The following is a 65,195-nucleotide window of genomic DNA, read 5'->3' on the forward strand; positions in this document are numbered from 1 at the left end:
TTTAAAAAAAAAAGGCCCCAGAAACACACATTATAAGGGGAAGATGGTTGTATTCAGCTATGTCAAAATTAAGGATTGCTTTTCATTGAAGGAGATTATACTTAGCACTTGCAGAGTATTTCCTAGGTGCCTGGCACTGTTCTATGTGTTTACAAATGTTAACCCATTTCATCTCCCAGCTCTATGAGCTCTGTTCCATTCATATCCTCATCTCATACATGGGAAAACGGAGCCACGGAAAGGTACACTTGAAAGTGATGAGAGCAGATTCAAGCACAAGTAGTCTGGGTCCAAGGCCTGGGTTCATTAGCCAGGGCTCCACAAAAGCTTTCTGTAAAGGGCCAGAGAGGAAATATTTGGGGTTTTGTGGACCATATAGTTGTGGGGATTCAAAATGCACTCCAGTGGCATTAAGATTATTTTAAGCCGAAAATATCTGAACAAACCGCAGCCACAGAAAAAAAACTTACCTAAATGTCTTTGCTGCCTTAAGCAGGACCTCCTGAAAGATACAGCCACCATAAATCCCCGGTCTGGGAGGTTCACAGTCAGAAAGGAGACTAAGCATCATAACCTGAATATTGCTTAAGCCAACTTTATCTGAAACTGTCACACCTTCCATTTGTTCTTCCATAGACGCCCTTTCTCCCCACTCCCTATCCCCTTATTAAGTGGGTATATAAATTTATCTATCCATTTATTTATTTATTTATTTTTGGCTGCGTTGGGTCTTTGTTGCTGCGCACGGGCTTTCTCTAGTTGCGACGAGCGGGGGCTACTCGTCGTTGCGGTGTGTGGGCTTCTCACTGCGGTGTCTTCTCTTGTTGCGGAGCACGGGCTGTAGGCTCATGGGCTCAGTAGTTGTGGCCCTTGGACTCTAGAGCACAGGCTCAATAGTTGTGGTGCATGGGCTTAGTTGCTCCACGGCCTGTGGGATCTTCCCAGACCAGGGCTCGAACCCATCTCCCCTGCATTGGCAGGCAGATTCTTAACCACTGTGCCACCAGGGAAGTCCCTAAGTGGATATATAAACCCCTATCTTCCTTTCTTTTTCTTTATTTTTTTATTGAAGTATAGTTGATTTACAATGTTGTGTTAGTTTCAGGTAATACAGCAAAGCGATTCAGCTATACATATATATTCTTTTTCAGATTCCTTTCCATTATAGGTTATTACAGATATTGAAGAGAGTTCCCTGTGCTATACAGTATGTCTTCCCTTTACTTTAATTCAGTAGTTCTTGAAGCAAATGAGAACAGTGGAATTGAAGCAGGAGGTGGCGGCAGCCCCAGTGGCCACCACTATGGGGATGGATGAATAAGATGTGGGGATGTACACAATGGGATGGACCACATTTGGAATTGCCAAGTTCGATGTTCCTACTGTAAAGTGGAGAAGCCTTAAAACATAATGTGGAGTTGAAAAAGGGAAGAAACAGTAAGATGTATAGCCCAATGCCATTAATACTATTTAAAAACACAAACACAAATGCATCCATACTTAATTTACAAGGGGGGGGGCTTCCCTGGTGGCACAGTGGTTGAGAGTCTGCCTGCCAATGCAGGGGACACGGGTTCAAGCCCTGGTCTGGGAAGATCCCACATGCCACGGAGCAACTGGGCCCGTGAGCCACAACTGCTGAGCCTGCGCATCTGGAGCCTGTGCTCCGCAACAAGAGAGGCCGCGATAGTGAGAGGCCTGCGCACCGCGGTGAAGAGTGGCCCCCACTTGCCGCAACTAGAGAAAGCCCTCGCACAGAAACGAAGACCCAACACAGCCATAAATAAATAAATAATAATACAAGGGGGAACAAGGTAGAAACACAAAGACCCAGGCCATACCTGTCAGCAAAGCTGGGGCTCCGTGTTCTTTCTTAGCTCTCCCGGGGAGGCTGTTACACTCCAGCGTTTGAGAACCTCTCTTTAGAAACTGCTGTGATGAAGGGCCTGGGAGTGAGGGTCAGGGGAAAAGGCAAGAAATTAGAGGAGACAGGAGAGGGCTTTTGACCGAGTCTGGAGACTGTAATGTGTTGTGAGCTGAGGAGACCAATGAACCCGGCAGTTTGCACTTGAGGTGAACAAAGAACAATAATTATTATTATTACCACGATGATTGTAGGGGATGAAAAAATTATTTTTCCTTCTACGCTTCTAGGTTCTTGGCTGGGGCTCTATAACATATGACTGATTAACAAGAGAAAAACGAACAGAAGTTTATTAACATTTATATAGTATATACACATGGGAGAAACCCATGAGTAACTCAAAGGAGTGGCTAAACCTTGGGCTTATCTTGCAGCTGCAATAAAGAACCACACGACTGTAGAAGAATGCCAGGACAAAGGAAGTCGGTTTAAGCTTCCAAGGGTGGCAAATTGTGGGGAAGTAAATACATGGGGGGAAACGAATGGAATACAGTTCGTTTTCAGATTCCTCTGGTGCTGTCTCTGGGCTAATAAGAGTCTAGAGTTGTCTCCAGGAAAGGAAAATTTATACCCTAGAAAAGGGGAGGGGAAAGAGAGCTTTTCCTGTATTTGCTACTTTTTAAAAAAATTTTTTTTCTTTTTTTTAATAGATTTTATTTATTTATTTATTTATTTATTTATTTATTTATTTATTTATTTTTGGCTGCGTTGAGTCTTCTGTTGCTGTGCGCAGACTTTCTCTAGTTGCAGCGAGCAGGGGCTACTCTTCGTTGCGGTGCGAGGGCTTCTCATTGCGGTGGCTTCTCTCTTTTTTTTTTTTAAATTTTACTAGGTATTCTCTATTTTTTTTTTTAAGTAACTTTTTAAAATTATTTATTTATTTATTTATTTATTTATGGCTGTGTTGGGTCTTCGTTTCTGTGCGAGGGCTTTCTCTAGTTGTGGCAAGCGGGGGCCACTCTTCATCGCGGTGCGCGGGCCTCTCACTCACTATCGCGGCCTCTCTTGCTGCAGAGCACAGGCTCCAGACACGCAGCCTCAGTAATTGTGGCTCACGGGCCCAGTTGCTCCGCGGCATGTGGGATCTTCCCAGACCAGGGCTCGAACCCGTGTTCCCTGCATTGGCAGGCAGATTCTCAACCACTGCGCCACCAGGGAAGCCCGCGGTGGCTTCTCTTGTTGCCGAGCACGGGCTCTAGGCGCGCGGGCTTCAGTAGTTGTGGCATGCAGGCTCAGTAGGTGTGGCTCACGGGCTCAGTAGTTGTGGCTCACGGGCTTAGTTGCTCCGCAGCATGTGGGATCTTCCCGGACCAGGGCTCGAGCCCGTGTCCCCTGCATTGTCAGGAGGATTCTCAACCACTGCACCACCAAGGAAGCCCCTGTATTTGCTACTTCTTAATTGCCTTCAGCTCAAAAGAATTCTTATGTCAAAGAGGTATATTTGGGGGTGACATGTTCTGGTTTCCTTCAATGATATTTCTGTACAGTGATATAGTTTACAGCCTGTTAATCAGAATTAGGTAGATCTATATATAGTGACGTGAGAAGACTTTCAAAACACATCAAGTTAAAATAAAAAAACAATTCATGGAATAGTCCAAATGCTATAATCCTATTTATTTAAAAACTAGGGACTTCCCTGGTGGCACAGTGCACTCAGCTAGGGAAAGTTTGGGCAAATCATTTAAGCTTAAAATCCGAGTAATTGTATAAGTCTTTTCTGTGCACCAAAAAGCTCCTGTAGGACATTACAAAGCTCTTGTTGGGAGCCTTTGAGCAAATCCCTTCCCGTCTCTGGAAAATGAGGCGGTTGGACCAGAATCTCTTTAATGGATGGTCCCAGGCCCCTTCCACTTACCTTTAGGATTCTAGATGAGCTGTGTTTCTAATCCAACCAACCAAAATCTACTACTATGTTGTTAAAAAACAAAACACCAGATAACAGCTCTGCTAATAAATACAGAATAAAAATAGAAAAATCACCCCTTTGTGATCCCTAACTGAATCAGGCAAGGATCGTCAAGAGACGTTAAAACAATTGGGTGAAACACAGCTGGGAAGCAGGCTAGTCAGGCGAAGTATCAGCTACAGGTTACTTATTAATAACCAAGGAAAAGTGCACTTCCACATCAGGGAGACTGATGGTCACACTTTAAGCCAGCAGCACATAGTAGGACAACCTGGCATCATGTCCCTCCCAGTGGGGTGCACGGTGAAGTGCATGACATCATATGTGAACTACTAACATCCAAATGTTTCACATAGGTGTCATCATGAGGAAACAGACAAATCGTGCCTCTCTGGCCTCCACTTTCCCCCGCCCCTTCTCAAGCTCTCCCCCCTTCAGCTCCTCTAAATTTATTGCAGCTCCCACAGATGGGGTTTGCAGTGTATGTAGAGGTGACACATATGACAAGTACAACATAGAGCAGGGAGGGTAAAGGGACTTCTATGATGGCGAGATTTTTACAACCTACTTGTATCAGTTGAAGTTCTCCAGAGAAACAGTACCAACAGAACCAATAAAAATATATGTATGATTTATTTTAAGGAATTAGTTCATGTGATCATGGGGGCTGGCAAGTCTGAAATTTGTAGGGCTGGCCAGCAGCCTGGAAACTCAGAAAGGGGTTGATGTTGTAATCTGGAGTCTGAATTCCTTCCACTCTGGGAAGCCTCCAGGCCTTTACCTGATGAGATGAAACCCACCCATATTATTGAGGATAATCTCCTTTACTTAGTCCAATGATTATGTGTTAATTACATCTACAAAATACTTGCACAGCAACATCTAGACTAATGTTTGACCAAACAACAGGGCACTCTAGCCATCAGTAAACTATACCAAGGCATTTAATCACTCTGATCATCCACCTCACTAATTCATTCTTCAGCTGTATCCACGCTGTGTTCTTTATTTCAACATTTATATTTTTCATTCAGTACTTCAAGGGAGTTCCCTGGTGACTTAGTGGTTAGGATTCTGGGCCTTCACTGCCGTAGCCCAGGTTCAATCCTGGTCAGGGAACTGAGATCCCACAAGCCATGTAGTGCGGCCAAAAAATAAAATAAAATGAAATACTTCTGCTGGATTCACTTTGATTATTTCTTGTTCCTCATTTATATCATTAATGTCATCCCTTAGCTCTGTGTCAGGCCTATTTTATATTCTTGGTTTGTTTTTTCCAGTAGCCCAGCTTCGAATGGTATATGTCCTGCAGTTTACTGTGTTTATTTTCAGGGACTTGTCCTACTCAGACATCTAGTTATTTTAGCCTCTGAGCCCCACCCTCCCCCACAAGGATTTCAACTATTCAATCTGGTAATGTGTATTGGGAAAAGAAAAAGGGCAGTTTCGGGCTTCCCCGGCGGCGCAGTGGTTGAGAATCCGCCTGCCAATGCAGGGGACATGGGTTCGATCCCTGGTCCGGGAAGATCCCGCATGCCGCGGAGCAACTAAGCTCGTGTGCCACAACTACTGAGCCTGTGCTCTAGAGCCCATGAGCCACAACTACCGAGCCCTCGTGCCACAACTACTGAAGCCCGCGTGCCTAGAGCCCGTGCTCCACAGTGAGAGAAGCCACTGCAATGAGAATCCCGCGCACCGCAACGAAGAGTAGCCCCCGCTCGCCTCAACTAGAGAATGTCCGCGCGCAGCAACGAAGACCCAACACAGCCAAAAATAAATAAATAAATAAACAAAATTAAAAAAAAGAAAAGAAAAGAAAAAGGGCAGTTTCTAGTGTGTGTTTGTCCCAGGAAATTGAAGTAGAGGGGAGGGTGAGCCCTGGGGCAGAGAGCTCCTGGCTCCACAAGACAGCCAAGCACCCCCTCTTGCTGACACTACCTCCCACTTTACCATGGTTTTACCTGAAAATGCTTAGGGTGAAGGGGCTTTGGGAGGAGGCCGTCTCCCAGCTGTCATCCCTGGGTTGCTGATTTGGAGGGGAGGGGTTGGTAAGTGACTCCTGCGGCCAGTCCACACCTGTTTTCACAACTGCCACACCCGCTGGGGCTTTTGATTTGCACTGATGGTACTTGCAACCAGCATGTGGAATTAACTTGCGTGAATGATGTGAGGTAGGAACCCAACCTCATTTTTCCCCCCATATGGATAGCCATTCTTCCCAGCTACTACTTACTTACTGAATGGCCCATCCTTCTGTTTGCAGTGTCACTTCTGCTGTATAACACACTTCCATATGTTCACTGTTCTATTTCTGGGCTCTGTATTCTGTTCCATTGTTCTTTCTGTCTACCGCCTTACTTTAGCTTTATAATAAACCTTTACAGCTACCCTATCTGTCCAATAGGGCTTGCCCTTCTTCCTCAGACTGTTTTACCAATTCTTGGCCCTTTGTTTTTCCATAAACATTTTAGAATCAGCGTATCAAGTTCCACTAAAAAGCTTATTGATATTTGAATTGGAATTACACTGACTCTGTAGATCAATTTGGGAAGAATTGAGATCTTTATAATATTGAGTATTCATACCTGATTATCTTGGAATACCTCTCCATTTTCTTAGGTCTTCTTTACATAAGTCCCCTACATACGAATGAGGTCCGATCCGAGAGCGTGTTTGTAAGTCCAATTTTTTCGTAAGTCCAACAAAGCTAGCCTAGGTACACAACTAACACAACTGGCTATATAGTATTGTACTATAATAGGTTTATAATACTTTTCACATAAATAATACATAAAAAATAAACACAAAACATAAAGAAAACAATTTTAATCTTACAGTACAGTACCTTGAAAAGTACAGGGGTACCGTACAACAGCTGGCACACAGGGGCACGTTCGCATCTTTGAAAGTTCACAACTTGAAGGTTTGTATGTAGGGGTTACTGTGTTAGGGCTTAGGTTTTATTTTTATTTTTAAAATATTTATTTATTTATTTACTTATTTTGGCTGCGCTGGGTCTTCGTTGCAGCACGTGGGATCTTCGTTGTGGCACGCGGGATCTTTTAGTTGCGGCATGTGGTCTTCTTAGTTTTGTCATGCATACACGATCTAGTTCCCCAACCAGGGATCGAACCTGGGCCCCCTGCATTGGGAGCACGGAGTCTTACCCACAGGACCACCAGGGAAGTCCCCACACCCCCCACTTTAAAATTAACCCTAGATTTAAATTTAAAAATTTTTTTTAATTTTTACTTTTTTAAAATTTATTTATTTTATTTATTTATTATTTTTGGCTGTGTTGGGTCTTCATTGCTGCATGCTGGCTTTCTCTAGTTGTGGTGAGCAGGGGCTACTCTTTGTTGTGGTGCGCAGGCTTCTCATCGCAGTGGCTTCTCTTGTTGCGGAGCATGGGCTCTAGGTGCCAGGCTTCACTAGTTGTGGCTCGCAGGCTTCAGTAGTTGTGGCACACAGCCTCAGTTGCTCGGCGGCATGTGGGATCTTCCCGGACCAGGGCTCGAACCCGTGTCCCCTGCAATGGCAGGCAGATTCTTAGCCACTACGCCACCAGGGAAGCCCTAGATTTTAAAAAAATGCATTATAAATGGCTCCCTTTAAAATTTTACATTTTCTAACTATTGCCTGTGGGAATATAAAAATACGATTGCTTTTGGTATTTTGATTTTCTAGTCAGCATACTTACTAAACTCTAATCAATTCTAATAATTTGACTGTACATTCTTTAGAGTTTTCTATGTACAGCAATTATATCACCTGGAAATAATAAATATTTCTTTCTAATCTTTGTACCTTATATATAGTTTTTCCTTGTCTTACTGTGCTGGCTATGATCTCTAGAGCAATGCTGAATATAGTGATGGCTGGTATTCTTGTTTTTTCTCTAATTTTTAAAAGGAATGCTTTTAATGCTTCATCTATTAAGTATACTCATCGTGGGGCTTCCCTGGTGGCTCAGTGGTTAAGAATCCACCTGCCAATGCAGGGGACACGGGTTCGATCCCTGGTCCGGGAAGATCCCACATGCCGCGGAGCAACTAAGCCTGTGTGCCACAGCTACTGAGCCTGCGCTCTAGAGCCTGCAAGCCACAACTACTGAGCCTGAGCGCCACAACTAATGAAGCCCATGTGCCTAGAGCCCATGCTCTGCAACAAGAGAAGCCATGACAATGAGAAGCCTGTGCACCACAACGAAAAATAGCCCCTACTCGCTGCAACTAGAGAAAGCCTGCGCGCAGCAATGAAGACCCAACGCAGCCAAAATAAATAAATAAATAAAATAAATAAATTTAAAAAAAATTTTTTTTTTAAAGTACACTCATCCTGTAGGGCTTTTGTAGATAATCTTAAGGATGTTGTATTTTTAGTTTTGGAAGAGATTTTATATTGAACAGGTATTGATTTATTGAATAGTTTTAATGCATCTATTGAGATGATCATGTAGTTTTTACCTTTTAATCTGTTTATATGAAAAATTACATTTATTGATTCCCTAAAAATGAACCAAGTTTGCATTCCTAGGATAAAACCAACTTGCTCATGATGTATTATCATTTTATGCATTGCAGGATTAGGTTTGCTAATATTTTCTCAGCACTCTTTGCAATGATATTCATGAATGAGATTGGCCTGAGCTTTTCCTTTCTAGTACTATCGTTCTCTGATTTTGATGTCAAAGTATTCTAACTTCATAGAATAAAATAAGTATACCCACTTTTTCACTCTAAAAGAATTTGTGTGAAAATAAAATCATCTTTTTTGGGTGATTGTTAAAATTCACTCATAAAATTATCTGGGCCTTGTATTTTATTTGTAACTAGATTTTTTAGCCACTGTTTCAGCTTCTTTAATGATTATAGGACTACATAGATTTTTCTATGTCTTCTTGAATCAGTTTTGGTAAACTATATTTTTCTATAAATACATAGGCAATTGTCCATTTTTCTTTATTTTCAAATTTTATTGGCATAAAGTTCACAATATTCTCTTGCTATATTGGTATTATTATTTTAAATCTCTGCAGCTCTCACAGTGATGTGTTAGGGCTCCTTCCTATGGACATATTGGGGATGCCTTGTTTGGGGATGCAGTGGGAGGCTTGCTTCAGCATTCGGCGGCAAGCTAAATCTTTGTCCTCCCTTCCTGGACCCATCACTTTCTTAAGTCAGAGTCCCAGGCAAGAATCCCCTGCAGTTCTATTCTTTGCTTCCTTTCCCAGTGATGGAGTGCCACCCCTGTTGCTGAGTTCAGGCAAGAGCCTGGCTCAGGTTCTGTCTCTTTTGGAAAGTTTTAATCTCTGTTATCCTATAAAAGCCAAAGCTTCGGTGGCTACTTGGATCCAGAGCTCAAGTATCCATGACTTCAGCCCTCTCCCCAGCTCGTATTTCTGCTCTGTGGTATCCAGCTGGTGCATGATCAGTCTGGAGGGTTCAGGACAGTGGTGGTGATGGCTGGAAGGATGGGCTCAGCTGGGAAAGTGCTGAGTCGTAACCACTGGACTGCCAGGGAATTCCCTCAGCTGGGATTCTTGACCTGAGTATGGACATGGTGTCTCAGTGGTGTCAACATAGTCAGACTTCTTACATGACAGCTCAGGGCTGAGTGTTTCAAGAGGTGGAATGTGAAAGCTGATATTTTCTTAAGGCCTGGGCCAGGAAAAGGGCACAAGGCCATCCTATTGATCAACGAATCACAAGCCTGCCCATATTCAAGGGGAGGAGACATAGACTCCACCTCTCTGTGGGAGGAGCATCAAAGAGACCACGTACTATGTCACTGTTGGATCCCAAGGGTCTTCAATGACCTGGAGCACAGTGGTGTTACAGATATATTGAACAAATGACTAGGTGAACGTGCAACCCGGTCTTAGAGCTAACTAGATCTGTGTGTACTTCCTACATCCCTTCCTTGGGAAAAGAATGGGATTTCTGTATCAAATGGCACATTCTTTATTCAATTGAAACACACTGCCAAACAGCTCTCCAGAAAGGTACCTTTGGCAAATTGTTAACGTTATCATTATGCTGTGGCTCATGCACTCAAATACAATGAATGCATTGCCCATTTGCCCAGGTAACTCCACGCTCGCAAAAAACAGACCAAACACCTTCCATACCAAAGCGGCCTCCAGGGGGCAGGAGAGAAGGAACAAAGGCGAGTTACAGCTCAGCCTGGGCTGGGAACTTGAATGACCAGGCAGTACAAGGCATGATCCAGGCAGCTCTGGGTTTGCAAAAGCTTGACCTACAAAGGACAGCCTGACTTCCTCCTTTGGCCTTGCCGCTAATGCAGAACACATAAATACAGACAGTAGAAGAGGAGGTTTCTATGACCTGCAATGATAGTTAAAAAGTAGAGGTTCCTGGGTGAGTCGGGAAGCTACCCACCATTTATAGCTTTGTGTTTCTAAGAAAGTGCCTATATACCCTGTTGTACACAGCTACCCTGAAGACCAACGGGGATGGGTAGCTCACTAACGTTTATTGAGCTCATTCTTTGTATCAAGCGCGATTCTAAGCACATTCTGTGAGTTCTCTCCTTTAATCCTGTCAATAATCCTCAGAGGTAGGTACTATTTCCATTTTTCAGATGAGGAAACAGGCACAGAGAGGTGAAGCCATTTGCCCAAGGTCACACAGTGAGTGAAGGGTGGTGGGAGCCAGGACGTCCACCCAAGAATATCTCAGTCTGAAGCTCAGGTTCCTGAAAACTACCCTTTCTGAGATTTAATTCATTAGTGTGATCAAACCTTAGTGCTGGAAGGTCTAGGGACAGTCTCTAAATTCTTCACTCTTATGGCCCTATGCTTAGCACAAAGCCTAATGCATGGTGGGCTTCAAATAAATATTTATTGAATGAATAAATGAATTAACATGACTCACTGATCTGAATATTACTCACTGATTCAGCCCATCACCCTTGCACACTTTTTTCTCCATTAAAAAAAAATTAGGTATAACTTCAATACAGTGAAAGTCACACTTTTACGGACATTTTTGCAAGTTTTGACAAACATATATAGTCAATTGTATAACTATCACCACAAACAAGATATAGAATGGTTCCATCATCCCCCCAAATTTCCCTGTGCTTCTTAGTAGTAAATCCTACACACACACACACACACACACACACACACGCACACCCCAACCTCACTCCTAGCCCCTGGCAACAACTGGTCTGTTTTTTGTTCCTACAGTTTTGCTTTTGTAAGGATGTCACGTAAAGGAAGTCGTGCAGTCTGTAGTCTCTTGTGGTTGAGTGTATCAGTTGCTCATTCCTTTTGATTCCTGAGTAGTATTCCATTGTATGAATGTTCCTCAATTTTTTTTATACAATCTACAGCTGAGGGACATTTGGGTTGTTTCCAGATTTCAGCTATTCCCAATGAAACTGCCATAAAAATTCCTGTACAGGGTTTTGTGTGAACGTAACTTCTCGTTTCTCTAGGGTCAATACCTGGGAGAGGGGTTGCAAGGTCATATGGCAAATGTATAGTTACTGCCATAAGAAGCTGCTAGATTGTTTTCCTAAATGGCTGTACTATTTTGTATTTTCATCAGCAATGTACAAGAGTTCTAGTTGTTCTAAATACTCATTAACACTCAAAACTGTCAAATTTTTATTCAATTTAATTAATTAATTAATTAATTATTTTTGGCTGCGTCGAGTCTTCGTTGCTACGCGAGGGCTTTTCTCTAGTTGCGGTGAGCGGGGGCTACTCTTCGTTGCGGTGCACGGGCTTCTCATTGTAGTGGCTTCTCTTGTTGCAGAGCACAGGCTCTATGCGTGTGGGCTTCAGTAGTTGTGGCACGCGGGCTCAGTAGTTGTGGCTCACGGGCTTAGTTGCTCTGCGGCATGTGGGATCTTCCCAGACCAGGGCTCGAACCCATGTCCCCTGCATTGGCAGGCGGATTCTTAACCACTGCGCCACCGGGGAAGCCCTAAATTGTCAAATTTTTAAAACATTAGCCATTCTAATAGGTGTGTGGAAGTATCTCATTGATTTTAATTTGCATTTCCCTAATTACTAGTGATGTTGAGCATCTTTTCATGTGCTTAGTTGCCATCTGTATATCTTCTCTGGTGAAGTGCGTCTGTTCGAATCTTTTGCTCATTTTTTAAAAAATGGGTTATTTATCTTATTATTGACTTTTTAGAGTCCTTTATATATTGGGGACGCAGATCCTTTGTCCGAAATGTGCTTCGCAAGTATTTTCTCCCAGACTGTAGTTTGCCTTTTCATTCAGTCTTTTAACAAGGTCTTTGGATGAGTGTTTTGTGTTTTTTTTTAATATTTATTTATTTATTTGGCTGTGCTGGGTCTTAGCTGTGGCACGCGGGATGTTCGTTGCCACGTGCTAGATCTTTGTTGTGGCGTGTGGGATCTTTTAGTTGCGGCATGTGGGATCTAGTTCCCTGACCAGGGATCGAACCCCAGCCCCCTGCATTGGGAGCGTGGAGCCTTAACCACTGGACCACCAGGGAAGTCCCCAGATGAGTGTTCCTAATTCTGACAAAGTCCAATTTATCGATTTTCTTTTATGGACCATGCTCTTGGTATCGAATCTAAGAACTCTTTGCCTAACTCAAAGTCACAAAAAATTTCTGTTTGCTTCTAGAAGTTTCATATAATCATAGAATATGATTGCTGTATTAAATGGGATAACGTATGTAAAGCCCTTAGCTCAGGGCCTGGTGCTGAGTTAACACTCACTAAACAGAGCCTAAGATGGACATTTGTCTATGGAATGTTTATAAGGGGTGGCCTCACACCCACCACATTTCCTCCGCACGGATCTGGTGTCCTGTCATCACAGGATGCGGCATGTTCTGTCATCACCAGGACAGCAAAGGCCCCTGCAGATAGACATCCTTATCCAACAGCCTCCTGGAACCAGTGGAGACATGAGGCCCTAGGGACTACAGGTCATGCTAAGAGCCAGACCTGGAAGGCAGTTGTTCTCACTGCAGCAAGCACTCCTCCATCCAGGCTCGGTTTCCATGAAAGCTGGAGCTCTAGGCCAAGCAGTGATGGGGTGATGGGGATTAGGGTCTGTTTACTGAGCACCTACTGTGTGCCAGGCCCTTGGCTACCGCAGTGAACAAGTCAGACAAAATTCGCAGACTAGCAGAGGAGGACAATGAACAAATAACTACATGATTAATTAGTGGATTAAGGAAAAGGGTAGCGTGCTGGTGGGGTGGGGGTGAGGGTGCCTCGTAAAGAATCAATTGCCCTTCCTCAGTCTCTGCCTCTGAGTCAGGTACCTCGGACCCCTCCAGGCTGGGGGTTGGGGGTGCGCAGACACGGGGACTCACGTGACGTCAGCGTAAAAACAGGGTGGAAAGGTCCTCCGGGGCGGTGGGGCTGTGCTTTAGAAGGCTCTGAGAGAAGGGTTATTCATTCGTGGTTCATTCATTCGAGAAGTCCTGCGGCACCTACTGTGTCCCATGCACCCCATGAGGAGTACAAACGCGGCCCCTGTCCGCTCACTATATTGGGGGCAGACAGAGCGACAAGAAACCAGCAAAAATGTCACGAAGGTGGTTTCATCCAGGGCCGTAGGCTCGGAGGGGGTAGGGCGGCCCGGCAGACCCGCCACCCGGGGGCGGGGACAAGACCTGCATTTACTGCACCCCCCCGTCCCCCCTACTCAGCAAAGAGGTCACCAAGCCAGTGACGAGCGCGCCCTCCGCCGGCGCCGCAGCACCCGCGTCCCCACGATCGAGGGCGTGCGCGACCCCCCCGCCCGCGCCGCGCCCGCCCGCCCGCCCGGCGCCCTCGGCTTACGGCGCCCCCTCGCGGGAGCCCTCGGCCTCGCCGGTCGCGCGAGCAGGGGAGGGGGCGGTGGCGCCGCGCACGCGCACGGGCTGGCGGCGCGCGCCGAGCGGGGTGCACCGCGCGGGTGCAGCCACGATGGAAGGGGGTGCGTACGGAGCGGGCAAAGCCGGGGGCGCCTTCGACCCCTACACCCTGGTCCGGCAGCCGCACACCATCCTGCGCGTCGTGTCCTGGGTAAGGACGGCTGGGTGGCCCAGCCAAGCAGGGGGTGGGGCGGGGTGGGGGCGCGGGCGAGGGCGGCGCGCCCGGACGGACCCCAACCCCACCCGGCTTGCTGCCCGGGCGCGGCCGCGGGTGGGGAGCCGTCCGGCCGGCGTACTGGCGCCCGCCCCTCCCTCCTTCCCGGGCTCTGGGAGGGGGTCCCGGCGTTCGCGGGGGCGCCTGCTCCCCGACCTCTGGCTTCCCGGTGTCCCCACTTCTTACTCTCCCCCCCGCCCCCCATCGCGGTGACCTCCAGGCCGCGACCTGGCGCCTCGCGGTTCGTGTTGCGCGCGGCCGCCTGGGCGGACCGGCGACCGTGGGGGCGGAACCCTGGTTTCAGGTGGCCTTTTTTCGGGGGTGGATCGGGGCGTGGATCGTTTCGCGGGGTGCACGCGATCTTGCCATGGACGATCAAGGAGGAGAGGGCAGGAAACCGGGTTTTTGTGGCTTAGCTGGACTCGTGTGGAGCGACGCGTCGGGAGCCGGATACTTGGTCTCTCTCCCCGGGAACTGCTTTTCTGCAGCGTGACCTTGGGCTGGAAGCCGCCCGAGAAATGTTCACGGAAAGCGAGGAGTTAAATTCCGAGGTGGGCAGCGTCACCTCCTCTCGCTTGCCTCAGTTTCTCGATTTGTAGCGGGATGGGAGGAACCTCCTTGAGACCTCCTTGGGCTCGGATATTTCCCGAATTCGTGCAGACACCTGGATGCCTGAGGGGGCCGTGGGCCGGGAGGGCGTGAGAGAGGTCCTCTGACCACCGGGAAGAGCAGAGAAGCCCGTTCTGGACCTCCAGCCTGGCGAGGGCAGAATCCCTCAGTGCAGAGAGCTGAGTGGGGATCCCTGTTCAAACCTGGGGTCGGGGAGAGGAGGATGGGACAGAGTCAGCACACAGGGAGGGGTTCACATGACCTGGGCTGCACCCCAGGGAAAGGAGGCCTGCTGCTGTCTGGGGAGGGGTGTCTGGGCCTCCCTAGGGTTGCTGGCCATTGCCCAGACCCCCTCACTAGAGGGTCTTGCCTCTGCAGGCCTGCCGGCGCCTTCCTGTGGGCCTAGATCAGAAAGGCCTGGATTGGGGACGCTGGGCAGGGGCCCTGTCAGCCCCCCCAGGGGGCTAAGCCTAAAGCCAGCTGTGGGGTGCTCAAGCTCCCTCACTTCTTGGATTTTCAGGGCCATATAAGGGTGTGATGGGTGGGACAGCTGGAGTGTTTATCTCTGGCCTCCCAGAGGGAAAGGGAGCTACCTTTCCTTTGTCTAAAAACGTTCAAACCTCCCTCTGGTGCCACAGGAAGGGTGGCCACGTTTAAACCCCTTTTTCTCAAGTGCCCACCAGATGGGGAGCTTTTTGAGGGCAGGGAAGCCCTGTTCTTTAGTCTTTGGGTCCCCGGTGCTGGCACATGGCCTGGCACCCTGGGTGCATCCAGGAGGGTTTATGGTGCTGAGTTCATTCATCCGTGTTGTCTCCAGCTCCCCAGAGACCCTGGCAGGTCCTCGGCAAAGGTAGAGCTCTGGGGGACACCTGCCTGATGAGGTGGGCCGGCTCTGTACACTGCTCCCCTCCGCCGGCCCAGAGCGTGAAGTCACTGGTTTTGTGAGGGGGTGTGGGCGTTTTGTCTGCTTGGTTCACTTCTGCCGGTGAGGGCTTCATTTAGCAAAGCTTTATTGAGTTGGCTAGGCTTCCACGGAAGGCGGCATGACTCAGACGCAGCCCTTAGTGCTCAGGGAGCCTACAGTCCCGCTGGGGAGTGAGCCAGGCACCCTCAGGCAGAGGCCGGCAAAACCAGGAGAGCAATCAGAGAAGCTTCCTGGAGAAGGCGATGTCAAATTGGGCCTGGAAGGATGAGGAGGGTTTACATGTGTGCACATCAAGGTGCCGGGAGGACATTCCAAGCAGAAGAGAGAAAAAGTCACTGAGCACCCACTGTATGCAGGGCTGTTCTTACCTGGCTAGTTCCCCCCACAGTCTGTATCACACTTGAGGGAACTGAGACTCAGAGAGGCCCAAAGTTACTGAGCATGTAAGTGCAGATGGAGGATTTGAACCCGGATCTTCCTGTCTCCAAAGCACAGTGCTTCCCCTGGCTCAGGAAGAGTTTGAAGTCCTGGGATTTCAGGTTTGGAAAGGATAAGGGTCATCTGGGTCAACCCCCATCCAATGTTCAAATCCCCCCGGAGGCCCCCAACATTCTCCCAGCCCTGCTCGCTACCTTTGCGTGAGCAGAGGTATCTGATAACAGGCTGATTGAACTTTTAAAAAATATATAGGTTTTTTCCTGATCATAGAAGTAATACCTGCCAGTTATTGGAAAACATAAATCACTTGTGATGGTTGCACAACAATATATATGTACTGAATACCACTGAACTGTACACTTAAAGATGGTTAAGATGGTAAATTTTATGTTGTGTGTATTTCACCAAAAAAAAAAAAAAATTGGAAAAAAAAGCACGTGTGATCCCACCACTTAGGGAGGGCTGCTATCTCCTACCAGTCTTTTTCAAAAACACATGATGCACTGAGACATTTTAACACGTGGGGGCACGTAGTGGACGCACATAGCCACCTGCCCTCCTCCCTCGAGCTCCCTCTGCTTGCTCACCGCAGGGTCTGGCAGGCAGAGTCTGGCTGGCGTTAAGCTTCACCTTTGAGCTAATGGAGCCTGAGCATTCAGCACCAGCTTGCCCTGGGTTTGCCAGAACTTTCCTGGCTTCAGCACTGAAAGTCCCATGTCCTGGGAGCCCCCCTGTCCCAGACAGACAAGATGGTTGGTCACTCTATCCAGGACTCCTGTGCTCTCCAGACCCCTTCTGCCGCCCTGTAGGGCCCTAACAACGTGAACACATGGGCTTGCGATTTTGTAAAATTTGTAAGAGAAAGATCTTTTTTCTGTTATTTGTTTATTTGAAAGTGGGTCCCCAAACATGTAAGCTTCAGGGAGTCACCAAACCTGGACCTACCCTGGAACCTGAGCCCCCAGGCCTGCAGGACCCCTTATCTCTTGACTGAGGCTTTCTCAGCTCCTCTCTGCCCCTGTGTGCCCTACACCACCTCCCCCGACCCCCCCCACACACCTGGGCGGGCGGGGCGGGGGGCGATTACTCACAGCAGGAATTGAGGAATGGACCCTGATCCCAACTTGGACCCTTCCTGCCCTGGGCGAGGAGGTGATGGCTAAGTTGGGACAGTGTCCAGGGTGAGCTCAGAGCTGCCTCCTCTGACCTGGGTTGGCGGGGAGGTGGGCTGTGCTAGCCGGGGGCCAGGAGATCTGGCACCAGCTGTGGCCACCCCCTCTGCCTCTGTCTCCTCATCGGAAAGCGGAGGCTGGGCTGGGTCAGAGATGCCCAATCCTGCCCCGATCCTGCAGCCTGTCAGTGACCCCTTTCTTTACCTGGAGCCAGGTGGGGGGAAGTGGAGTTTCAGCAGGGAGCTAGCTGATTTCATATAAAGGACCACCTTCTATTTGGAATTTACATCCTTTTAGAGCTTTGAAATGACGTATGGGAAAAGAATATTGGCGCTGGTAGATGAGAGGTTTTCTTTTTCTTTCTTTCTTTTTTTTTTTTTTAATTAATGCTCTGTTTTGGCAAAAATAAAACAATAAAATGTTTGAAATTTTGCCATTTTCAGGGTTGATCTCTTAAGGGCTTTGGCTGTAACACTCAGGATGTTGTAAGGAGGGCGGGTGTCATCCCTCCCATGACAGAAGTAAGGGGCAGGCTGGAGGTGACTTCTCTACTGACTAGAGACAGAGCTACTGGGCCCTGGACTGTCAGAGCCGCAGTTTCAATCCACATTGAATGTGGACATGGGTCCACATTCAGTGTACTCCCCGTGGCTTCCCTGTCTGAGTCGCAGTGGCACCAAGGAGTGGCTTGAGGGAGCAGTTTTACACCCTCATTTTTATCAGACCCCCTCAATCACTCCAAGCAAACACTGAGTATAAGAGCTGAGGTTGCAGGACTTCCCTGGCGGTCCAATGGTTAAGACTCCGTGCTTCCACTGCAGGGATCGTGGATTCAATCCCTGGTCGGAGAATTCCGGATGCTGCGAGGCTCAGCCAAAAAAAAAAAAAAAAAAAGGCTGAGTTTGCTTTGCAAACGCAGCAGCTTCAAAATGAGACCCCTCGTCTCCGTACCCAACCAGATTGCCCCACTCTAGCTGTCCCACATAGAAATTCTAGAGCCTGCAGGGGCTGGGGTGAAATGGGTCCAGGGTGGAGACAGAGCCTCTGGCCAGCTCTGGCATTCATTCATTCATTCCACAAATGCCAAGTCCCTGCTCGGTGCCAGCCTGTGTGTCCCACCGGAGATGCTCTCAGTCCAGTGAGAACAGAATTGAGTCGACAGGCACCATCCAGAAGGCTTGGGATGCAACAAGAAGGAAATCCAGTGGGGAGTAGGTACCTCTGCCAGGGGGCGTGGAGGGCTTCCAGGGGGAGGTGACCCCTGTGTTGGTCCTAATAAAGAAGGTGGGGGGGAGGTGCATTCCAGGTGGGAGGAACAACATGTATAAATAAATACCTGGGGGCACAAGGTCTGAGTGGGTTTTAGAAACGTTGCTGAGCTCCTGGGGACCCCGGGTGTGTGAGTGAGAGCAAGTTAAAGAGGTGTGGGGGGCAGGCAGGGTGGGCAACCCAGGGTCGGCCTTGGATGCCAGTTTCACAAGCTGGGCTGCATCGGAGGGCCATGGACAGCCTCAGAGAGGGGTTTTAAGCAGAGAAGAGGTGTGTTTCGGAAGCTCCCTGCGGCACCATGTGGAGGTATGGCTTGGGGAGGGCTCTGGGGGCAGGAGGCCCAGCAGGAAATGTGTGGTGCGGTCTAGCCTGTCCTCTCCCAGCACCGGGCAAGGCCCTGTCACTTACTCAGGGAGCTGGGTCCACGCAGGCATGTCCTGTGCTCCTTTGGCGTGTATCGCTGACAGTCTCGGAATCTTCTTGACCTCTTTGCCTGCCTGTGGCTGACCTTTGGCTGGTCCGTCTCTCTCAGGCCTGGGAGAGAGTCAGGACAAGGAGGTCATCAGGAGACGCGGATGATAGGTTTCTGCATGCGTCTTGGGCATTTCCTCGTGTCCTGGGGCAGTGTGGGAGCTTGAGGAGTCTTGGGTTTGGCATTGAGACCAGGGCCACCAGAGAGGGACCTTGGAAAGTCCTCACCTGTAACGTGGGATTGGAGTGCCTGGGTTCAGGGCGGACTCGATTTGTGAAAATGGATGTACAAAGGGCCTGCCATCCTGTTCATTCCTCTAGGCACGTGACATCCCTGTCCAGTGGGTTTCGTTACCCCCACTTTAGGTGAGATGCTGAGGCCCAGAGAGGTTAACTGGAGCTGCTGGGATTGCAGCCCATGCCTGACTTCCAGGGAGTGGCCCTTGCTTCCTGCTTTGGGGAGTTCCCAGCCACATGGGGAGTCCCACACGGCCACTTGTGCAGAGCTGTTAGGCAGGCTTGAGCCTGGGGAGAGAGAACAAAGGCTGGGGGGGGGGGAGGGCGGAGAGGAGGAAGAACCAGGAGGAGGAGGGAGGAAAGGGAGAGGGCAGATGGCAGAGCTGGCACGGAGCCACATTTGGCACCTACACCGGAAGAACCAGCTGTCCGGTGGGAGGAGAGGCAGGGCAGAGCGTCAGGAAGTGCCTGGGGCCTGAGGCCTGAGTCCGTGTGTGTTCTGCGCCCACTCCGCCCCGACAGGTGGTGTGACGTGAGCAAGATGCCAGTGCTCTCTGGGCCCCAGTTTCCCCATCTATCAGATGGGAAAAGGGTAGTCAGATTGGGCTGGTGGTTCCCAGCCTCTCCACCCTCAACAAATGCTACTCTTGCTCCTAGTGGATTGTAGGTTGGGAACTTCGGGACTGGTCAGTATTTAAAGGAGTGATGTCAAGGACCAGCCTCCCGCACCCCTGATGCTTTGTGGGGGCCTGCAGGGGGAACCTGGGCCCCAGATCCATACTGCAGGAGCAGAACGGTGTCAGCTGGAGCCGGCAGGGTGGCCCGTGCCCCTGTGTTTCTGGGGAAGCCCTCCCTTCCTGGAGGGAGTCGTGCTCACCCCCACCTCTGCTTGGGAAGATGGTGTGGGGGGAGGGGGACGGCGGGGAAGGGGTGGCTAGGACAGTCCCAGGCTGTCAGGCCCAGACTATTCAGAAAGCCATCACCTAGGGACCCCAACCGTCCCGGCTCCTCAAATGACTCAGGGTCCAGGGGTCAAGAGGACATGGTCTTCCCCAAATCTTGGCCCCCGCTCTGAACATCCCTGACACCTTTTGTCAGTTGCACTGTAACCTGGCCTCCCCACCCCCAGACCCTGCTTCCCCAGCAGCCTTCTCAGTGGGGGCTGTTCTTTGCCTCATGCCCTCCCTCCGCCGGGCCTGGAGATGGGACACAGTCCTCCCGGCTCCTGAGGCTGCTTCCAGAGCATTCTCCCCCAGCTGTGAATCTCATCGCAGCCCTGGACCAGCCACTCCCCTCATTGCAGGCCAGCCCCAGGTCACTTCCCCTGTCCCTCAGCACCGTCCCGCCTTCCGTCCTGCTCCCCGTAGTTCCCGCTTCCGTGATCCTTCTCACAGCCTGGCCTCTCATTTCCTGGGCCCCCAGCCTCCCACAGGCTTGTCCTCCCTGCCTCAGCCACTCTCACTGGGTGTACCCTGGGCCTGGCCCTCGTTCCTGGCGAGAACTCAGGTGTCCGCCTCTCCCCAGCCCTCCTGTGGTTCCAGCGCTCTGCCTCGCGCACGGTCCTTGGCCTGGGACCCTCCCTCTGTGCACCGGCCCTCACCCCATCCTCCCCGTCCCCCTCTCCAGCTTGGGCTCCCTGGTGGTCTCACCCACCTGCTCCCGGCTCTGGCCCTCCTGCATCTCTGCGTTCACCTGGCAAAGCCCTGCTTGCATCCGCCCTTGGCCTCCTCACACCCGCCCCTCCCCCAGGCTCTCTCCTGTTCTGGTGGCCAGGCCAGCCTCGCAGGTTCCACCAGGGGCACCCTCTCACCTGCTCGAGGACTCAGATGCCCTCCTTCCCTCCTTCCCTCCCTCCCTCCGCCCTTGCCTCCATCCTCCACTCTGGCTCTTTCCCATCAGCTTACAAATGTGAGTTCTTCCCACCCCCTTGCCCGTGCCTCTGGTCTTGCAGAAGATTTGTCTATGGTCACTGTCTCTGGTGTTTCTCCCCCGGTTTTCTCTCACTTGCGCCCTGCTCAGGCTCTCGCCCTCACCTCTCCATCTCGTCAAGATCATCCGTGACCTTCACGTTGCCAAATCCTGTGGCCGATTGTTATTAATGGCTCTCACGGCCGCATCTGGCGCAGTGAGGGGTTCATACGTCCTCCCGTTGGTTCCGACAGCCGCAGGACTGTCGCCTTCTCTTTAATGTGCCTGGTCTTTGCGAGACTCACAGTCTAGTGGCGGGAAAAGTGGCTGAGAAACCACTTAAAATATGGAGGTGAGCATAAGCCCTAGAGTGAGGGAACGCTCACTCAGGCTCACTCGGGCTCGGGACAGGTGGGAGGGATGGGGCCAGCCAGGCGGAGAGGGGGGACATTCCAAGCAGAAGGGGCAGCACGGGTGAAGGCGAAGGCCAAGGCGGAGAGGCGCGGCAGGGCGGTGATGAGAGGCTGCTGCCCCCCCCCCACGCCCCATGGGCTGTAAGCTCTGGGGGGCAGGGACCGTGTCTGTCAGGTCATGTCGTATCCCCAGTGCCAGACGGCACCTGGCATCTTGTCATGGCTCACACGTGGGTGAATGAGGCTGGGAATTGCAGTGCTCTGTCCTCCTCCGTCCACCCACCGTCCCCATTCAAGTCTCCAGTCTTCAGGCCTGGGTCTCAGTTTCCCCGTTTCTAAGGAGGCTCCCTGCTCTCCTGGTGTTTGTGCAGCCACAGGAGGGAGAAGACAGGGGAGCCTTCAGATCACCAGCTCGAGTGAGTCTCAGTGCCGCGGGCACAGGGCCCCTGCCCGCAAGCCCACTCCCCACCCCCACTGCGCAGAGCACACGGAGACAGCTTGCGGGAAGATTACGGCCTAATCCGCAGCAGGTCTCTGCTTCCAAGGCTGCAGAGGTGGTGGCCGGGCCGGGCCTGGGAGGAGAGAAGGGAGCCCGCCTGCCCCGACCCCGCCCTGCGGCTCTGCACGAGGCTCTTGAGGAAGCCGAGTGCCCCCCCCCCCAGTGCCCGTCACGCGCCCCTGCATTGGCTTCGGCCCTTTCCCTCACGTGACCCAGGGAGAGGCAGGGCCCGTTCCCGTGAAGGGGGGCCCTTGCAGCCTGACTCATCCCTCAAACGCTCGGCTGCCCGTTTCCTTGTCCACTCTTTCCGTGGGGCCCAGGAGGCCGGTTGAGGACTTCATGGGGATGCCGGCAGGAAGGCGGGGAAGGCGGGCTCAGCTCGTGCCGAGGGAGAGGACGTGGCAGCCCTTTGTTACGGAGTGAGCTCCCTGTGGTCAGAGGTGTGCAAGCCAAGGATGCTGAGGAGAGAATATAGTCTTTCTCCCAATTCTCGTGCTGCCTGTGCCTCTGCCCATCTATCAGGCTTGCTGTTCACTCACCTTGAAGCCTTTCCTGACCCTACCTCTGGGTCTGGAGTGGAGACATACACCCAACAACTGAACCAAAAAATAAGAAAAAAATATGTAATGAGATTATCAAGAAAATAAATGGGGGTATTGGAGAATATTGGGAGTCAGGTCCGGAGAGCTTCTCTGAGGAGGTGGCTTGCATTGAGATTTGGATGTTGAGAAGGAACCAGCAGGAGCCAGCCTGGAAGATCTGGGGAACTCTAGGTATCCCAGGTAGAGGGAACAGCCGGTGCCAAGGCCCTGAGGCAGGAATGAGCTTAGGAGGGAGCGAGAGGAGAGTGGCAGGAGAGGAGGGTGAGAGGAAGGCAGGAACCCTGGGGGTTGGGGTGGGGAGGGGGATTTCACCATGCGGGTGCTGGTGAGTGGGATGCAGCAGGGGGTGACACGATCTGACTTAGGTTTAAAGAGATCTTTTCAGCCCCAGTGAAGTGGATGGTGCAGGGGCACGGGAGTGGCACAAAGAGGCAGGGAAGCTGCTGTCATCGCTTAGCAAGAGGTGATGGTGGCCTGGACCGGCACGGGGGCGGGGGCGGGGGGCTGCATGGAGGAAATTGAGAGTTGTTTGGGGAAGGATGAAGAAATAGACCCAAGTGCCAGGTTGGATGGGGTTCAAGGACGCACCCACTCTGGGGTCTGAGCAGCTGAGTGGGGGCCAGTGTGCAGATGGATGAGAGGCTGGAGGTCACTGGGGGCGGGGAGAGACCAGAGGTGAGACCAGCAGCCCGTCGTCGTCGTCTTCGGGGCTGGACTTTATCCTCAGCCCCAGGAGGGACTGGTGAGAGTGGGGGGAGTGGTGAGCGCCCCCTGGCGCCCGTCTGGAGATGGGTTGGAGGAGGCGGGAGGGGAGACTGTCCTGAGTCAGGCAAGCAACACTGTGGCCTGGAAGGGGACAGTAGCCGATGCCGCGAAGTGGAGAGCCGGCAAGCGGGTCCGCTGGCCGCCTGCAGCGTGAGGCAGGGACCGGGGACTCCTCCCAGCCCCCCGTCTTGGGAACAGATGTCCCTGTACAGGGTGAGGTAGAAGGTGCCGTCCGGAGCTGGCAGGACCAGAGGGTTGTGGGCTCCCGACCTCATCTCTTGACAGCTTGTCTGGGGGAAGACTCAGCAGGTGCCTAAGGATGTTTAAAGCCAGGCCTCTGGGAAGTTCCCTGAGAACAGCAGGAACCTCTGTCCCCACCTGCCCCCGACGCTGGCTGGGCCCAGCTGTCCCTGGAGCCCGAGTTAGCCTGATGCCCAGCCCTGGCCCAGGCACAGCCTGCCAGCTCTCTGGGAGGATGTGGAGAAAAGTGGGCCGGGCCCCTCCTGCACTGTGGGATGGTGACAGGCTCGGCACAGCAGCTGTCTCTCCTGGGTCTCGTGCTGGTCCTAGAGTCTGGGATCTGGAAGTCATTTCTCCACGGGGAGGCAGCTGAAGGTCGAGGTTTGGCTCACATTCTGGAATGGGGCTGGACCGGGGGCAGGCCTGGGCAGGAGGCCCGGCACCATGCTTACCTGCCCCGGGTCGTCCGGCCGTGGGCTGCCTAGAGACCTGGCCTTGTGGAACCTCAGCTGCCCTCTTCTGGAGTGGGCTAAGTAAGCCTGCTTTGTGGGGGTGGGCGTTTTGTTATTGTTTGTTTATTTATTGAAGTGTAGTTGAGTTTTACAATGCTAGTTTCTGGTGTACAGCAAAGTGATTCAGTTATACATATAGGTGTATATATATATTTTTTCAGATTCTTTTCCATTATAGGTTATTGCAAGATACTGAATATAGTTCCCTGTGCTGTACAGTAGGACCTTGTTTATCTATTTTGTGCATAGTAGTGTGTATCTCCTAATCTGGGGGGTGTTTTTAGGTTTATTTTTTTCCTTAGAGGTTTTGATGAGGATTAAATGAGATGATTTTTGTCAAGCCCTCCCAGTGGGTGCAGGGCCCCTGCAGAGGCTGTGGGCTGGCTCAGGGTCGGGGGTGAGGGTGGGCCGGGGGGGACAGACCGGTGGATGAATCCCAAGCAGGAGTATGTACAGGGTTAGGGGGGGCGAGAGTGACTGGGAAGGAGGGTGTCCCAGGAGGCAGCTGCAAGTCAGCACCTCCCAACAGGGTTTTGAAGGGTGGGAAGGAGTTCGTTCCTATTTGAAAGATGAAGAAGGTGGGGAAAGGCATTCTGGGAGGTGGGAACAGCTAGGGCGAAATTATCAAACAGCCTGTGGCTTTGCTAATGCTGGCCCCCTAGGATGGTTGAGTCATCGGGTGGGAGAGGGAGAGATGTGAGGCCAGGGCAGGGTCTGGCAGTTCTGGGGTCTCTGTTTCTGTGTGTCTCTGAATCCAGGAGCCTGAGATGCTGAGATTCCTTCGATTTGTTTTTCTGAGTTTGAGATAGCTCTGCTCTAAGTGCCATCTGGAATCTGTTTTTTTAAGACTCAGGATTGGATTATAAAGACGGTGAAAAAAAGTGTTGCCCCGGTTTACCTTGGTGCATTTTTTTTTTTTTTAAACATTTTTCTCTAGTGCAAGGGAGGGAGGTTGTTTTTCCTGTGCCTGCCTGTGACCAGTGGCCCCCCTGAGTACCTCCCGAGGCCCTCGCCCTCCATCCTCTCCTGTTTCCCGGCTGCTGGTTCTGCCTCCGCAGACCTGTCTCCGGCCCCCGCAGCAGATCTGCTCGCTGGGGTGAGCTTTTCCCTCCCATGCCTCTGCCACTGCGGCCAGCGTAGAATTTCACTGTGGTTTAATTTCCGGTTCTCTGGTGGCTGCTCTGCGTGCTCCCTGCCGTCCCTGCCGATCCGGCCTTAGCAAGTCACCCCAGAGGCCGCCCGACACAGGGCACCGGCCTCGCATTTTTGTCAATACTCCATCCACCCTTAAACAGCCGTGGGACCTGGGCAGTTCCCTGGACGTGGGTAAAATGAGAATAAGGACCTGGACCTTGTGGAGTGAAGAGCGTGTGTTTCAGTCACATCGTGGGTCTTGAGGGAGTCCCCGTTCCTCCTGCCTTGGACGGTGGAACAGAAACCTGGGGCCTGGGCCTGCTTTTGGGAGGCTCCCTCCCACTCGGGGTGGGGAGACTGCAGCTAAATGGAGGAGTTAACCTGGGGCCCAGAGGGTCCTGCGGGGGGTGTGCTGAGACTGCAAGGGCCTTGTTGTGTGGCCTTGGCAACGCTTCTTCCCCTCCTCTGGGCTCAGTTTCTCCATCTGTAGACTCTCAGCCTGGTCCAGGGGTGGCTCCCTGCCCTGGCCCAGCCCTGCAGCCTGCGGGGGACGTGGCACGACACCTCTGTTCCCAGTTCTCACCCAGCCCAGCCCCTCCCCGACCTGCTCGTGCTCTTCCCCTGCTCCCCGCAGCAGGCCAGTGTCTGCAGATGCTGGTGGCTTTACCTCCAAAGGACATTCAGCCCCCACTGCTTCACCCCATCCCGCTGCCCATGCCAGCCCCGCCCCCTTGTCCCTCACCTGGGCGCTGATTAGCCCCGCTGGTCTCCCTGCTTTCACCCTCGCCCCACAGTCTTTTCTCCACCATGAGCAGGGTGAGTCTTCTTAAACCTAAGTCAGATCAATCACTCACCTGCTGTTAACCCCAAAGTGACTCCTGAGCTCAGTCTTGCCCTGCAGGCCCTGGGGGCCGGCCCCTGCCTGCCTCGGTGACCTCCCCATGCTCACTGTGCTCCAGCCACACCGTGCACCTCCTCGAGGCACCAAGCTTATTCGCGCCCCAGGGCCTTTGCACTTGCGGTTACTTCTCCCTGGAACGTCTCTCCCCAATATCTGCGTGGCTCTGCCTTTCTGCATATGGGCGTCTGCTCAAAGGTCACTACATCAGTGACCACCATTCACCCAGTCTGTCTCCTCCTGCCCTGCTTGATGCTTCTTCGGGACACTTGTCCGGACTTCAGTACATGTTTCTCAGCTGTTTGTCTTCCTGATGAGAACAGGGACCTTGCCCCCTCAGCCTCTCGCACAGGGCCTGGCACATACTGGGTGCTTAGAAATACTGTCAAATGAATGAACAACCGATAGGAAGCCCCAGTTCTCTGGCCTCCGAGATGCGGCCTCCCAGGCCCCAGAGGCAGGGGGCCCTGTGACTGCAGAGCGGTCAGCTCCCTGGGTAGTGCATGCCCAGCAGAGGGGCAGCTCACCCCACCCCCACCCAACATAATCAGAGAAGTTAGTTATAGCCCAGCACCTACTGCGTGGTGGAAAGAATATTACAGAAAGAAAACAGTGGAAAGGGCCGGGGGTGTGAGGTGGGCAAGTAGGTGGCTGGTGGGAAGTGGAGGGAAGGGAGGCCCCGGGAGAGGCGGGCAGAGCGGGTACTTAGAGGACCTTGACCACCAGCCCTAGAAGCTTGGATTGTGTCCAGAAGGCCCAGGGCCGGGGATTGGGGGCGGGGGCACTTAGGTGGCCTTCGTGCTGCAGGGTGGGGACCACGATTCATAGACCCAGATCGCGTTGCTCCTGTGGCTTCTCACTGCATTTAATCCGATGTTCCCGTGGCCCACCAGGCCCTGCCCTCCCTGCCGCTTCCTGCCCCATTGCCTCTCCAGGCCCAGCTCCCTGGTCCCTGCTCCAGCCGCACTCCTTCCCTCACCTTCAGCCTTTGCCCCTTCTGTTCCTGTGCCTGAAACACGCTTCCCCGGATCTGTGCAGGGCTGGCTCCTCCTTGGCCCAGCTCAGAAATCACTGCTCAGGGCTCCCTTCCCTGACCACTGCCACCTCTTCCCAGCACCTGCCACCGTCGGTCATTGCCTCCATTATCTATTCCACTTGTTTAGTGTCAGTCTGGCATTTGTTGGATGCTTCCTCTGCGTCACGTGCTCTTCCTTACACGTAGGACCTCGTTTATTCCCCACAGAATGTCAGTGGTTTAGGTGCTATTGTTGTTGGGAACTGAGACTCAGAGAGGCTAAGGCCAAGGTCACCCTACTAGACAAGGGGCCTGGCTCGGATTCAGCAAGCCCGGGTAATCTGACCCAGGCTCTCGCCCCCTCACTCCTGTCCCTCCAGACGGTCAGCTCCCCGACAGCAGGGGCTCCACGGACGCGGTCCCCCTTGACGCCCCCTCCCAGCACAGTGCAAGGCACTGAGAAGCCTGTGACCTGTGATGAATGCCTGACCGAGGCCCAAGTCTGCAGGAGGGAGCCGTGGGCGGAGAGGAGGGCGGGGAGCTCGGGGCCTGAAGGACTGGCTGCAGGGAGCTGGCACGCCAGCTCTGCCGGTTCCGCGGCCCCGCCAGGTCCCTCGCCAGGTCCCTCGGAGGCTGTTTTGATCTTGCTGCTTCCTCTCTTGGGGACACGTCCTCACCAGCATTTTCCTCCTGGCCTCTCTGAGGACTCGCTGCTCCTCTTCCCCAAGAGGGCCCGTCTTAATGGTTCCTCCTCTGCTGTCCCCAAAGCCCCCACCCCTCCACTCAGCCTGCTTTAGGGAAGGGGTCCACCCTTGTTCCAGCCCCCAGGGAGCGTGTCTGTTAGGAAGTGCTGCTCCAGAGGGCCTTCCTGGTGCTCTGCCTTCTCTCCCAGGGCCTCTGGAGAAGGGAGTTAACCCTTAACTAAGTCCTGACTGCTGTGCTCTGTGTACTTGTGTGTAATTCTCCCATCAGCCCTGGAGGGAAGGTTAATTTCCACAGAGGACCAATCTGAGGCTCAGAGAGGTTAAGTCGTTTGTCTGAGGCCACACAGCATGAGCAGCAGGCCTGGGATTTGAGTCCAGCAGGTCTGTGTGACTCCTCAGCGTCTGAAGTCTCTGTCTAATCAAGAGGCTTTTCCATTTTGCTGGATTGGTGACCGTCTGATGACATTGGGACTGGGCTTCAGATTCCCAACCTGGCAGTTTTCTGGTAGGAGCCTTGGACTTGTCTTGGTGCACAGGCCCAAGGGGCTGTGTGAGTGGCGGTCCCTGGAGTTGTGCAGTGCACGGCCCAGGCAGCTGGCTGTCAGAGCCCGCCTTTGTCTCCCAGTGGCGTCTGCGTTGCTTGTCTGGGCTGTCAGTAGCCCAGGGGTCCCTTTGACAATTGCTTTGAAGTCTGGACTTCGTGCCTCTCCCCTCCTGTGCCCCTGAATGCCAGACTTGCCATTCCAGTCCCACGGCCTGTTCCTGTCACACTGATGCTTTCCTACTGATCCCCTGGGTCTCTGGAAATAAAGGGTCACGCCTGCTTCAGGGCCCACCTCCTGAGGCTGAGAGCTTGGTCAGGTGGAAGAGAGCGTAGGGCTGAGATTCAAGAGACCTGGGTTCAAGTTCAGCCTGTACCCTGACAACAGTGTCACCTTCTCTTTCTGAGCCTCAGTTTTCCTTCTCTGTCATTTGGGGGCAGTACGAATTGCCCTTGCTGCTCCATGCGGAGATTGTGAAGATACAGAGCCTGTGACTGGGCGGAGCTGTGTGCCAGGAGGCCTGCACTGGTCTGCAGATTGAGGTGACATGTACAGTCCCAAATCAGGATTGGCAAATGTGTGGCTCACAGGCCACCACTGCCCATTTCGGTGCCCGTGGCTGAACCAGGACACAGCCCCCCCCCCCCCAATCCTTTCTCTTTTTTTTGAATTGCAGAAAAATTCATATTACCCACAATAAACCATTTTAAAGTATACAGTCCAGTGGCATTTAGTGGATTCACAATGTTGTGCAACTACCACCTGTCCAGTTTCAAAACTTTTGCATCACCCCATAAATACCCCCCATACCCATTAAGTAATCACTCCTCATTCTTCCCTCCCCCAGCCCCTGGTAACCTCTAGTCTGCTTTCTGTCTCTGTTTTGCCTATTCTGGGTATGATACATAAAAGAAATCATAATACTGACCTTTCGTGTCTGGGGTCCTTTCACTTCTTTCTTCACCTGTTTTAAGGTTCATCCAGTTGCAGCATATATCAGAACTCTGCCCCTTTTTATGGCTGAATACTATTGCATTGTATGGATGTGCCATAGCTTACTTCCCCATTCATCCATTGAAGGCCATTTGGGTCAGAATCCTTGTTAACACACAGTGTCATGAACCAGTGGTCTCCAAACCTTAGTTCATGCCGTCCTTCAGGAAAAATTTTTGAATCAGTCCTCCCATTAAATGTAAATTTGAAACCCACGGACCTATGGGCAGTTAATCTATGACACAGGAGGCAAGAATATACAGTGGAGAAAAAACAGTCTCTTCAGTAAGTGGTGCTGGGAAAACTGGACAGCTACATGTAAAAGAATAAAATCAGAGTGTTCTCTAACACCATATACAAAAATAAACTCAAAATGGATTAAAGACCTAAATGTAAGACTGGAAACCATAAAGCTCCTAGAGGAAAACATAGGCAGAACACTCTTTGACATAAATCATAGCAGTATTTTTTTGGATTTATCTCCTAAAGCAAAGGAAATAAAGGCAAAAATAAACAAATGAGACCTAATTAAACTTAAAACCTTTTGCACAGCAAAGGAAACATGAACAAAACAAAAAGACAACCCTACTGAATGGGAGAAAATATTTGCAAATGATATGGCTGATAAGAGGTTAATATCCAACATATATAAACAGCTCATACAACTCAATGTCAAAAAAACAACCTGATTAAAAAATAGACAGAAGACCTGAATAGACATTTTTCCAGAGAGGAAATGCAGATGGCCAGCAGGCACATAAAAAATGCTCACCATCGCTAATCGTCAGGGAAATGCAAATCAAAACAAAAATGAGATCTCATGTCACACCTGTCAGAACGGTTATCATCAGAAAGAACACAGGGACTTCCCTGGTGGTCCAGTGGGTAAGACTTCGCACTCCCAATGCAGGGGGCCCGGGTTTTATCCCTGGTCGGGGAACTAGATCCTGCATGCATGCTGCAACTAAGAGTCCAAATGCCGCAACTAAAGATCCCGCATGCTGCAATGAAGACCCGGTGCAGCCAAAATAAATAAATAAATATTTAAAAAAAAAGGACACAAATAACAAATGTTGACGAGGATGTGGAGGAAAGGGAACCCTCATACACTGTTGGGGGGAATGTAAATTGGTGCAGCCACTGTGGAAAACCGTATGGAGGTTTCTCAAAAAACTAAAAATAGAACTACCATATGACCCAGCAATTCCACTCCTGGACATATATCTGAAAAAAACAAAAAACACCGAGTTGAAAAGATACATGCACCCCAATGTTCATGCATTATTTACAGTTGCCAAGAAATGGAAGCAACCTAAGTGTCCATCAACAGATGAATGGATAAAGAAGATGTGGTAAATATTGTATATATATACAATGGAGTACTTACTCAACCATAAAAAAGAATGAAATTTTGCCATTGCAGCAACATGGGTGGAGTGGAGGGTATTATGCTAAGTGAAATAAGTCAGACAGAGAGAGACAAGTACTGTATATCACTTATATGTGGAATCTAAAAAACACAACAAACCAGTGAATATAACAAAAAGGAAGCAGACTCACAGATATAGAGAACAAACTAGTGGTTACTAGTGGGGAGGGGCAATATAGCGGTAGGGGATTAAGAGGTACAAACTATTACGTATAAAATAAGCTACAAGGATTTATTGTACAACAAGGGACTATAGCCAATATTTTATAACTATAAATGGAATGTAACCTTTAAAAATTGTGAATCACTATATTGTATACTTGTAACTTATATAATATTGTACATCAACTGTACTTCAATAAAAAATGTGGATTTGTTTTATATATATTACTCCTACACTAATATATCCAGTACATTATAAAACCCATGTAAAGTGTAGACATCTTAAAAAGATACAATTTAAAAAATGATGCTTCTTATATTTTTTCTCACACCTGCGCTGGGGTCACTTCCCATCCTAGGTGTTAGCTAAGGACGAGAATGTGTCTGGCTCATACTGAAATTCTAGTTCCGTATTGTAGAAAAATTGGAAAGCAAAGTGAAGTGGAAAATGGACAATAAACCCTCTGCAGCCTGCACCTCAAGTTCACTGTAGGCCACATCTGAGGTTCTGTTTTCCTGTTTGTTTGTTTGTCAGTTGGGTCTGGACCTCCTCGTAATCATAGTTTCCGGGGAGGTGAGAGGTAGGAGGAAAAAGCAGGAACTTCAGAGTCAGGTCCCTGGGTTTAAAGCCAGCTCTGCCACGTACCAGCTGTGTGACTCTGGGCACATTAACCAATACCTACACCTTCCCTGCCTCATCTGCAAAACGCCGATGATGCTGATTGTATTCGTTAGCTGCTGCTATGTAACAAGACACCCCAAAATGTAGTGGCTTAAAACAACAAACATTTGTTACTCACAGTTTCTGTGGCCAGGAATCTGCTTAGCGAGGTGCCACTGCCTCATATCGTGGTGTCAGCCAGGGCTGCGGTCTCATCTGAAGGCTGAGGGAGGATCCGTTGTCAAGCTCACTTACATGGTGCTGGCAGGACTCGTTCCCTGTGGGCCGCGGGGCTCAGTTCCCTGCTGGCTGTTGACTGGAGGCCTCTCTCAGGTCCATGCTGCGTGTGTTTCTCCATAAGGCAGCTCAAAACCTGGCAGCTGCTTCCATCAGAGCAAGCAAGTGAGAGGGGTCAAGAGAGGGTGAGCACAATGGAGGCCGGGTCTTTGTAACCTCCTCGCACAAGTGACATCCCATCACTTTTTGCTATATTCTGTTTGTTTAGAAGCAAATCGCTAGGCTCAGCCCACAGTGTAGGGGAAGGAGATTGCACAAACGCGTGAATACTAGGAGGTGGGGTCTTAGGGGACCACCTCTGCTGGCTGCCAGCCCAGCTGAAGTAGACCTGTCTTGGAAGTTGTTGGGGGCACTTAAGGAGGTAACACATGTTACACTTGGGGTCCTGCAAGTAATTGACCTGTTGCTCTGTAACTGACAGGGTTGTGACTGTTGTATTCTTTTCATTTATCATTCTTTCCACTTGTCAGGGCCTGGGCAACAGAGAAGGGTGGGACCAAGGACAGGGCCTGAGACCCCAGAACAGCCCGTGGCTCTGCAGAGCAGAGGAGAGCACAGAATGGGGCTGGGCACGTGCCCACATCCGGAGGAATCAGCTGGGGGCTTCCTGGCTTGGCAGTTCACCACCCAGAGGGCTGAGACCTCTTCTTCTGGGAGGCCAGGTCCAGTCCTAGAGGAACTGTGGTATCAGGGCCCAGGAAGACCTCTCAGCACCTGGCTGGAAGGGGAGCGGGGCCACATCTGTGGTCGGAGGGTCCTCAGTGCCTGCAGCTGAAGAAGAAAGCGATTGACCCCGCCTGTGCTGTGTGACCCCAAGCAAGTTCCCCTCCCTCTCTGGGCCTGCCCTCTGAATTGCCTGCTTAACACCGGCCCTGTGGCTGTTTGGGGTGAAGAGGGCTCACAGAGAGGCAGGCAGCAGGCCGAGGGGGTTGGCAGCCCTCCCCTCCCCTGGGGCTGGTACTGGGAGGGGTCTCACGCCCGCCCCTCCCCCGCCACCGCAGGTGTTCTCCATCGTGGTGTTCGGCTCCATCGTGAATGAGGGCTACCTCAACAGCCCCTCGGAGAGCGAGGAGTTTTGCATCTACAACCGCAACCCCAATGCCTGCGGCTACGGCGTGACCGTGGGCGTGCTTGCCTTCCTCACCTGCCTGCTCTACCTGGCCCTGGACGTGTACTTCCCGCAGATCAGCAGTGTCAAGGACCGTAAGAAGGCCGTCCTATCCGACATCGGCGTCTCGGGTGAGCCCCCATCCCAGTGGGCGCCCCCCAACAGAGTCCACAGGGGGCTGTCCCGGCCGTGGTCCTGCTCATCCTCATGCACACCTGGGAGGCGGCTGCCACTCTTCTCCCTATTTTCCAGATGGGGAAACTGAGGTGCAGGCGGGTGAAGGGACAGACTTGGGATCACAGGGCTGGCAGCAGGGAAGGGTGGGACCAGGGCTGGGCCTGAGACCCCAGAACAGCCCACAGCTCATGCGGGGAGGGGAGCACAACGACCAGAGGAGTCCCCTCTTCTTTCAGTGGCCTCTTCTGGCCCCCTCCCTGGTGGAGCCCTGTGAGAAGTAAGCAAGGCGATGGCTGAAGGCCCTGGCACACAGTAGGTACCCCGGGAGGGTCAGGACCTGGAGCTGGGGAGCTGCCGTGACCTGCCACTCTTGCCCTTCAGTAAGGGCCTTTGGTAGAAGTACCCTGGCCTCTGTCCCCATGAGTTCTGAGAGACTGATTGGAGGGTGCTTGGGTTTGGTGTCACTGGCCTAGGGTTGTGGTCTCAGGTGTCTGGCTGGGACCTCCCCCCACTTCCTGGCCCCAGGACTCTCAGGATGTGCCTGGCTTGCAGGCAGTGAGGCCCAGGGTCCCTTAGACTTGAAGGAACGAGAATGACATGAGTGGTTCTCAAACTGTGTTCCATGGAGCCCCAGGGTTCCCCAGCAGTGCCTCTGGGAGGGGCTGGGCTCTAGGCACCACCCCCAGCACACACGCTTTTTATCCTGAGCAGCTCTGGACTTCTATGCATAGACTGTGGGCATCCAGAGATCTTGTTGCCACAAGGCTCGCACCACTAAACTCCCCAGACCTCGGCTCTCAAAGGGCCCCTCACTAACCTCTGGGCTTTGTGAGGCTGCAGACACATTAGTGGTTGAGACTCAGACTGGCTGGCCCCAGCGTCCCCTCATCGTCCCCTGCCCAACTCTCTGGGAGGCTGCAGTCAGGCGCGGGGTTGGGTGGACGCTCCTCCCAGAGAGCTGCAGGCCTCAGGGTGGACCATGGGTCAGTCGGGGATTCAGCCAGGAAATCTGTGTTGGCTGAGGTTAGGGAAACGCCGGCCGAGGCTGACTGACTTTTCTCTGTCTCTCCTTCCCTCTGTCTCTCCCTCCCTCTCACTGCCCGGCCCTCCCTGGATCTGCTCCCGGCCTGGCTGGTTCCTTTCTGTGGTCTCTGTCCCGCTCTGCATCTGACCGGCCTCTCTGTTCTCGCCTGCACCTTCCCTGTGCTCTCCCCACTCTGACCCCCACCTCCTCTCCCTTTGGGGGTGGGGGAACGTGGGAGACGTGCTCTTGAACCTCCCCTGTTCCTCGGTTTCCAATTTCCTCCCTATTCGCCCTCTCTCCCCATGCGGGCGTTCCGCCTGGCCCCGTGCACACCCCAGCCTTCTGGGCCTTCCTCTGGTTCGTGGGCTTCTGCTACCTGGCCAACCAGTGGCAGGTCTCCAAGCCCAAGGACAACCCGCTGAACGAAGGGACAGACGCGGCCCGGGCTGCCATCGCCTTCTCCTTCTTCTCCATCTTCACGTGGGTGAGTACACCGCCCACCCAGCCCGCACTCGCCGGCCCCAGCTGGGCTTCTGGGCTGGTGGCCTTTGAACATGGCCATGGACTCTGTTCTGCTTCCCTCCTCAATGCTCATGGCGGGGCTGCTCCTTGAGGAAGGAGACTGTCCAGGAAAGACAGTCAGGTGGTGGTGGCGGACCCTGGCTTTGGTGCAGAGCACCATTCCTGTGGTAATGAACTCCCCTCCCGACCACTCCAATAGTTGGGTGGTAGGTATTAACTGTCCCCTTTTACAGATGACAAAGCTGAGGCCTAGATGGGAAGATAAGGCCTTGAGGTTCAAGGCTGGGAAGGAGCCCAAGCTGAGAGTCAGGAGACCTGGGTCAAATCGTGGGGCTGCCTCTTAATTTTCTGGGCCTCTGTCTTCCCAGCTGTAAAATGGAGAGATTGGATTTGCTGTGGGGTGTGTCACAAACACAGATGGCCACGGGGCAGGCAGGATGTGAGAAGGCGTGAGTGGACCGGGTGGCATGTGCACACCATCCTAAAAGGGTACCCTCTGCCCGGCCCCTGTTCTGAGCAGTAACGGGGACCCACAGAGGCCAGGTCTTCCTGTTTTCCCAGGGAGCCCAGAAGTCTGAATTTCTATGAGAAATCTGATCTTTATGTGTTAGCAATTTGTTCAGGTTTAAAAAAATATATTGTGTGGGTCCAAAAAAGCATGCCTCTGGGCCCCACTGGCCAGAGGCCACCCCTTTGCAGGCTCTAGACCGAGTGGTCTTGAACACCCATCAGCGTGACAGCAAGGCTGGTCCTTCTTTCCCACTGGTTCCAGGTCCTCTCGATTTATTTTTTCTTCTCTCGTCTTCCTCCTGCAGATATCTGGGGTTATATAGGCTCTGTTCCCCCATCCCAAGGGCTCTTGCCTCCCCTCTGACAGTGCCCCCCGGCCCACAGCCCCCTTCCCTCCAGACCTTCCAGCTGTCCTGGCCCCTCCTGTGAAGCCTTGCTGCAGCCAGCCTTCCCTGTCCCCCCTGCCCTCCTGGGCCTGTCCTAGACTTCTTCCTTTTTTGTGGGCTCCTGGCTATCCCTTTTCTCTTGGGGGCGGGGCTTGCAGAGGAGGAGTGGGTGATTGGACACCAGGACTTCCAGGGGTGGGTCTGAAAGCCTGACTGACAGGTGCCCACCAGCCCACTGAAGTCAGCCTCCCTGCTAGCACCTCTGCCTCTCCCTGTTCTTCCCCGCTGGCCTCACCCCTGCTCTCTCCTGGCAGAGCCTGACCGCAGCCTTGGCTGTGCGGAGATTCAAGGACCTTACCTTCCAGGAGGAATACAGCACGCTGTTTCCCACCTCAGCGCAGCCGTAGGCCCGCCCGGCTTCCAGAGGCAGGGAGCCCTAATCATGCCCAGTGGCAAGGTTGGGGGGCAGCCCACTTCCTGGACCGGCCGAGATGCCAGGGCGTGCAGGGCGGTGGAAAGCTGGCTAGAGGGGCCAGTTAAGACTCACCACTCGCTCACCGCCTCCTTTGTTTATTCTTCATGTGTCCGTTCATTCAGTAAACATTTATTGAGCAACTGTTCTGTGCCTAGTGATGAATCAGATGTGGTCCCTGGCCCCAGGAGCCCACAGCCTGGGGAGGGGAAGACAGACAAACCGAAACCTCCCCCAAATGTGCTGCACAGGCTGTAGAAGGGCCGGAGGTGGCTCCACACGTGGGCTGTCGGGGTGCCGAGCTGTGGGCTGAGAGCCCGTCCCATGGCTGCAACATGAAGGCCGATTTTCCAGTCCCCATGGAGGCTGGCTGCCAAGGGGGGTCTGGCCCAGAACATCAGAGGACTCATGGTCTGGCTCTGCTCTCGTGTGCTTTGTGACCCTGGGCAGACCTGTGCACCTCTCTGAGCCTCAGTCTACTTCCCTGGACTGAGGAGTGATAATGGGCCAACCTCTCAGGGCTGTTGCACAGATGAAACAAAGCTTGGCACAGGGCTTGGCACAGAGATGCTCAATAAATGTAGGTTCTTTTGTTCATTCATTCATTCATTCTCTCCAAGGAGTCAAGGACACCTTCATAATCTCTACTTTGGGAGTGATTCCCGTGTGGTGAATCCCTGTTCTTCCAAAGGACCTTGGCCCCCATTTCTACACAGGTTCCCTCCGCTGCCCTGGAGTACAAACTGGCCCCCAGGGCAAAGCACTGCACGGTGGAAATGCCACAGAGAGTGCACCTGTTCTGGAGAAGCAGCGCCAGGTGGACCACCAGGTCCCTGGGCTCTGAACAGAACTCCCAGCCTCACCTCTGCACCCCAGTCCAGCAGGGGCCCACACCCCTCCATGGCTCCTGTCTGTGGCTCTTTGAACTGGCTGGCTAAGGGAGGCCTTGACTCAGTGGGGATGGAGGAGTGACCACAGACATAGCACTAGGTGCCTGCAGCTGGAGGCCCCTCCCTGGAAGGGTCTGCAGAGGTCATCTGCTCCAGCCCTCTGCCTCCGTGCAGACACCCGTGGAGCCAGGGAGCTGTGGGAGGACCAGGTCTGCAGAAGTTCCTCTCAGGGACTCATTCATTCATTCATTCATTCCCCGTGTGCTCTTGTGGGCTCACTGATGGCTCAAGGGTGCTGACAACGTGGCCGGTACCCCAGGGGAGACTTTCCACCTCCCTGCTTCTCCAGGCTCCTGCATCCGAGCGCCCCCGCAGCCAGGACCTCGTACCAACATAGTGGAAAATACAGGAGGGCCACTCCTAACTTCCTCAGCCCACCTCCTTGAGGCCTGGTCTGCCTTTCCCAGGCCCCTGGCCCTTTGCCCCCTGCCTCTCACCCATTGACCCTTTTGGGTTCCTGGTTAACTTAGTGCCTTGTCAGCAGGCTGATCAAAAGGAAGGAGGTGGGGAGGGCCATGGCCTGGGAAGGGGCAGGACCCCTGTGTTCAGGTCTGGGTTCTGGCACTGACTGCCATGAGGCCACCCTTTTCTAGGCCTCAGTCTTCCCAGCCCCAAAACAAGGGTATGTAGAACATTAGCATTTTCCCATCACAGGCAGATGACCTGGATTGGGAAGGTCTCTGGAGAAGGCTTTCAGTGAAAACCTATAAACTTCGTCGTTTAATGACAGATTTAATTGATTCCCTAGCTTGGTGTGATCAGTGTCATTGTCCTTAATAACAATGTAACTGCTTTTACTGGAAAAGAATTTCCCGCCTATGCATTTATGCAGTAGACAAGTCTTTCCCAACTGGGTCCTATGAAAAAAGGGCTTCAGTGGTTGGATAAGGTTGGCAAATGTTGCTTGCCATAGTTTTCCCCTTGGGGATCCCAGCATACATTAGTCAAAGCTCTGACAAGTCCTATAGTCTTCTATTTAACTCAGTTTCCCAAACTTGTTTGGTGAAGCATTTCAGTTAGAATTAGGTTCAGCGACAAATGACAGAAATCACAAATGACAGTGGTTTAAGCAAAGTCTAAGTCTGGGAAGACAGTCCAGGGCTGGCATAGTGGCTCCAGAAGTCTTTAGTGACCCAGGCCTCGACCATCCCTACAATTTGGCTCATGGACCTCATGGTCCATTATGACAACTAGAGCGCCTGCTATCACACCTGCATTCCAGGCATCAGGTCAAAGGGTGGGACAAAGAACTTGGGGGTGACCCACTGGCTAGAACTTAGTCATATGGCTATGCCTAACTGCAAGAGAGACAGAATAGCTTTTAGGAGATGCCGACATTTCTCTGTCCCACCAAAGACTTTTTTCTCCATTCCATCTAACTCCCTAAGAACACATTTTGAGAAGGATGCTGTGGGCCTTGGGGGCATTTTAACACTCCAAAATGAAGACTCTAGAATTTTTGTTGACCCAGAGTGACCTCTGGGATTAGGGGACATAGGGCAGGTGATTTCTGAAGTTCTTTCTGGCTAGAAGTGTTGTTCTGGGCTGGCTGCAAGGACAGCCTTCCTTCCTCCCCAGTCAAGCTAGGTTTTATCTCCTGTGTTTTGAGGATATTTAACCCTCTATTGCCCGTGTCCTGTGGACTAACGTCTACTAACCCAGTGCTCTTGTCTGTCTCTCCCCTAACCATCCCCTCCCGCCTGTCCTTGTCCCCGCCGACCCCCGTCCCCAGGCGGGCCAGGCTGTGCTGGCCTTCCAGAGGTACCAGATTGGCGCAGACTCGGCCCTCTTCTCCCAGGACTACATGGACCCCAGCCAGGACTCCAGCATGCCTTACGCCCCCTACGTGGAGCCCAGCACCGGGCCAGACCCCGCCGGCATGGGTGGCACCTACCAGCAGCCGGCCAGCGCCTTTGAGCCCGAGCCCCAGGGCTACCAGTCGCAGGGCTACTGAGCCACAGTGACCGCCTGCCCCCCGCCTGCCTATGACCTGCTCCAGCTGCCCCCTGCTCCCTCCCTTCACACCCGGCCCCCTTCTCCCTCCCAGGCTGCCCTGGCCGGTCCCTCCAGGTGGTTCCACTGAGGTCCAGGGCAGCTCGGGTGGGATGGGGCAGTGAGGTGTTGGGGGGGTATCCACATGTGTGTGCAGGTGTGTCCAGCAGGGCCCTGGGGTGTTTGCATTCATTCCTTGTGTCTTTGAGCGTTTGTTGAGCACCTACTGTATATCAGGCCTGTGCTTGGCATGAGTGCTGAAAGACAAATGGTCCCTGGAAATGGGGAAGAGGAGATGTGGAGGAGGCCCTACTGGTACCAGAAGTAGGAATGGAGAGAAAGCTAGCCCGGGAGGATGCTGGGAAGGTTTGGCTGCAGGGTGTGAGCACCCACAGGACACTGGGGGCTGTCACCTGCTAGGAGTGATACAACCGCCCTGCTAGGAGTGTTGGCCTGTCTCCATTTTATGGCTGAGGAAACTGAGGCCTGGAGAGGTCAAGGTCACTCGCCCAGGGTCACTCAGGCAGCCAGTGATAGAGATGGGGCCAAGCCCCGGCCCCCTGACTGCAGAGCACCTGCTGTCCCCTGGCCTCCCCACCATCCCCCCTCCCCGAGCCGGGGGCTCCACCGCTCAGTGCTACCGTCACTCTGGGAGGCCTTGGGGACCTCAGCCCATGAGACACCCTGATTCTGCTGCAAGCCAGGGGCCTGCTCTGCCCCGACTGTTCCCCCCAGTGGGACAGCCCTGCCTCCAGGCCCCTCTCCCCACATCCCGCCAGCCCCTCCCCTGGCCGCCTCCCAGGGCGGGAGAGCCGAGAGGGTGGGCCTGGCTCCTGTGTGCCGCTCCATGCTGCGCGTATCCCGCCAGGAGCTCCAGCACGACTTTGTGGCCTCCCGACTGACCGCTGTCCCTGCCTCTAGGAGGGGCTCGCTATGTCCCTGCCAGGGGCCGAGTGAACAAGGAGGCCTGGATGGGGAGCACCTCGCCCAAGGTTACAGTGAGTGAGTGGCAGGGCTGGGCTTGCTACCTGGTCTTCTTGGTCCCAGCTACCCAGCAGGTGCCCCATTCCCTGCCCTTGTGACCTCCCAGGAAACAGAACCGATCTGGGACACTGTGTCATCTTTCCTCATTCGGGGTCAGCCAGGGGCCCAGGGGCTGGGACAGCCAAGCCAAAGCCTTCCAGAAGGCCTGCCAAACGGCTGGTCTCCCTATGGGAAGACGGGCTCTAGACCCAGCAAGGCCAGCCTGCAAGCTGCTGCCGTGGGACAAACTGTCCTCAAGATGAACGGTGAGAGACCCTGGGGCGTGGAAGGCTCCGGGAGGCCACAGGCTGTAGGGGAGAGGGTGGCAGGTGTCCTCAAAGGCACAGGGAGGGTTGTGGGGGACAGAGAGGGACTCTTACACAACGTGGGCTCTCCACTGAGCCCTAAGGGTTGGGGAGGCCTTGAAGAGGGGAGAGGTGTGGGGAGACCTGGGGCCCAGCGTCCACCAGTCAGTGCCTCGGGAAGCAGGGCACTGGGATTGCAGGTCAGCACGGTGCTGGGTGTTCCCACCACCAGCCCCCACGAGAACCCTAAGGGGCAGGTAATATTTGTTCACTTGCCTGTTGATTCAGCAGTTATGGGGCATCTGTGCTGGGAATACAGAGGGTGGGGTCCCTGCCCTCAAGGAACTGACAGTCGTCAGAGATGAGCATTAAGCCGACAGCTGTACCCAGGGTCCGTTACAGGGGTGAGGCGCTATGCGAGTGCGTGACGGGCTGCGGCTCCCCAGGGAGGGGCCCTGAGGATGGGCAGCAGTTAGCTTGGCAATGAGGGAAGGAGAGGGAATTTCCTAGGCAGAGAAGTAGCATCGTTGTCTCCACTTAAGGGGAAACTGGCGCTCAGCATGTGAATTAGCAGTGGAGCATGGATCAGGTCTGGTCAAGTCCTCCCAAGGGGCAGCGGTGACAGGAGAGGACCCCAGACAGCCGAGTGACAGCTGCTTGTTGCTGACTTCAATTTTCCACATCTGGGGAAGGGGCTCTATCTATGGTTCTCTCCCCCTGGGTGGCCCAAGTGGGGACAGGATGGGGCTCTGGTATCTGCCAGGTTGAGCAGTGGAACCGGTACCAGACCAGAGGTTTGCGAAAAAGGTAAGGGTGGGAGTGGGTGTGTTTCTGGCAGAGAGAAGTTCTGTGCCCACATAGGATTCTACAAGAAGTCCTCTCCCTCACCCACTCCCCACCAAAAACTTCCCTTGCTGATGGGCACCAGGAGACCCCAGGATGCTGCCCATCTCTTCCCCTGGGCACCGACCAGCTGCTGGTGATGCTGGGCTAGAGGGCAGGGTACCATCTAAACTTTACCCGGTCGCTGGGTGTTTATTACAGACTCTACCTGCCACCCCAGAATGGGAAAATTTACAAGGCCCTGCCAGGAGTAGGGGCTGCTGAATCATCTCACTGAGCATTCCCCCCTAGTCCTGGGGCGCTGCCCAGACAGGGTCCCGTGGTCAGGCTGTGCTGCGGTGGGGGTGAGAAACAGGAGCAGAGATTTGGAGGGCGGGATTTAATTGAGACCCAGGGCTCCTGACTCCCCTACTGAGTGGTTGGTGGGGAAGCCCTGCTCCTTCTGTTGGCTGAGGACAGCCCCCTGGGGGCCCCAAGCTTAGAGCCTGTGCTCACAGGCCAGTGGTATCCCCTTTTCCCTCCCTGCTGCCCCACTCTGCCTCTCCCTTGCTTCCAAGCCCTTCCTTGGAGAAGGGCACCCCTGCAGTCCGGCCTTGCTGAGTTTGGGCTCCCTCCTCCCATCAAGCACAAGAGAGGGCCAAGGAAAACTGGGTTCCACGCGAGTTTAGAGCTGCAAGGACACTTAGGGGTGGTAGCATCTGGGCCAGGAAGACAGTGACTTGTCCAAAGTCAAGCACAGAGCTAGAGGCTCGGGATCCAGGTCTCCTGCCTCTGAGTTGACACTGATCCTGCTGCATCACAGGCATCCGCCTGGGTGTGGCTCCCGGTCCACCTGGGTGTGTAACAACTGAGGGACTAACTCCCAGGGTACTGGTATCTGCTCCCCACTCCACCCTTCCCTGGTGGTTCTTGATCTTCGAAGACTGTTGGGGGTCCCAGGCTTCCCCCATGTAACCAAGAGCCCCCGCGTTACCCCTCGGGAGCCCCCAACCTTGGCCCAAGACCCCTTTGATTCTCTAAGGAGCACAAAGGGGGAGCACCCCTCCCAAGAGTTTGTGGGAGGATGGACTTGTCCATCCGTCTCCCAGCGCTGCCCCTTGATGTGACGCTCCCCATCCCCTGGTGCCCACAGCCCTTGTCTGGGTGCCCTGGCCCTTCCTGCAGCGTTACTGCCTGTGTATAGTATAAATATATATATTTTCTATATATAAGGTGTATAATATAAGCCTCCACAAATATATCTCTCTGTGTGTGTGTGTGTGTGTGTGCAGTGAATGGCAGTCCCCATCCTGGGCCCCCACTCTGGACTCCCCCACCACCTGGTTAAGTCTCTCAAGAGTGAATCCAGTGGCCCCGTGGCACCCTCCTCTATGACATCTGTCCGTTTGTGGTGAACCAAGTGAAGGTGGTGACTTCTGGTGACATAGTAATAAAGTGAAGACTCCAAACCCACCAGTGGATTGCAGAGTGTCACGGTGTTTTTTTGTTCTTGGTGACTGTGGCTTGGCATTTGCCCATCCCCTCCATCTCCCCTGACCTGGAACATGCTTTATTTGTTCATTAATGTTTAGTAAAAAGTAAAGTCATTACAGATGAAGCCAATGCCCCCCAGCTTTACATGTGTGCATGCACGCACACCCCATTCCCACTCCCTTTCCTGGTCCCTTCCCCAACCACCAGAGGCAGCCAAGATTAGCTTGGCCTCATTCCTTCCAGACCATTCCCATGCTCTTACATATGTTTGCAGGGCGCTGTTTTTCAAGTTAGTGGCCCTCAGCTGGCACAGTATTTATTCAGACTCTATAAAGTGCCAGACACTGTGCTGGGCCCTAGGAGTTCAACACTGAACCAGGTAGACACCCCTGCCCTTGCAGAGGTGGTCTTCCAGCAGGGGAGATGGACGTTAAACCAACATGCAAGCAAAAATCTCAACTGTGTGAAGTGCTGAGAGAGTGTCAGAAGATGCGGTTTAGACCTGGGCCCCTCTGAGCAGATGACCCTTAACTTGAGCTGTCTAGGATGAGCAGGGGTTCGCTGGCAAGAAGGTGGGCTGGTGAGCATTCTGGAGAGGAACTAAAACGCCGTCCCATCTGGGGAAGAGCTTGAGAGTGGCAGACACAGGAGAGAACGCGGAGGGTACTCGAGTTGCACGGCGCAGGGTCTTGAGTCCTGCGTAGGGGTTTGGTTCAGAGCAAGTGTGTGGAACCCACTGAAGAGCGAGTGACCGTCCCAGTGTGTTCTTTAAAAAGACCACTCCGGTGGTGAGATGGCAGTCGAGGTTGCTGCCCAGTGTTCAGACAGGAAGGTCACCATGGCGATGAGAAGAGTGGAAGAAGTTTGACGGAGGAGCAGATCAGTAAATGATGGACTGAGTAAAGAGGGGTGAGGTAGGTGAGACAACCGCTCCCAAGTACTGGAAGTGCTGGAGGTCAGGCTGGCGGGGAGGAGCAGGTGAGCTCGGCTCTCAGTATGGACCTGTCAGTTACGGTGCTGGCCACGCCCACTCCCCTGCTCCCTGCAAATTCCACAGTAGTCCCGGCCTGGGAAATAGCCTCTAGGCCTCTGATTGGACAGAGGTGAACACCTGATCCACGGGCCGCCCCTTCAGAGGCTGATGGGTCCCAGGGCCTTGGCGCCATGGCTGTTATAAAGCACCACCCCCGCTATGACTAAGCCAATCAGATTGCTCCCCTCAGCGATGGAGCAGAGGGACTGGTCAATCTGGAGTGGGCGGAGACTCAGGAAGAGGCGCGAGTTCCAGGAGAAAGCGGAGAACCGCGGGTTTCAGCCTACCCAGGTTCTGTCCTGCTTTGCTCTAAGGAGGCCTGAGGGCCGCAACTGCTCGCAATCAGAAGAGCCCCACCACCCCTGGAAGGCCCGCCCTTGAGGCTGCTGTCCCCCCACCCCCAGCCCGGCGTGAGGAGGCGTACCCCTGGGACACAGTGGGGCCGGGCTCCAAGCCGCTAGCTTCTGCTTGACCCCGGGGCTCACCTGTAACAGCCTTTCCCCTCAGTTTTCAAGAAGATTAATGGAATTGTGATCATTTAGTAGTCACACCGTCCTCTATTTGCACTTTCTGTCCTCGTCATCATTATTCAGGTATTCCCTCCACTCTTTACAGTTACCAAAGCACGTGTCACATATTGCCAAAGGACTTCAAAAATTGACATCGAAGGATTCAGATCTGCCATCTGGGATGCGGGTGGGGGAGCGATTCAGAAGAATGTGTCTCAGGTTGAGAAGACTGCGCCGCAAAGGGGATGAATAGGACATCACAGTGAAGAGTGTCAGCCTTCCAAGATGACCAGCCCTCCACACTGTGATGTGGGTTTTTAAAAGTTATCACGTGATGGCCATTCATTGGACTGGAGGGAAGTCTGTAAAAGCCTGAAAGGGTTGTCACAGAGTCAGGACAATTTGGGGAAATGTGAAAACCCTTGAAAAAAATACTAGTTTTCAGAATCAGGGCCGCTACATAATTTGCAGAGCCCAGTTCAAAATTAAACGCAGGGCCTCTTGTTCAAAAAGCAGTTAAAAAAAAAAAAAAAAAAGTGCAGTTAAAGGTACTAAAATATAAAGATTTTTCCTTTCAAAATATCTTATTACTTATAATGATAAGTAAGGGGTAATAGTGATACATGAGTAACACCATAAACCTAAAATTGGAAAAAAAAATTTTTTTTTGCTGTCATAATTTTATATAATATAATAAATAATAATACCTTGTTAATATGATATCTGATCATTAAACTATTCTGGCTTACTTTTTTGTAAATTCATTTATTAAGTCATCAGAACATACGTTTGTCAACTTCATTTCAATGGACATAATTAAAAGCTATGACAGTCATTCTTGGCAAATGCAAGATCACAAATAATTTTTTATAATTTTTAATTTTGAGGATCTTTCTGCTGATGCAGTTGTTACTGGAGTTGTTAAGAATATTTTCTAGGCTGTTCACATTAGGAGAAATTTCTGATAAACTACTTCGAAATATATCAAATATTAGTACATCTAGAGCTGATGATTCTTGTGGAACAATTTTTCTAAAAAGATTTAACTCTTCATACAAACCAATTTCATATGTCTGAATTTAATTTTATATGTAAAGTTATACAGTGACATTTTAATGTTTCCCCTAACATTTTCTGTAACTTGTGGAAGTTGTATAAGAAACTGAGAGACTTCATGATTTGTATATAATTTTTTTTTTTAATTTGGTTGTGCCGGGTCTCAGTTGAGGCAAGCGGGCTCCTTAGTTGCAGCTCACGGGCTCCTTAGTTGTGGCATTAGAACTCTTAGTTGCAGCGTGCATGGGGGATCTAGTTCCCTGACCAGGCTTCGAACTCGGGCCCCCTGCATTGGGAGCGTGGAGTCTTAACCACTGCGCCACCAGGGAAGTCCCTGTATATAATTTTAATAACAACCTGTTTATACATTTGCTTGCTCTATCTTCGATTACAAGGAAATATTAATTTTAAATTGCCTTCTTCATTAATAATGAAACTTCAGTGAAAATAGAATTCTTTCCTGAAGAATACGATCTTTAAATTTAATTTGTATTTCTAAGCCTGTGAATACTTGCTTTGCAATGCTGCAGCAGTTTTTAAAACCAGAGGTTCTAGCTCTAATGAATTCTGATGACTCCCTGATATGCTTTGTTGCAACATCCATGTGTATGCTTTAGTTTTGTGATAATTTACTGACATCTTACTGTGTGAGTGCTGGCAGTTCCTGTTCCAGACTTAGGCCGCAGAGCTTACATTTGTGTAGATGCCACAGAACGGGCTCTTCCATATGGGGTTCCTTCTCTCACCACGGCCTTGGTGGACTGCTACATTCTTCTACTGCTGCCGATCTGGGCTCAGGTCCTGGCCCCTTGCAGCCCCACGGTGTCCCAGATTGCCCAGCCAAATGGGTGCACGCGGGGTGGCCAGGCCAACTGCTTGTCACCCGTGCTGCCCACTGCCTGCTGTTCTTGATGGCCAGAGCCTGCTTGCTGCCACCTGGTGTATCCTCTCCGCTCATACACATGCATCATCGGCCCATTGGACTTCTCTTACAAAACAAGTTCAAGGAGAAAATTATTAAGAACTTCAAGATGGCGCGTGCCGGCATTAAACCAAAAGCTGGGTCCATTCTGAGAGCAGGGCTCTGTGTGACTGCACAGGTCACATGCCCATGAGTTCAGCCCTGCCCAGAATACTGATTCTGGCCCCCTCTCCATTTCCCCTTTATTCTATTCTGAATCTTTTTTTCCTTCTCCTTTTACTCTCTTTGTCAAGTACATAGCTACACTTGACTGCGGGCCTGTAATATTGTGCTATAAAAAGAAATACATATTTGGTCTTCATCCAATCCCAGTTCCTGGCACAGAGCTCCTAAAATCCTTGGAATTTCTGAATGATATGGGTAAAAGAAATGTCTTTTATTATTCATAATAAGCCCCTTTCAACCACACCTGAGCAGATGTTAATGAGGTGACTTTTGGAAAGCCCCTAAGGATGGGGGATTAGTTCCAGGGGTACCAACCATGTGCTTAGAGGGTTGGAACTTTCAGCCCTACCCCCTGACTTCTGGAGGGATGGGAGGGGCTGCAGATTGAGTTCAATCACCAACGGCCAATGATTTAATCAATCATGCCTATGTCATGAAGCCGCCATAAAACTCCTAACCAAAGGGGTTCCAAGAGCTTCTAGGTTGGTGCTGGGAGGATGGCAGGCCTGAAGAGGGTATGGAAGCCCTGTACCCACTTCCACATGCCTTGCCCTATTCATCTCTTCCATCTGACTGTTCCTGAGATGTATCCTTTTATAATAAATAGGTAAAAATAAGTAAAGCACTTTCTGGAGTTCTGTGAGCCATTCTACCAAATTATTGAACCCAAGGAGGGGGTCATGGGAACCTCTGATTTATATCCGGTAGGTCAGAAATAGTTTCTGAAGTGAGGGCAGTCTGTGGAACTGATCCCCTAACTTGTGGGATGGGACCCTAACTCCAGGTGGATAGTGTCAGAACTGAATAGGGTTCGGTTAGGACACCCAGCTGGTGTCAGAGAATTGGTCAGTGTGGGAAAAACCCCACACCTTTGGTGTCACAAGTGGGAGTGGGAGTAGGTATAGAAGAAAACAGTGTTTACCTGCTGTATAGCCCAAGGAACTCTACGTCACTATGCTGTACAGTAGAAATGAACACAACATTGTAAAACAACTATACCCCGATTAAAAAAAAAAAAAGGAAGAAAACTGTTTTTTTCTTTTAGGGCCAGTGCTATGCTAGGCACTTTGTATTATCTATTTCACTTCTTCAACGCCTCTGGATAGAGGCACTAAGCTGATGCCATTCTACTGCGGAGGAGCTGGGTAGAGCCAGGGTCACACTGGGGCAGAGCCTGAAGCACCATAGTGCACCCACCTTCAAAACCCATGCTCTGCTGCGCTCTAGAGCCCGCGAGCCACAACTACTGAGTCCGCGTGCCTAGAGCCCGTGCTCCACAACAAGAGAAGCCACTGCAATGAGAAGCCCACGCACCGCAACGCAGAGTAGCTCCCACTCGCTGCAACTAGAGAAAGCCCGCACACAGCAACGAAGACCCAACACAGACGAAAATAAATAAATAAATTTATAAAAAACAAAAAACCCATGCTCTGGGACTTCCCTGGTGGTCCAGTGGTTAAGACTCCGCACTTCTCCTGCAGGGGGCGCGGGTTTGATCCCTGGTTGGGGAACTAAGATCCCGCATGTTGGGCGATGCGGCCAAAAAAAAAATGCTCTTAGCCACTTTGCTGCTTTTTGTTGAAATATTTTTATACACTTTCAGTAGTTCACATATCCTTAAAGGCTGTTTTATGCAACAATTCCCCCGGCTCTGAATATTTCTGGATCAGCAAAGGCTTCAGCTTTGGTACCCATCCGCCCTCTGGGCTTACCCATCTCTGCTGTCTTCCCAAGCCTGTCCCAATACATGTCCTAGAAATGCTACTTCAAACGTTTGAGAGAGCTCCGACAAAACCAAGAGCCTTTTCCTCAAGCTTTTTCCAAAGTCTGCAGGCTTTTCAAGTCACGTCAATTGGGTGGTGGCATCGGTTGAGCCCTAGCATCAACATGGCAGACTCCCAGGCCCATCCTTGGCCCTTTTCTCAATCCATACTCGCTTCCTGGGTGAGCCCATCTGGTCTCTTGGCTTTAAATATCCACAGTATACTGACCACTCCCAAGTGTATACCCCCAGCTCAGGTCACTTGTAGATCCAAGTGCCTTTACACGGAGATACCCCGTCGACATCTCCCATTTAACATACTCAAAGCCCAACTCCTGATGTTCCTCCCTGAAACTGATGTTCCTCCCTGAAACCCAGACTCCCCAGCTCAGTGAACTCCGTCTTCCACATGTTCAGGGCGAAATCCTTGGAGCGGTCCTTGGTTCTCCTTTCTGTCATATTTCACATCTGATCATTGGCAAATGCTGTCAGCTCTTCCTAATTCTCCATTTCCACTGTGGCCTCTACTCCAAGCCCTTCTCATCGTTCTCCTGGACCACGGCAGGAGCTGCCCAAATGGCATCCCTGCTTCCATCCTGACCCCCTCCAGTCTGTTCTCAACGCCAGCAGCCAAGATATAACTATTCAATATTATCATAATCACTGCTCCCACTATACGGTGCTATAATGTGCCAGAAACTGTTCTAAGTGTTTTCTTTATATTAACTTTATATAATCCTCACAATATCCATACAGAGTGAGTACTATTATTATCCTCATTTTACAGATAATGAAACTGAGGCACAGAGAAATTAAATAACTTGTCCAAGAAGGGAGGGATAAATTTGGAACATGGGGTTAATACTACTAAATATAAAATAGATAAACAACAGGGACCTACTGTATAGCACAGGGAACTATATTCAATATCTTGTAATAACCTATAATGGAAAAGAATCTGGAAAAGAATACATACATACATATATGTATATATACGTATATATATACAAAAAACTTATCCAAGGTCACCCAGCTAGAAAATGGTGGAATTGGGAATCTAAAGACCAAAGAATTCTTAATCACTATGCTTTTAAAATACAGGTTAGGGCTTCCCTGGTGGCACAGTGGTTACGAATCCGCCTGCCAATGCAGGGGACACGGGTTCGAGGCCTGGTCCGGGACGATCCCACATGCCGCGGAGCAACTAAGCCCATGCACCACAACTACTGAGCCTGCGCTCTAGAGCCCGTGAGCCACAACTACTGAGCCCGTGTGCCACAACTACTGAGCCTGCGCTCTAGAGCCCGTGCTCCGCAACAAGAGAAGCCACCACGATGAGAAGCCCGCGCACCGCAACGAAGACCCAATGCAGCCAAAAATAAATAAATAAATTAAAAAATAAAAATAAAAAAAGATAAAATACAGGTTAGCTCATGGTCCTCTTCTGCTCAAGACTCTCCAGAAAGTTTTCCTGTCCTTCTGAGCATAAAAGCCAGAGTCTTTACAATGACCTACGTGGCCCCACAGGATCTGCCTCTGCCACTTCTCCCATCACATGTTCTCCAGCCACACTGGCCTCCTCACTGTGTCTTGAACACACCTAGCACGTTCCTGCCTCAGGACATTTGCACTTGCAGTTTCCTCTGCCTGGAATGCTCTTCCTCACTCCAAGTCTCTGCCGACATGATACCTTCTCAATGGCATCTTCCCTAGTCATGCCTTTAAAAACAGCAGTCCCCACCCCCACTTTATTTTCCTCCGTAGCGCTTTTTACCATTTAACATGTTTGCCTGTTTATTTCTTTACTGTCTGGCTCTCCTCACTGAACGTACATCTCATGAGGGCAGAGATCTTGTCATTGCTCTATCCCAAATACAAAAGTACCTGGCATTACAAAAAAAAGAGAGTGGATATATGTATATATATGTACAACTGATTCACTTTGCTGTACACCTGAAACTAACACAACATTGTAAATCAACTATACTCCAATAAAAATTTTTTTAAAAAAAAGGTACCTGGCATAGAGCAGTTAGGTGCTTGAGAATTGTTGAGTTACTGAATTGATCTTCCCACCAAACCTCCACTTCTCTCTGTGTCCACCATCTCAGAAAAAGGTGCCATCAGTCTCCATTTCCTGCCGGGGGTGTTATCCGAGATTTATCCCTCTCTGCAGAAATCCACCCCCGGATCTTATTGACTCAACTTCCTAAATATTTTTTAAACCGTCCACTTCCCACCATCCCTTCTGCCACTTCCTTGGTTCTGCCCTTCCACAACAGATGCCAGGAATGCATACAGTAATACACTGAGTTTGCATATTTTGAATTTTTCCGTGTCTTCTCCACCCCTGCCTCTCCCCATCCATCCCCAAGTCCTCCCGACCCGGGCCCCAGCCTGCTCCTCCTGTCTCAGGAAACCCTCCACCATTGGCCGGCCGCCCGAGCCAGGCACCCGGGAGGAATCCTCAGCTCCCCCCTCTGCCAACCTAAGGCCATTCTTTCTATTTTACCTATTCGGATATTTTGGAAAACTGCCCATTTCCTTTCCTCCTCATGGCCACCATTCTAGTCCAGGCCACCACCCCTGGACTTTTATTTGGGTTTTCTTAGCAGCCTCTTAGTCCTGGTCTCCCTGCCTGCTGCCTGGCCTGGGGTGATCTTCCAAAAACACAAGTACGATCACGTGACTCTCCCACTTAAATGAAGCCCTACTCTTTCCCGTGCACCCTCCCTGACTTGCCATCCCCCGCGTCCTGCCACATTCAACTTCAGCCGTTCCCCAACACCCTGCAACCCACCCCTTGGTCGTGCTGTTCCCTTGGCCTGAAATGCCTTCTCCCTTCTCTGCCTGCCCAATTCCTCTCCCCTCCTAGACCCAGCTCCAAGGTCACCTCCACTGTGAACTCTTCCCTGCCCACGCCCTCCCACCTCCCCAGCACCGTGTAATTACCACCTTCCTCACCGGGAGCTCGCTCATCCAGTCCTCACGAGCAAGGTCACCTTGGCTGAGATGATTAACAGACCAAAAAGCAGTTTGGGGGGCCCAAATGGCGAAGGCCTTAGTAAACACCTTCTGTGAATCTGAAACTGTTCCCAGAATCCCAAGGGCAAATGGTAGATGCATATGGCATGAGAAGAGGGAAATGGGACTGGGAAAGAGAAGGAGAAGGGACGAGAACCAACAGATTGGAGCAGAATCTATGTTCTCGTGCTAAAGGCTCTGCAGATGCTACTTCATTTAATCATCATAACATCCCTGGGAGGTAGGGATTTTAAAAACAAAGGAACTGGTGTATAGGATTTCCAAAACTAATAAAGGTAGCATTTCAATAGCTACTTTATTTATTTATTTGTGGCTGTGTTGGGTCTTCGTTTCTGTGCGAGGGCTTTCCCTAGTTGGGGCAAGCGGGGGCTGCTCTTCATCGCGGTGCGCAAGCCTCTCACTATCGCGGCCCCTCCCGTTGCGGAGCACAGGCTCCAGACGCGCAGGCTCAGCAGTTGTGGCTCACGGGTCCAGTTGCCCCGCGGCATGTGGGATCCTCCCAGACCAGGGCTCGAACCCCTGTCCCCTGCATTAGCAAGCAGACCCTCAACCACTGCGCCACCAGGGAAGCACCCAAAGGTAGCATTTCAAAGCCGTGGGGGAAAGAAGAGACTCTTCAATAGAAGACTTCAATGTGAAATTGGCTATATACATGGAAACAATCAAGTTGGATCCCTTACACTGCATTAAAACTCCAAATGGAGTAAACACAATCATTTAAGTGATTATTTATGTGAATTTGGGGTAGGGGAGGTCTTTCTCAGCATAACACAGAAGGCAGCCACCAGAAAGGAAAGTACTAAGAGACTTGACTACGTAAAAGTGTAAACGTTTTATGTCAACAAATTAAGTTAAAATGACTATGGAAAACTGGGAAAAATATTTCCTACATGTTACCAGAGAGAAATATAGGTTCCTAATCTAAACAGACAATTCACATAGGAAGAAATTTAAATGGGCCAGAGTTCAATTTTTCTAGTAATCAGAGAAATATAAATTAAATCAAATTGAGGTACCATTTAAAATTTACCAAATTAGGGGCTTACCTGGTGGCGCAGTGGTTAAGAATCCACCTGCCAATGTAGGGGACACGGGTTCGAGCCCTGGTCTGGGAAGATCCCACATGCCACGGGGCAACTAAGCCCGTGTGCCACAACTACTGAGCCTGCACTCTAAAGCCCGCGAGCCACAACTACTCAAGCCCGTGTACCTAAAGCCCGTGCTCCACAAGAGAAGCCACTGCAATGAGAAGCCCGCACACCGCAAAGAAGAGTAGCCCCTGCTCGCCACAACTAGAGAAAGCCCGTGCGCAGCAATGAAGACCCAATGCAGCCAAAATAAATAAATTAATTTAAAAAAAAATACATTTTACTAAATTATCAAACATTCATTTTAATAAAACGAGAGTGTCATGGGGCGCCATGGGAGAATGCATCATAAAACTGCTGATGATAGAAACTGTCATCGTAAAGGTTATAAACATCTTTTGCATTCTAGGGCAGCAGAGGGGATCTGTAAACAGATCCTGTTTACAGAGACGATCCTCCCTTTGTTCTGGATTGTTTTGGAAAGACCACTTTCTTGAGCCCTCTTGGTCAGGCAGCTATGAAGTAAGAGCCTCCTGCTGTACTTGGGGACGCCCAAAGCCAGCTGCTTTAGACTAAGGTGTTAAGTATTCTATTCAGTTATATAAACTGGGTCAGCTAGTTAAAGAACTTTTTTTTCCCCCTTAATCTCGATTTTGGATTGCTCTATGCAGGAGGGTGCAGGAGCAGGAGCTGAAGCAAGCTTTAGACGGGAGGCCAGGATTTCTTCTCCCCTGGGGTGGGGGGCTGGGGAGGTCTGCATGCTGGGCAATAGGGACCCCGTCAAGGGCACTGAGCCCCTGCACAGAGGCCAGTGGGGGCTAAGAAGAAAGCAGGCATGTGGCCCCCGTGAAGAATCCCAGACTGTGGACTTCCGGTTTATTTTTAATTTTTAAATATTTATTTATTTATTTGGCTGTGCTGGGTCTTTAGTTGCGGCATGTGGACTCTTAGTTACGGCATGAGGGATCTAGTTGCCTGACCAGGGATCGAACCCGGGCCCCCCTGCATTGGGAGCACAGAGTCTTAACCACTGGACCACCAGGGAAGTCCCTGACCTCCGGTTTAAATCTGCCTTTTGTTCTCCCCAAACCTGCAGCCAGGTTTTGTCAGGTTGGTGGTAGCTGTGTTTTAGGGAATTCAGGGAGGGTGCTGAGCCCAGAGAAGCCATCCTGGGAGCTGAAGCCTGGAGATGTCACCAGATGGCAGGAGGTGACCCATTTCTGGGGAGAAGGGCAGTGGTCCAGAGGAAGGGAGGTGGCCGAGGTGACGAGTGGCAACCAGGTCAGAGCAGGAAACAGGAAGCATTGCTTGGAAGTCACTGGCAAAGTGAGCCTTGGAAGGCTTGGTCTCCCGGGCTGACGCTTAGGTGATTTTCACTTCAGTATTATAGAGCAGAGTGGCCCAGGGGATGCAGAATCCCAGGACCCCTGGATGCAGGTTGGAGGCAGGAGAACAGCCCCTTTTATATGCTGGGTGACTGGAAATTGCACCTGCAAACTGGAAGACAACTTTCCAATTGCAGCAAAACCTTTTAAAAGGTTTTGTGCATCCTCTGACCTGACAAAACAGTTTCCTGGAGTTTATCCGAAGGTCAAAGAAAGGTAACTGTACAGGAGGGATCTGTGAACCTGGATGGGGAAAAAAAACATGACACCTTTATTTCCAGGAACCTCTCGATGAAATTTAGCACTTCCTTCACTTACAAATATAGGCAGCAAACCACAGTAGAATTAGCCATACCTGCGGCTTTGCCGTCAACAGAAATCACAGCGTTGCAGAAATCAGAGCGTCGGGCACTCATCACCATTTCAGAGTTCCATCATTATTAGCCCCGCTATGGGATCTTGCTATTAAATGCATTCATAAGAAGCACATCCATAACTACAACCCATTTTTTTGCGTTTCATAAGACTTTATTTTTTAGAGCAGTTTTAGGTTTATGTAAAAGTTGAGTGGTGATCATTTTGAAATGTACAGAAATATCAAATCACTATGCTGTGCACCAGGAACTAACATAGTATTGTAGGTCATTATATTTCAAAAACAACCGAACAAACTCATAGAAAAAGAGATCAGATTTGTGGCAGGGGTTGGGGGGGGTGGAGAAAGGGGGAATTGGATGAAGGTGGTCAAAAGTACAAACTTCCAGTTATAAGATAAATAAGTACTAGGGATGTAATGCACAACCTGATAAATATAATGAATGCTGCTGTATGTTACATATGAAGTTTTTAAGGAAGTAAATCCTAAGAGTTCTCATCACAAGGAAAACAACTTTTTTCTATTTTTAAAATTTTGTATCTATATGAGATGATGGATATTCACTAAACTTACTGGGGTCATCATTTCATGATGTATGTAAGTCAAATCACTATGTTGTACAATTTAAACTTATACAGTGCTGTGTGTCAATTATATCTCAGTAAAGCCGACAGAAAATAAAATTGAGCAGGAGGGAATTCCCTGGTGATCCAGTGGTTAGGACTTGGCACTTTCACTGCCAAGGGCCCGGGTTCAATCCCAGGTTGGGGAACTAAGATCCCACAAGCCACACTGCATGGCCAAAAAAAAAAAAATTAAAATTGAGCAGGAAGGGACTTCCCTGGTGGTGCAGTGGTTAAGAATCCGCCTGCCAATGCAGGGGACACAGGTTCGAGCCCTGGTCTGGGAAGATCCCACATGCCACGGAGCAACTAAGCCCGTTAGCCGTAACTACTGAGCCTGCGCTCTAGAGCCTGTGAGCCACAATTACTGAGCCCATGCGCCTCAACGAAGAGTAGCCCCCGCTCGCCGCAACTAGAGAAAGCCTGTGTGCAGCAACGAAAACCCAACACAGCCAAAAATAAATAAATTAGTTTTTTTTAAAGGGTTAAAAAAAATTGAGCAGGAAATACAGAAAGTTCCCACATATTTCTCGTCTCACTGCCCCCAGAGTTTACCCTATTATTAATGTCCTGCATTACTGATACATTTGTTACCATTGATAAACCAATAATGATGCATTATTATTACTACTTTTAAAAAATTTATTTTGTTGAAGTACAGTTGACTTACAATGTTAATTTCTACTGTACAGCAAAGTGATTCAGTTATACATATATATATATATTCTTTTTCATATTCTTTTCCATTATGGTTTATCACAGGATATCAAATATAGTTCCCTGCTCTATACAGTAGGACCTTGTTGTTTACCCATTCTATATATAATAGTTTTCATCTGCTAACCCCAAACTCCCAATCCTTCCCTCCCCCACCCCCCTTCTCCCTTGGCAACCACAAGTCTGTTCTCTATGTCTGTGAGTCTGTTTCTGTTTCATAGATAAGTTCATTTGTGTTATATTTTATTTTATTTTATTTATTAAAAAAAATAAATTTATTTATTTAATTTATTTATTTTTGGCTGCATTGGGTCTTCATTGCTGCGCGCGGGCTTTCTCTAGTTGTGGTGAGCAGAGGCTACTCCTCGTTGTGGTGTGCAGGCTTCTCATTGCGGTGGCTTCTCTTGTTGCGGAGCACGGGCTCTAGGCACGCGGGCTTCAGTAGTTGTGGCTCGCAGGCTCTAGAGCGCAGGCTCAGTAGTTGTGGCGCACGGGCTTAGCTGCTCCGTGGCATGTGGGATCTTCCCGGACCAGCGCTCGAACATGTGTTCCCTGCATTGGCAGGCAGATTCTTTACCGCTGTGCCACTAGGGAAGCCCTGTGTTATATTTTAGATTCCACATATAAGTGATATCATATGGTATTTATCTTTCTTTTCCTGACTTACTTCACTTAGTATGATAATCTCTAGGTCCATTCACGTTGCTGCAAATGTCATTATTTCAATTTTTTTTATGGCTGAGTAGTATTTCATTGTATATATGAATGATACATTATTCTTAACTAAAGTCCACAGTTTACATCAGGGTTCACTCTTTATGTTGCACATTCTATGGGTTTTGACAAATGCATAATGTCACGTGTCCACCATTACAGTACCATATAGAATATTTACATTGCCCTAGAAATGCCCTGTGCTTCACCTATTCCTCCCTTCCTCTCTCTTCCTGAACCCCTGGAACCACTGATTTTTTTACTGTGTCTAGTTTTGCCTTTTCCAGAATGTCATATAGCTGGTATCATACAGCATGTGGCCTTTTCAGACTGGCTTCGTTACTTAATATGCAGTTAAGGTTACTCCACGTCTTTTCATGAAGCTTAATAGCTCTTTTTTTTTTTTTTTTTTTGGCCATGTTGTGCGGCTTGCAGGATCTTAATTCCTTGACCAGGGATTCAACCCCGGGTCACAGCAGTGAAAAGTGCAGAGTCCTGACCACTGGACCGCCAGGGAAGTCCCAATAGCTCATTTCTTTTTATCTCTGATAATATTTCATTGTCTGGATTCCCACAGTTCTTTATCCATTCATCTACTGAAGAATATCTTGGTTGCTTCAGTTTTGGCAATCATGAATAAAGCTTCTATAAACATCCATGTGCAAGTTTTTGTGTGGATGTAATTTTCAACTCATTTGGATAAATACTAAGGTGCGCAATTGCTGGATCATATGGTGAAACTATGTTTAACTCTGTAAGAAACCACCAAACTGTCTTCCAAAGTGTCTGTGCCGTTTTGCATTCCCACCAGCAATGAAGGAAAATTCCTCTTGTTCTACATCCTTGCGAGCATCTGGTGGTGTCAGTGTTTTGGATTTTAGACATTCTAATAGGTATGTAGTGGTATCTCATTGTTGTTTAATTTGCAGTGCCCCAAAGACATGTGTAGCATCTTTTCATATGCTTATTTGCCATTTCTGCTCCTGGTTTAATCACAAGCTTAGGTGATGCCTTCTGTAGGAAGGCTATCCTCCCCCACTGTTATCGGTTAGCCTTTGCTGTGTAACACACTATTCCAAAACTCAGTAGTTTATTTATTTATTTTTAATATTTATTTCTATTTATTTATTTATTTGGTTGTGCCGGGTCTTAGTTGCGGCAGGCGGGCTCCTTAGTTGAGGCTCCAGGGCTCCTTAGTTGCAGCACGTGGGCTCCTTAGTTGTGGCATGTGAACTCTTAGTTGCGGCATGCATGCGGGATCTAGTTCCCTGACCAGGGATCGAACCTGGGCCCCCTGCCTTGGGAGTGCAGAGTCTTAGCCACTGCTCCACCAGGGAAGTCCCAAAACTCAGTGGTTTAAAATAAACTCACGCATCTGTGGGTGTTGCGGGGTTCAGCTGATTGTGGCTGGGTGGGGCTGGGTGGGGCTGGGTGCTTCAGGCCACACCCAGCCTGAAGACCCATGGGCTGCTCTGTTCCACGGGTCTCACACCTTCTTTGGACTGCTGTAGCCCAATTTAAAAATATATTTTGATAAATGTGTTTCAAGATAATTGGTTTCCTTTGCAAACTTTGGTATATTATTTTATGCATTTTAAAATATTATTTTTGGGTGGTGGGAGGCTTCTCCTGGTGGCCAGAGGCTCTCTTGCATAGAGAAGTTTAAGAAATCTTGGTCTACAGGGATACACCATGCAACCTGGAGTTGAATCCTGAGAAGCAGGAAACAACCAAGACATCATGCAAGGGAAACTGGTTAATTAATCTTGGTTGTATCTTTACAATGGAATACCATGAGGGAAATAAGAACTTTATTGTAGAAGAATAATGAAATAAAACATTAAAATTATATTCAGTGAAAAAAACAGGTTATAAAGTAATATGTACAGTGCTATCCAACTGCTTCCCTGTACCCCTGGTACCTACTGACCTGCTTCTGGTGACTATAGTTTTGCCTAAGAATTACTCATTAAAGAAAATAAACAATTGATGAGATGTTTAGAGAAGTTAGCTGAATTCCCTAAGGTTGGGCACCTCCTCCGGGAAGCCTTTTGGATTCTCCATCCTCTTTATTCCTCCCCGCCCCCACCCCATCCAGCATGTCTGTCCTTCTACGCCAAACCCAGGGTGTGTTTTTACTAATCACTGATTCAGGTTCATCTCTCTCTCTCCATTTGCTCCTCAAGGGCAGGGGCTCCATGTTACTTACCTTTCAACCTCCAGCACCTTCTATAGCAGCAACAAGGCCATTTATGGAGTACTCATTGGGTGCCAGGTGCATGCAAAACTCCTTACTGATGTCTATTCTAGCTTTCCAGCAGTCCTGAAAAGAGGATGGTAAAAATCCTTCCATTTAACTGACGAGACAAAGAAAGCTCAGAGAGGTTAAGCAACTCATCTGAGGTCACACAGTAAAGGGCTGAGCTGGGACTTGAACCAGGTCTGTCCGTGTCCAGAGTCATGCATATACCGCCCTCTCTAAGGGTCTGATGCATGGTAGGTGCTAGGTAGGTATTTGTTGAATGAGTGGCTGGATGGAGGGCCACGCAGTGAGCAGTGCTCTAGCTGAGACTCAAACGCCGGTCTTTCTTTTTCCACAGCCCTCTGGAGGCTCAGGAAAGACACCTTTTGCCCTTTTCTTTGTCAGCTCTGACCGTCTTCCAGCAAACTCCCCTTCCTTTGGGCTCCTGAAGCCTGGGGTGGGCACTGTGGGTCTGGGGTGCTCAGGGAGGGGTCTGGAGTGCCGGAAAGGAGAGGCCTTGTCTCCAGGAGCTGCCAGGTGGGGAAATAGCCTGCCTGGCAGATGGGCAGCCTGGTGGCACCGGGCTGGACTCAAGGAGGACCTGCTTCCCTTGGATGGCTCGGAAGCCAGGAGTCTCCAAAGACAGAGCTGAGGGGCAGATGCAGGAGGGAGGTCACGACGGGGCCCTGGGGGGAGCTGGCCAGAGGAGTCCCCCGCACAGATATCCTCCAGAGGGTTGAGCCACAGGAGGCAGGGACAGGAGCCACAGGACATGGTGCTGTCCGCGAGAACCCGACCATGGTCAGGAGCTGGAACCGAGCCGGGGAAGGATTCCCAGCCTCGGTCATGCTGCTGGCTGCGGGCCGGGGCACATTCCTGCTGGAGTCGGCTTCCTCTTGTCACGCTGGGCCATTTCCAGGGGTTGGCAGGGACCAGAGGAAGTCAGATCCACCTGGGGCTCCGAGGGGCCTGCGTTCACATCCTGGCTGTGCCACATTCTAGCTGTCGCTTCAACTCCCTGGGCCTCAGTCTCCCTCTCTGTAATAAGAGCACCACCTTGCCTTTCCCAGTTTGGACATCTTTGCATACATTCCCCCGTGTGTTGTGAACCCACGACAACAATGTGAAGTAGGTATTACGGCTCCACTTTAGAGAGGAATTCACACCGTCATATTGGATTAGAGGCCCACCTGACTCCAGTATGATCACATATTAACATATTACATCTGGCACTTCCCTGGCGGTCCAGTGGTTAAGACTCCATGCTTCCACTGCAGGGGGCATGGGTTCGATCCCTGATTGGGGAACTAAGATCCCACATGCCATGCAGCACGGCCAAAACAAAACAAAAAAAAACATATTACATCTGCAACGACCTATTTTCAAATGAGGTCACATTCTGAGGTACTGGGGGTTAGGACTTCATGAATCTGAGGAGACACAATTCAACCCATAACAACACTGTCACGAAGTAGGGGGTCACAAAGACAGCCCTTGAGGCAAAGGAGCTCCACTGCTTCTTAGCTGTGTGACCTTGGGCAAGTGACCTAACTTCTATGGGCCTCAGTTTTCATGACTGTAAAATAGGGATTGTGCATATCATTGACAGACGGCTCCAGCTGCTGCCTTTCCAGATCCACCCTCATGTTCCTGCCGAGGTTGCAGGAATGGGCTGCTCCCAACTAGTGACTGAGCAGAGGGGAGCTAACTCGGGCTGGTCCCCACGAGACACAGGACGCCTTTAACCAGGACTTTCCAGGTCACCTGACTGACACTTTCCTATGACTGTACTACCTGCCATCTGAGACTCTTCTTACTCAAGCCCCCGCCCCCCACCCCCAGGAGTCAGACCTTCAGACCTGCATCATGGTCCGATGGCATATCCCAGACAGGGGTAATAGTAACACATTCCACAGGAATGGTTATGACAACCCTGCACACGAAGTAATACGCGTAAAGCACTGAGAAAAGTGCTTGGCACTTGGTACGTGCTCAATAAAAGTTCATTCATTCACAAAGCATTTATTTAGTGTCTGCTATGTGCTAAACACTGGGGTTGCAGAGATGAGTAAAACCTAGTCCCTGCTTTCAAAGAGGTCACAGCATCTTTGCAGAGGTAAACCAAAGTGAAGACAGCAGTAGCGCACAGAGAAATTGAGAGCACGACATGGGGGTGAGCATTCTGGAAATGATCTTAAAGGAGTAATTCAGGGGAAAGTAAAGCTGCAAACGTGAGGATGCCTGGGGCTTTCTCCACCACCCACAATCCACCCTGCACCCAGGAATCACAGAGATCAGAACGATCATCCTCAAATCCAGATCTGACCACATCCTTCCCCAGCTGCCAGGCACCTGGAGGCCCCCAGACACTTACGGTTCATGAAGCACGGCTGGTCCTGCCCCCGCCTCTGCTCCAGCTTTGGCTCAGCCTCACCAACACTGAAGCCAAACAGACCATCGCTGCTTCAGGCTTTAGCTGCCGCCTTTCTTTCTCTACCAGTTGTATCCTCTTGCAGGTACCTCTGCCTGGAACACCCTTCCCTTCCATATCATTTGACCACCTCCTATGTATCCTTCAGGCCTCAGCTAAGATGTCACTTCCTCTGGGAAGCCTTCCCTGATTTCCTAAGTCAGAGGAGGTGGCCCTCTTCTGGGTCCCCTAGCCCCATGCTAGCCCTGTCACACTGCTCTGCCAGGATCTGCTTCCTTGTCTGTTTCCTTGCAGGACTGTGAGTTCCTTGAGGGCAGGAACTGTGTTTACATTTCTATTTTTAATTTTTTATGAAAAATTTCAAACATACACAAAAAAGGGAGAGAACAGCACCATAAAATCCCATTCACCCATCACCCCAGATTATACTGATTTTGTCCCATTGGTTCTATCTCTCTCCCCTTTTCTTTGTTTTCTTTTCTCCCCGTTTGCTAAAATTGTAAAGCAAATCATTCCCTCCCCCCCTCCATGTATTTCACTGTGCTTCTCTAAGAAATTTAATGAATAGTTTTTAATCATACGAATGACTGCTGCCAAGCTGTTTATAATAGCCCCCAACTGGAAACACGCTTATCAGCTAACATTTGAAAATGAGGGGGTTCCCAAAGGACTCTGATGCCTCCTTTCAGATGGTCAGTATGAAGACCACACAGCCCCATGGCAAAATGCTTGTGACCAAGAAAAGCCCAGAAAGGCAGAGAGCCCAGTCCAAGGTGGTGTCTGCATTCTCTTTTGGCAACCAGGCCAAAATATCTGCCTGGGTTCCCAGCCAGAATGGAGAAGGCAGAAAGGAAGGTGAGGATGAGGGTGGTGGGATGTGGGCGAATATGCTATTCTCTCTTCCAAATATTCTTCAGCGTCTTTAACAGCACCTTTCCAAGCTGTTACCTGCAAACCAGACTCGCTGCGGGGCTGTGTGTGAGGCTGAACAAAGGACTGATGGCATCTGCTGGCTCCATGGGGAGCTGGCTGGAGCCACAGAAAGCCTTGCTGCAGACCTGATGACAAAGGGCGGATCCAACTCCCAGGCACAGCCCTTCTCAGTTCCCAGAAGGTGGCCAACGAGCTGCACGGCTGTTTGTTCTGCACGGCTGTTTGTTCTGCTGTTGGGGGTTTGGAAAGGCCACGGTGGGGTGGCACGGAGTCATCTGATGTCCCGGGCCACGTGTGTGTTTCACAGTGCATCGGGGCCCTTGTCCCGCCAGATGGCCTGCCCACCTGGGCACCTGCAGCTTGCTCTGGCTGTTTAAACAGTTATCAAGGTCAGCAGTTGTGACACCTTTGTTCCTCTGGCAGAAGCACGACTTGGACTGATGGCAAACCCTGACCCACAGGGTTGTCCTGGGGAAAACAGGATCCACTTTACAGCTTGCTTCCCAGGCACGGTGACCCCAGAGGAGAAGGGGGCCTGTCCCCAGTGGACCTCCTTGGATCCACCCCTACCCCTTGGGAGCTCAGTGTCCTGCAAACAGGAGGCACTGACTTAATGCTTGTTCTCCCAAGTGCCGTGCTGAGCCCAGTGTCTTTTTGCTCCCTGGAAAATCAGACTCGAGGAATTTTGGAAAAAGGACCCATCATAGTGCATTGGTTAGGGGGTCAGGGGTGGAAAGAGGCATTGGGGGGTTATCTAGAAGTCCCAAGTCTAGTCCCAGCTCCCCTGTAAGTCACTTGGGGACCTTGGGACTGCCTGCCCCCCACTTGCCTCATCTCCCAATGTATCCATTCATCTCCATCTGACTCTTCAACCAATCTGATGCCACACATGGTCACTGAGCAGCTTCCCCAGGGCCTGCGAGGAGACCCAGAGCTGAACCGCCATAGTTCCTGTCCTCGGAAAGGTCACTCCAAACAATAACTGTGGTTTTAAATGATCAAAAAATGACTGAGGGAGTGATTCTTGGTGAGGGAATTGATGGGGTTCGGGGCAGGCCACCCCCAAACATGCCACTCTGGCATATTGATTATTTTGAATTAAAGTTTCTTGGGAAACAGCCAGTGCGAGAACACGCTGACCCTCCTTTGTCCCCCTGAAAAAGCAGGAAAAAAATCTCCCATGTGAAGATACCCTCTACCAGGAGGAGAGGAGGCATCCTTATCGCGAGAGATAGGAAATTCAAGGTCTCGAGGCCAAGAAGGCTGTATAAACAAACTTTGTTACTTCTTCATTAATTTGCTGCCCCAAGCAAAAAGGCTTCCGTTTTGTCAAATCTTCACAAGTAATTGTTTCTTTGCCTACAAGGTATAAAAGCTGGCTGCTTTAGTCACTTCTTTGAGCTTCATATGTTTGGGGCTCCTGTACGTTTGAAATTAAATTTGATTGTTTTTCTCCTGTTGATCTGTCTTATGCCAATTTAATTATATTAGACCAGCCAAAGAGAACCTAGAAGGGCAGAGGGAAATTTTTCCTCCCCTACAGGATCAAGAAAAATGTCAAGGGCTTTCATTTGTTAAGGGCCTTGAAGATGGAGCAGAAGTTCACCAGGCAGGCAAGTGTGGGAACCACAGGGACAAAGACGGAGGCAGGAAACATGTGGTTGTCTGAGAAACTTGAAGAAGTTATGCCGAGGCTTAGCTGGCAAGGGCCTTGGCGGGTCTGCTTACTTCACAGGTTGCCAGGAAAGGCCTTGGCGTCTCCTACTAACGTGTTTTTACCCACAACAGCAGGACAATTCTGACACCAAGTGTGTGGGTTCCCCCAGCCAGCAATTCTCCAGTTCTCTGCAGACACCAATGGGGCGCCCTGTAATTTAATTCATTCCAATGTTAACCACCTGGAGTCAGTGCAGACCCCACGGGTTAAGGGTCGAGTACACAAGACCGTCCCCCTCTTCAGTTGCAAGTAGAGGGTCCTCAGGTTACCCACATTTCTGTACAATTTGGCTACAAATCAGGGATTCCCTCCACCCCCTCCTCACCTTTCATAATTTGCTATAACAGCTCACATAACTCAGGGAAACACCCTACTTCTGCCGGTTTATTACAAAGGATACAAACAGCTACATGAAGAGGTACATAGGGTAAGATCTGGTAGGGTCCACAGAGGACAGAGCTTCTGTCCCCATGGAGTTTGGGGTGTACCACGCTCCCAGGAAGTGGATGTACTCACAACCCAGAAGCTCTCCAAACCCCTTCGTTTAGGGTTTTTATGGAGGTTCCATTACACAGGCACGATTGATGAAATCACTGGCCACTGGTGATTAACTCAATTTCCAGCCCGTCTCCCCTCCCCGGGGCAGGGGAGGGGGGCACTGAAAGTTCCAATCCTCTAACCACAAGGTTGGTCCCTCTGCGATTAACCCCCAACCTGAAGTTATCTAGGGGCCTCCAGACACCAGTCATTCATTAACCGTAAACTCCAGTACAGTGGAAAGCTGCTTGTTATGAAAAACAAAAGATGCTCCTATCACCTCTGTCAGGAAATTTCAAAACCCTTTCAGAAGCTCTGCGCTAGGAACTGGGACGAAGACGAAATATACATTTCTTATTATATCACAACATCGCAGAGTCAGGAGACCTGAGTTCAAAATCCTGACATTTCTATGTTGGATGACTTGCTGAATTGGAGTTCCCTGCTTTATAAATTAGGATGATTACAATACCTATCTCACCAGGTTGGAGTGAGAAGTAAATAAGTGTATGATGAAAAAACATCCAACAAGTTCCTGGCATCCAGTAGGTGCTCAATGTGTGTTTATTCTCTTTTAAAAAATTAAAGTTTACTCTGAATGTAACAAACATCAGCACCTACCACAGGTCAGGTCTTCCCGTGGCATCTCATTTAATCCTTGCAGTCATTCTGCCAGGTAGGTTATCACTCTCATTCTACAGAGGAAGATACTGAGGCTCAGAGAGGGCAGGTGGCTTGTTCAAGGTCACACAGGTGACAGGATATGGAGCCGGAATTAGAATGGAGTGGGCTGGACTCCAAATCTTAATTCTTTCCAGACTCTTCCTCAACAGACAAACCACCAGGCCTCAGCAACCCCCTTCATGGCAGAGACTGCACATAAGCTCCTGGTATCCATTTCCCAATCCTTTTTCAGTAACAGAAACTGTAGTTGGTCACTTTGTAGCTCAGTCCAAAGCCTTCATTTCCTGACCTCCCTTTCAGTGAGGTATGGCCATGGGGCTAGGTTACAGCCATTGAGATGTAAGGAGAAGCATTATGAGGAACCTCTGAAGTCTCCTTAAAAGGGAAGGGAGATTGCTTGCAAGTAAATGTTGATTTGAAAAAAAAAAAAGGAGGAAGCAAATGCCATCTTCCTACCTTTCTCTTTCCTTCCTGCTGGATGAACTCAGACTAAATGACTGGAGCTCAAGCAGTCATCTTGGGCCATGTGGAGCTGTGCTGGTAGGACAGCAAGATGGTGAATCACCATCCCAGTCCTAGACTGCCTC

The 65,195-nt window shown here is 50.7% G+C and overlaps 1 protein-coding gene across 2 annotated transcripts; it reads left to right on the plus strand.

Annotated features, from left to right (window-relative positions):
• The first annotated feature begins 13,707 nt into the window (after nucleotides 1-13,707).
• SYNGR1 (synaptogyrin 1) lies at nucleotides 13,708-40,310 on the plus strand. Of its 2 annotated transcripts, none has more exons than XM_068560431.1 (4): nucleotides 13,708-13,866; nucleotides 32,826-33,063; nucleotides 34,472-34,617; nucleotides 38,706-40,310. In XM_068560431.1, the coding sequence occupies exons 1-4, from the start codon at nucleotides 13,768-13,770 to the stop codon at nucleotides 38,925-38,927; spliced, it is 705 nt and encodes a 234-aa protein (XP_068416532.1). In that variant the 5' UTR covers nucleotides 13,708-13,767; the 3' UTR covers nucleotides 38,928-40,310. The 2 variants fall into 2 exon arrangements, with proteins under 2 accessions (XP_068416532.1, XP_068416531.1); XM_068560430.1 differs by lacking the exon at nucleotides 38,706-40,310 and adding an exon at nucleotides 35,866-36,166.
• The last annotated feature ends 24,885 nt before the right edge of the window (nucleotides 40,311-65,195 follow it).

Source organism: Eschrichtius robustus, chromosome 13 (assembly GCF_028021215.1).
Source record: "Eschrichtius robustus isolate mEscRob2 chromosome 13, mEscRob2.pri, whole genome shotgun sequence".
Taxonomy (NCBI): Eukaryota; Metazoa; Chordata; class Mammalia; order Artiodactyla; family Eschrichtiidae; genus Eschrichtius; species Eschrichtius robustus.

Coding starts and splice junctions, on each gene's coding strand:
- SYNGR1 (XM_068560431.1), top strand. CDS start 13,768: ATGGAAGGGGGTGCGTACGGAGCGGGCAAAGCCGGGGGCGCCTTCGAC. Junction 13,867..32,825: donor TCCTGCGCGTCGTGTCCTGG/GTAAGGACGGCT, acceptor CCGCCACCGCAG/GTGTTCTCCATCGTGGTGTT. Junction 34,618..38,705: donor TCTTCTCCATCTTCACGTGG/GTGAGTACACCG, acceptor CCCCGTCCCCAG/GCGGGCCAGGCTGTGCTGGC.